This window comes from Acinonyx jubatus, chromosome X (assembly GCF_027475565.1).
Source record: "Acinonyx jubatus isolate Ajub_Pintada_27869175 chromosome X, VMU_Ajub_asm_v1.0, whole genome shotgun sequence".
Classification (NCBI taxonomy): Eukaryota; Metazoa; Chordata; class Mammalia; order Carnivora; family Felidae; genus Acinonyx; species Acinonyx jubatus.
Window position 1 is genome coordinate 90,231,756 of NC_069389.1, and position 72,089 is coordinate 90,303,844.

At 37.2% G+C, this 72,089-nt stretch overlaps 1 pseudogene; it reads right to left on the bottom strand.

Moving 5' to 3' along the window:
• Positions 1–13,904: 13,904 nt before the first annotated feature.
• Positions 13,905–34,000, bottom strand: LOC106970745 (glyceraldehyde-3-phosphate dehydrogenase-like; annotated as a pseudogene).
• Positions 34,001–72,089: the final 38,089 nt, after the last annotated feature.

Genomic DNA, 72,089 nt, shown 5'->3' on the forward strand with positions numbered 1-72,089 from the left:
CACCCCTTCTCAGAATAAATAAATAAAAAAAAAAAACAGAAGAAAGAAAAGAAAAACGAGTTATCTAAAATCTAATGGGTGAGTCATTTACCACGAGAGTCATTAAGGCCTGAATCAGGATTCAAGGCCCGACAGCTGTGTTGCCTCTCCTAAGAACAAATATATCAGCTATCATAATATCTAAGACAGGGTTCTGATTCAAAGGAAGTGAATCACACATTTACTTCTGATTATGGAATTGCTGTTATCAGACTTGCCATCCTCTGTAAACAGCTTATAAAACTGAACAAAATATATGAAGCAGCTCCTTTAGGCATTATCTATCAGGAAGAACAGAACAACATTCCTTGAGAGAAGGGAATCTCGCAAAATGAGCCCTAGGTTCACTCTGCATTACTTATTGGGACACTTTCCATAATATGCTGCAGGGCGACGGAGCCCACATTGGAGCAGTGGTTTTGCTAAATTCAGGATGCATAGGTCGAAGTTAAAGGCTGCTGAAAAAGGTGAAATTCACTGGCAGAGTACCAAAGCAGAGGAAATTGTAACAGGAAAAGGTAGATATATAAAAGTCGATCTGAGGTTTGAGCACGGATCCCTGGCCACAGTCCACAAGGAGATCTGCCAGTCCAGGGACACATCTGGGCATATGCTGGTCAGGGGCCCCCAAGACATGTCAGCCAACTTTGGTTTGACAGTAAATCCTAAATAACTATGAGACTTGGCTCCACTCCCTCCCTGCCATGCTCTGAGAACAGCCCAGTCAAACTCAGGACCCGCCGGAAGACATGCTTGTTTGTGCCCCGGGAGCAGGCCAACTAAACTTGGTCCAGCAGCAGATCCGCCAACGGTCATTTGATTCGAATCCAACCACTCCCAGCATAGCTTATGAGCAGTTATGCATTCTCAGAGACTCACTAGGAGACACAGTGACCATACAAATTATTAAAAAAAACCTACATTAGACTTCATCAAAAATTTAAAACTCATTAAAAAAAATGAAAAATCAAGCTACATATATTTATATAAAGTTTAATATATATTTACGTATTTAATAGATATTAAAAGGGGGGAGGAAGGTAAGTCGAGGGCTTTCAATACAACATATTGGAGTAGAGGTCTTTCATAAAAATACATACGAACCTCTTAAGATTCAGTTATAAGAAGATGAACAACCTGGTTAAAATGAACAAAAGTTTTGAGCACTCATTTAACCAAAGAAAGTATATAAATGGCCATTAAGCCTGCAAAAAAGATATTCTACATTTTTATTCACGATAGAAATGCATTTAAAATCCCAATGTAATATAACTACAGAACCACTAGAAAGGCTAAAATTAAAGACTGATAACTTCAAATATTGGCTAAGATATGGAGCAACAGGATCCACATAAGAGTGAAAACATATGGTATCTGTCTTTCTCTGTATGGCTTATTTCACTTAGCATCACACTCTCCAGTTCCATCCACGACACTCTTATGTGGATCCTGAGAAACTTAACAGAAACCCATGGAGGAGGGGAAGGAAAAAAAAAAAAAAAAAGAGAGAGAGAGGTTAGAGTGGGAGAGAGCCAAAGCATAAGAGGCTCTTAAAAACTGAGAACAAACTGAGGGTTGATGGGGGGTGGGAGGGAGGAGAGGGTGGGTGATGGGTATTGAAGAGGGCATCTTTTGGGATGAGCACTGGGTGTTGTATGGAAACCAATTTGACAATAAATTTCAAAAAAAAAAAAAAAAAAAAAGATATGGAGCAACCGGAACTCAAATACGTTGTGTAAACTGATAAAATGACTTTGTAAAACTTTGTAGTTTATTATTATGTTTAAACAAAATAGTAATCCCACATCTAGGCATTTAACCAAAAAGAAGGATAGTATACATCTGCAATAACATTTAGAGGAATTTTTGTAATAGCTTTATTCATAAGGGCCACACATTGGAAATAACACAAAAGTCCACAGAGTCAATATACAAATCACGTTATATTCACACAATTAAATGTTACTGGGTAATTTCAGAAGTGCTATTGACAAGTACAATGATTGAGCTTACAATTTGGTGAGCAAAAGAAATCAGTCATAAAAGATTGCATATTATATTATTCCTTTAGATAGAGCTCAAAAACAGCTCACACTAATAATAGAAATAAGGAAAGTAGCTGTCTGTGTGAAGGGCAGTGATTGCCTGGAATAGGGAAGAGAGTGATTCTCTGGAGTGAAGCAAATACTTTCATCTTTTGATTAGCTTGCTGTTTACATGGGTGAATACATTTGACTCAATGTATCAAGCTGCAGTCTTAAAATCTTAGCATTTCGATGTTTGTAAAATTTGCCTTGGTTTATTTTAATTGTGGTAAAATATATAACATAAAGTGTGCCATTTTAATCTTTTTTAGCTGTACAGATTAATGGCATTAAGTACATTATTAATATTGCTGTGCAACCGTCACTACTACCCGTTTCCAGAATTTTTGCGTCTTCCCAAATGTAAGCTTTGTACCCACTGATCAATAACTCCCCACACTCCAATCCCTTCCCCACCCCCAGTCCCTGACAACCACCATTCTATCGCTACTCTAGATACCTCATATAACTGCCTCATATACCTCTAGATACCTCATATAACCTCATATAATATTTGTCCTTTTGTGTCTGGCTTATTTCACATAGCATGTTTTCAAGAATCATCTATGTTATGGGGTGCCTGGGTAGCTCAGTCGGTTAAGCGCCTCACCCTTGGTTTCTGCTCAGGTCATGATCTCATGGTTCATGGGTTCAATCCCCACATGGGGCTTCCCGCTGTCTGTATGAAGCCTGCTTGGGATTCTCTCTCTCCTCCCTCTCTCTCTGCCTCTCCCCTGCTTGTGTTCTCTTTCTCAAAATAAGTAGAATAAACTTCAAAAACATCTTATAAAAAAAGATTCATCCATGTTTTAGCACGTCAGAATTTCATTCCTTTTTAAAGCTGAATAATATTCCGTTATGTGTATATGCCAGCTGTTATTAATCTCTTCATCTATCAGTCGATAGATACCTGTTGCTTTCATCGTATGGCAATTGAGGATAATGCTGCTGTGAACATCGGTGCATAAATATCTGTTGAAGTCTCTCCTTTCAGTGTTTTTGGATATACATACAGAAGTGGAATTTCTGGCTCCTGTGGCAATTCTACATTTATTTTATTTTTTAGGAACTTATTCATTGTGCATAGATCTTTTAATGTTGTTGAGTTCAGTTTGCCAGTATTTTGCTGAAAAGTTTTTCATCCATATTCATAAGTGATACAGGTCTGTAGTTTTCTTATATTGTCACTTTCTTTATCTGGATCTGGCATCAGGGTAATTCTAGCCTCACAGAGAGAGTTAGGGAGTGTCCCATCGTTTTTAATATTTTCAATGTTAAATATTTTCAATGTTTTGGAAGAGTTTGAGAATAATTGATGTGAATGCTTCTTTACATGTTTGATAGAATTCAGCAGTGAAGACATCTGGTCATGGGCTTTTCTTTGCTGAGAGATTTTCGATTACTTATTTAATCTCCTTATTATAAATTTACTCAGATTTTCTGTTTCTTCATTATTCAATTTTCATAGGTTGCATGTTTCTAGAAATTTGCCAATTTCATCTAAGTTACCCAATTTGTACACGATTGTTCATAGTACTCACACATAATTTTTTATTGCATAAAATTGATAGTTAACATCCCACTAATATTTATTATTTCCTTCTTCCTGCTAACCTTGAACTTAGTTCGTTCTTTGGTTCCTTAAAGTGTAAAGTTAGGTTGTTGATTTGAGACTTTTTTTTCTTTTTTGACATAAGCTTTTACTGATATAAATTTCCCTCATGGCACTGCTTTTGATACACTCCGTAAGTATGGAATGTTGTGTTTTAATTTTCATTTGTCAAGGTATTTTTTAAAAATTTTTTTAAATGTTTGTTTATTTTCGAGAGGGAGAGAGACAGAGCACAGGTGAGGGAGGAGCAGAGAGAGAGGGAGACACAGAATCCAAAGCAGACTCCAGGCTCTGAGCTGTCATGATGCACACAGCCTGACACAGGACTCAAACCCACAAGCTGAAATCATGACCCTAGCCGAAGTCAGATGCTCAACCGACTGAGCCACCCACGCACCCCTCATTTGTCAAGGTATTTTCTAATTTCCCCTGTGATTTTTACATTGACATGGTTGTTTAATAATACATTGTTTAATTTCCACATATTTGTATACTTTCCAGTTTTCTTTCCCCTATTGACTTCCAGTTGCATTTCAATTTAATCAGAAAATATGCTGTGTATCACTTCCATCCTTTAAAATATAGGAGGACCTGGGGCACCTGGGTGGCTCAGTCGGTTAAGTGGCCGACTTCAGCTCAGGTCATGATCTCACAGTCTGTGAGTTTGAGCACCACGTCAGGCTCTGTGCTGACAGCTCAGAGCCTGGAGCCTGCTTTGGATTCTGTGTCTCCCTGTCTCTCTGCCCCTCCCCTGCTCATGCTCTGTCTCTCTCTGTCTCAAAAATAAATAAAAACATTTAAAAAAATTTAAAAAATATATGAGGACTTTTTTTGTGGTCTAACATATGACCTACCCGGGAGAATGACCCCGTGCGCCTGTGACAGTGTATATTCTGTTGTGTTGTGTCTATGTCTGTTAGGTCTGTAGTATTGTTCAAATCAATATCCATTATTGAAAGTGGTGTATTGAAGTCTTTTATTGTAGAGGTTTCTATTTCTCACTTCAATTCTTCATGTATTTATGAGCTCTGATGTTCAGTGCATATGTATTTATAATTGTCATATCTTCTTAGTTAATTTTTATCACTATAATGTCTATCCTTGTTTTTTTGTAACAGTTTTTGACATAAAGTCTATTTTGTTTGATATGAGTATAGCCACTCCTCTCTTTCATTTGCCATTTGCAAGGGATGTTTTTCTATCATTTCACTTTCAACTTGCGTTTTTATATCTAAAGCGACTCTGTTGTAGTTAGGATATTGTTAAATGATGTTCTTTTAAAATCCATTCCGTCCATCTGTGTCTTTTGATTGGGAAACTTAATCCATTGACATTTATTTACTCAGGGAAGAACTTTACTTATTTTGTTATTTATATTCTGTATGATTTACAGCTCTTTATCCCTTATATCCTCCCTAACTGCTTCACTGGCTTTCTTTTATTGAGTTCACTGTTGTGTGTGTGTGTGTGTTGACACATTTTGATTCCCTTCTCATTTCCTTTTGTGAATACAACATAGATATTTTCTTTGTGGTTACTATGGGGATTACATAAAACATCCTAAAGTTATATCAATCTTTTTTAGATGGATGCCGATTTAATTTCAATCACATATAAAAACTATTCCCACAGCTCTACACCCATGGAGCAAGGGCCAGTGAAAATGCATGAAAATTTCCTACCACCTTGAATGTGTTTTCTTCTTGATTGAACATTTTCCGTGTTGCTCTGGAACACTGTCTATTTTCAAGCACTTCTATAAAGTTGTTTTGGGGTTTTTTAAGGTGTTTTCATGAGAGATTGAAGGCCTCCAGCTTTCCTAGTTAGCCAGTTTGCTGGTGTTACTCTTTTCTACCTGAGATTTGGAAAAGAGTTATTTTCAAATTTCCTTAAAAAAAATGTATCTGTGGTCTGTACCTTACTTATACCTCAAAAAGACATAGAATGAAGGGGTGCCTAGGTGGCTCAGTTGGTTAAGCATCTGACTTCAACTCAGGTCATGATCTCACGGTTCATGGGTTGGAGCCCCAGGTTGGGCTCTGTGCTGATAGCGTGGAGCCTGGAGCCTGCTTCGGATTCTGTGTGTGTCTCTCTCTGCCCCTTACCCCCCACTCAAAAATAAATAAACATTAAAAAATTATCTTAAAAAAAGATATAGAATGAAGAGATTGGTGAAAATAGATGATACAGATACTAAAAATAGAAATCAGATTTGGCACTCTTGGTATAATAAAGATAGCACAATATGGTGAAAATTGTGTTGTGTGAGCTGGGGAGAAGCTCTTTTGGGTGGGTTGGGGGGAGAGAGAGAGAGGGAGGTAGAGGAATAGAGAGGAGTCAAAGTTTATATTTAGGGAAAATGTGATGTTTGACATTCTACATTAATTCTTCTCAAAGGCCAGCCCTCCTCCTGAATTTGCCATTGTGTGTTCACGTGAATTAATAAATACCACATTTTTCTTAACCACGTTTAAGTTGGTTTGCAATTGGAATCTTGGCATATCTAAGATAAACCTAGTAAGATTTTGGCAAGTTATATTTAAAGAAAATACCTTTTCTTAACCACATGCGAGTCTGAAGAATGGACACACACAGATTGTAGGAGAGGCCAGTCCCTCCTAAATCAATCTATAAATCCAATGCAACATCTCTCAAAATCCCAAAAGAAGTGTATTTTCATCACGTTTTTTACTAGAAAAAAGTAATTTGATGATGATTTTTCATTAGAAAAAAGTAATTTGATGTCTTAAAACAGGCTCTGGTCTGGAGTTAATTGCCTTAAGTTTACCACATTTCCTTTTTTTTTTTAATGTTTACTATTTACTTTTGAGAGAGAGAGAGAAAGAAAGAAAGAAAGAAAGAAAGAAAGAAAGAAAGAAAGAAAGAAAGAAAGAAAGAAATAGCAGGGGAGGGGCAGAGAGAGAGGGAGACACAGAATCCGAAGCAGGCTCCAGGCTCTGCGCTGTCAGCACAGAGCCAGATGCGGGCCTCAAACTCATGAACTGTGAGATCATGACCTAAGCCAAAGTTGGATGCTTAATCGACTGAGCCACCTAGGCTCCCCAAGTTTACTACATTTCTTATACAGTTGGAATTTTAGAAAATTTTATGACAAAAAATCATACATAATTCAACATGTTATACTTACCAAATGACAGAATTCGCATAAGCATTTTTTTACATTTGTTTTGTAGCTTATGGTATGACTTCATTGACTTATACTTTCTATTAGAACATAGAAGATAGCATCTCCAAAGCTTACTAATCTGTGTTTCCAGACTATAAGCATTATTTATGACCGTATTTTCTACTGGAACAATGGATATTTCAATTTTTATATCCTTGAACTTCCACTGGGTATGATGTTGTTATTGAGACTTAGGATATTTCCAATGTAAGGAGAAATTGTACCTTTGCAATTTTGATTCAGCCAAAAAAAAAAAAAATACTCTTTTCATGTTCTTCTTTTTTCTCCATTAGGAAAATGTGGTTGGATAGAAAAAAAAAAAAGAAAATAGATCTGGCCATTACCTTGTGTCTAAGGCATTTCACAGTATGATAGCTGGCTGCTGGAGGATGCAGTTCATGGTCACTCTTTTGTATGAGAGCAGTTTGGCTACTTTTGAACAGCGGGCCGTCGCTAGTAAGAACTTTATCAAGCAACGTTCACAAACTGCAGGGCTCCCTGTCGAGCTTAGATTATACTTCTAGACTTTCAGAGCCTTTTATCAAAATCAACTTTTTAGTCTCGGATGAATTATATAATCTATGTGGGAGAATATCAAGAGGAATAAGGCAAAATAGCATTCCCTCTTGGCATGCACCTACTGTTATTTCTGGATCACAGGTGACTTGATTACACGTTCTCAAAATAACATGTGGAATTATAACGCTAGTAAGAACTCCTTGAGAAGAGTTCAACATACATTATAAAATTGGACGTCAAAGTTTTAGTCCATCCGTTGATACAAATAGAGGTGGGATGATGGATGCCAGGTCTCTTGGGGGGAATTTTTTGTTAATTGTTTAGCCTTAGCCTCATTTACCTGTGAAACGTGACCCCACTCATCCCAGTTCTTCTGTTCTTTGTCTTTGTGTCACTCCCCACACGTGAAGAAAATATAGTAAAGGTTTCAACAGGAAGCTTTACATAAGACTTGTTAAAGCATAAGATTCAGACAGAGCTGAGACCCTGGGATCAATAGCCCAGACAAGATAACACTAAAAGGTGAGGACCACATATTATTTAACATAATCTTCTCTTGTTATTTTATTTGTATTTTTATTTTATCTAACCAATATTTCCTTCTCCTCTGGATTATTTTGTACTTATTCATTGTTTAAACTGACACTTAAGTGAACGTGAAACTGTCCTTGGTCCACTCTGTGCTAAGGAACCAGAGAGTGAATTGAGAGATCGTAGCCTGGTAGCCTCTTAGGGAGCCTCTTATGGATTATGCTATTTCTTTAGCTTTCCACACTCTGCTTTGTGGTTATTCAGTGTGCTTTTTTTTTTTAAATAATGTTTATGTATTTTGAGAGAGAGGGAGACACAGAGCGCAAGCAGGGGAGGGGCAGAGAAAGAGGGAGACACAGAATCCCAAGCAGGCTCCAGGCTCTGAGCGGTCAGCACAGAGCCCAATGCGGGGCTCGAACTCACGAAGTGATCTGAGCTGCAGTCGGATGCTTAACCGACTGAGCCAGCCAGGTGCCCCAGTTATTTAGTGTTCTATGATTTATGTTATATAATAGTGACTGGGACGATGATACTCCATGGCATATGCCTACATTTTAGAATAGCATAAAATTGTTTTCCCTTACAGTTTTCTTCAGTTTAGTTGCTCGGTTCATCCACATTTGGTTGTTTAGGGGGCTGTATTTTGCTTGAGCATGATGCTTACCTTGATACTCTTCCACCTTCTTGTTCTTACACACTTTATGATGTACTCAAGCTAGAGTTCAGCTATTCATCTACCTCTTTTGTCAGATCAATTCCAGAATCTGCCTTTTTTTTGATAAGAACCATTGCTAATTTCATGTTGATGACAGCTTCCACAACCTCCAATCACAGTTATAGCCACTCCATTTCAACACTGCTGTGAATTATTTATATTCTACAATAGCAGCGGTTAGCTTTTGAAGTTTTGAAGCAAAATACTTAAATTGAAGTGTCTACTTTTTTATAGGCTAGCTTTTTTTTCTCCAGTAGTTTTGGATGTTTTTGATGACGGAGTTCTGCTCTTTGTCTGGATGCAGTGCTTCTGTCTTTTGTGAGCCGATAACCAGACACTGGTAATATGGCACTTTCATAAAAACAAATGAGATGATTCATTCAGCAACTGTGATTCATTTGGCATCTAGGTTGCCTCATGCAATGTCTACCGTGGCTATTTTACTTGAATGGTTGATTTAAGAGTGACTACCTTCGTGAAACTGATATCACATAAAGCCTGGCTTGGTGGTAGGATAGCATTTTATTTATTTTTAATTTTTTAAATCTTTATTTATTTTTGAGAGAGAGCGAGAGCGAGCATGAGTGGGAGCGGGGCAGAGACAGAGGGAGACACAGAATCGGAAACAGGCTCCAGGCTCTGAGCTGTCAGCACAGAGTCCCACGTGGGGCTCAGACCCACGAATCGTGAGATCATGACCTGAGCCGTAGCCGGAGGCTTAACTGACTGAGCCACTCAGGCACCCCCACAGGACAGCATTTTAGATTGGTTGCAGGCAAGCATGCTCCCTCGACTTTATCATTATGTTTTGTACAACTACCTGGCTTCTGGGCTTAGTCAATCACCACCTTCAAAGGTCAGCGGAAGTGGTATTTTCCGTTCACAATAATGAAAAGGTAGTGAATTACTTACTCACAGCTGCCACAGGACAAAGAGCAGGAATAACAAAAGCCTGTACGTGTTATTAATTGATTTCTTCATTTGGCTGGGCTCTTGCCTCAACCTGAATTCCCAAGAATATGCCTGTTTTCTTTTTCTTTTGCCTAGTGCCTAGAACAGAACTGTGTCAGGCTGCATAAATATCCCTTGGTGGTAAAGAATGTAGTTATTTCCCCGGAATATGTTTATAACAAAGTGAAACCTGTAACAGGGAGTCAGGTGTGTCTTAGCCAATTTCTAATTATCTTGGGCTAAATCTAAAGACTTCAGGTGAGAAATAGGAAAAAGAAAATCAAAGACTACAAGTCATTCCTTTTTCGTTTTTTTTTTTTTTGGAAAACTTTAAATTGCAATTATTGTTTGCGTTTTCCGGATGTAAAAAATGAAACTCAGGGAGATTTAGAGTTTTTTAATGTGTCTATAGTCAACCATTCCAATTGTTTAATGCATAGTTTTGTTTGTATTCTTACAAAATGTGTATTTTTATGTGTGCATAGATTTTTATGTATTTGAAGTTTAAGTAAATGGCACTGTATTACACATCACATTCTTTCTTACTTTTGCTACCCAGGATTATGTTTATCTGTATATCAGATTCATTACTTCTAAATGATGCACAGTACTCCTGCGTGTATCTCTTACCATCATTTTACTCCTCCAGCTCTCTGCCATCAGAAAAATATTTGCCATCTTAAGGACATATATGATAGCTTTTTAGGAATATGTGCTCAGGAATAGAATTGATGGGTCCTTGGGATACATCATTTATAATTACTTCAGCCACAGGCACAAATTAATCCTTAAAGTTTTGTCTAGGACCTGTGGCTAAAAACCCTGTATATTTTGATTGGCCACGGGGTAGGTAGAGGAAGCAACCTTTGAACTGCATTTCAATTTTATCAAAAATTGTTAATTTATGTTTTCTATTTTTTTTTTTTTTTTTTTGAGAGAGAGCATGAGCAGGAGAGAGGGGCAGAGGGAGAGGAAGAGAGAGAATCTTAAGCAGTTTCCACACCCAGCACGGAGCCCGACACAGGGCTTGATCACCACTGTGAGAGCCTGACCTGGGCTGAAATCAAGAGTTGGATGTTTAATCGACTGAACCACCCAGGCTCCCCTCAATTCTATTTCATTTGGAGTTATTCTGATCATCTGTTTGTTTCCTTGCATCATCATCTCCTTCATCAGTTTTTTCATACTCCCTTCATCACAGGCAGTCTTTTAATGTGTTTGTTTTCTCTAATTACTTAGATGTGCTCTCACAGAACGAAGAGTACAGTTTTGTGCATATTTCTATTTACATGGATGGATTTGATCTCTCTCTTTTACATTTCTTTTTCACTAAGCACTATGCATTTCATATCTGTTTATGTTGCTATGTGTACACGTAATTTGTTGCTTCTAAATGATGTGTCATGTTTTGTGTGGTTCCTCATCCCACTTTACTTATTCACTCACTCATTAACGGACATTCAGTTGCATCAAACTCCCCAGCACCCACAAAGAGCATAGCAAAGGATATAGAAGTATAGGTCTTTTTATGAACCTATGTGAACATTTCTTTGTGTCCTATACCCAGGAGTGTAATTGTTGAATCATAGTTTGTGGATATACATACACATGTATATGCACACACACCTATTTGATTAAATATTACTAGATTGCTTTTTAGAATACATGTACCAGTGCACTCTCCCACTAACAGTGATTGGCCATATTTGCACATATACAGCGTTCTACTTTTTTAATTTTTATTTTATTTTTTAAATTTTTTAATATTAAATATAATTTATTGTCAAATTGGTTTCCATACAACACCCAGTGCTCATCCCAGCAGGTGCCTATCACCCACTTTCCCCTCTCCCCCACCCCCCATCAACCCTCAGTTTGTTCTCAGTATTTAATAGTCTCTTATGGTTTGCCTCCTTCCCTCCCTGTAACTTTTTTTCCCCCCTTCCTCTCCCCCATGGTCTTCTGTTAAGTTTCTCAGGATCCACATATGAGTGAAAACATATGGCATCTGTCTTTCTCTGTATGACTTATTTTGCCTAGCATAACACTCTCCAGTTCCATCCATGTTGCTACAAATGGCCAGATTTCATTCTTCTCATTGCCAAGTAGTATTCCATTGTGTATATAAACCACATCTTCTTTATCCATTCGTCAGTTGATAGACATTTAGGCTTTTTCCATAATTTGGCTATTGTTGAAAGTGCTGCTATAAACATTGGGGTACAAGTGCCCCTATGCATCAGCACTCCTGTATCCCGTGGGTAAATTCCTAGCAGTGCTATTGCTGGGTCATAAGGTAGTTCTATTTTTAATTTTTTGAGGAACCTCCATACTGTTTTCCAGAGCGGCTGCACCAGTTTGCATTCCCACCAACAGTGCAAGAGGGTTCCCGTTTCTCCACATCCTGTCCAGCATCTATAATCTCCTGATTTGTTCATTTTAGCCACTCTTACCGGCATGAGGTGGTCTCAGTGTGGTTTGAACTTGTATTTCCCTGATGAGGAGGGACGTTGAGCATCTTTTCATGTGCCTGTTGGCCATCTGGTGTCTTCTTTAGAAAAGTGTCTATTCATGTCTTCTGCCCATTTCTTCACTGGATTATTTGTTTTTGGGTGTGGAGTTTGGTGAGTTCTTTATAGATTTTGGATACTAGCCCTTCGTCCAATATGTCATTTGCAAATATCTTTTCCCATTCCGTCGGTTGCCTTTTAGTTTTATTGACTGTTTCCTTTGCCGTGCAGAAGCTTTTTATCTTGATGAGGTCCCAATAGTTCATTTTTGCTTTTAATTCCCTTGCCTTTGGAGATGTGTCAAGCAAGAAATTGCTGCGGCTGAGGTCAGAGAGGTTTTATCCTGCTTTCTCCTCTACGGTTTTGATGGTTTCCTGTCTCACATTCAGGTCCTTCATCCATTTTGACTTCATTTTTGTGAATGGTGTAAGAAAGCCATCTAGTTTCATTCTTCTGCATGTTGCTGTCCAGTTCTCCCAGCACCATTTGTTAAAGAGACTGTCTTTTTTCCATTGGCTATTCCTTCCTGCTTTGTCAAAGATTAGTTGGCCATACATTTGTGGGTCCAATTCTGGGTTCTCTATTCTATTCCATTGGTCTATGTGTCTGTTTTTGTGCCAATACCATACTGTCTTGATTATCACATCAGTGTTTTAATTGACATTTTTCTGATTATTAATGTTTGGAAACTACTGAGTATGTTTATTAGGCTTTTTAGAATTCATCCTCCGATTTTGTCTCCTTTGCCTATTTTTTTTTTACTTTTATTCCTGTATTTTAATGGTTGGATTTTATTTTTTTTTATTTATTAAAAAAAAATTTTAATGTTTATTTATTTTTGAAGGAGAGAGAGAGAGAGAGAGAGAGAGACAGAGTGTGAGCAGGGGAGGGGCAGAGAGAGAGGGAGACACAGAATCGGAAGCAGGCTCCAGGCTCAGAGCCGTCAGCATAGAGCCCCACACGGGGCTCGAACTCACAAACCGCGAGATCATGACCTGAGCCGAAGTCGGACGCTTAACCGACTGAGCCACCCAGGCGCCCCTTAATGGTTGGATTTTAAAAGAATCACATATATTCTAGATATTAATCCCTCATTAGTTTTAGACATTGCTAATAAATTTTTCTATTCTATCATCTGTCTACTAACTTTGTCAGTATCATTGGACAGAAATCAAATTACTGAATTCATAAATTTAGCTTTATTGTGTGTGCTTCTGAATCATGTTCTAAGAGCGTCCCCAGACCTAGGGAACACAAAATATTCACCTACACTTAATATGATGAACTGTATATTATTTTGTTTTATAAATAGAACTTCAGTGAATTAATAGTCCATCTTTTAAAGTATTTTTAAGAGATACAGGTTTATATTTTGCTTATAATGAGATGGATCTTCCTACATAATTTGCTAAACCAATTTTTTCTTTTGATTTGGGCTGTTAATTCTGTCATATATTATGTTATATTCACATTCTTACACATATGTGAATCTATTCGTATTTGCTTTCCTTATTCTGTTCCATCAGAGTATTTGGTTTTTAATTTTTTTTCCTTTCTGAGTACAGTATACATTATTGGTGGTACATGACAATGTAGTGTTCCCCAAATCCCCCCCCTTCTTCAGGGGATCTGGGATGGAAACTGTGTAGAGGTGAGGAGATTCTCAGTGTGTTGAGGGATGAGTTGGGGAGAGGACTCCCCAGTAACTGAGGGCCTCTGTTCTTCTTGTCACTGGGGCTGGTGGTCCAGTGGTCTCTCATTCCTTGGAGGCCTTTTATACCATAAGGTCCACCACCTGGTTGCTTTAGCAAAATTCATCGTCATACTTGACAAAGTGGTCATTGAGAGCAATGCCAGTCTCCGCATTGGAGGTGGAAGAATGGGTGTCACTGTTGATGTCACAGGAGATACCTGGTCCTCAGTGTAGCACAGGATGCCCTTGAGGGAATCCTCTGATGCCTGCTTCACCACCTTCTTGATGTCATCATATTTGTAGCTTTCTCCAGTGTCAGTTTGGATCCATGACTGACAGGTCAGGGGTGGGGACACGAAGGCCACGTCAGTGAGCTTCCTGTGCAGCTCAGGGATGACCTTTCCTGCAGCCTTGGCAGTTCCAGTAAAAGCAGGGATGATGTTCTGGGAAGCCCCTCAGACATCATGCCACAACTTCTCAGAGGGGCCGTCCACGGTTTTCTGGGTGGGAGTGATGGTGTGGACTGTGGTCATGGGTCCCTCCACAGTGCCAAAGTCGTCACAGATGACCTTGGCCAGAAAGACCAAGCAGTTGGTGGTTCAGGAGGCATTGCTGATGATATTGGGGGAGTTGGCATACTTCTCATAGTTCATGTTCCTCACAAACATGGGAGCATCAGCACATGGGGCAGAGATGATGACCCTCTTGGTCACACCCTTCAGGTGAGCCCCAGCCTTCTCCATGGTGGTGAAGACCCCAGTGGATTCCACAACATACTCAGCACCAGCATCACGCCACTTGGTGTTGGCGGGATCTCCTAGAAGTTGGAGATGGGCTTTCCGATGATGACAAGTTTCCCATTATCAGCCTTGATTGTGCTGTGGAATTTGCCATGGGTAGAATCATACTAGAATATGTAGACCATGTAGTTGAGGTCAAGGAAAGCGTCATTGATGGTGACAATAACCACCTCGCCAAAGTTAAAAGCAGCTGTGGTGACCAGACACCCAATAGGGCCAAATTGGCTTTCTCCAACCCTCACCGTTATGTTCAGCAACATGGTTAGCACTGCACCCAAAGATGTGGCTATCTGTCAAATGAGGAGGTGCAGAGCACCTGGAGTATTTCTTTAATATGTGTTCTTATACCAATGCTACCCTGTGTTGATTGCAATGATCCTGTACTCTGTTTTAAGACATCAGAAGACAAGAACTCTAGTTTCTCCTTTACAAGATTGACTTGCCTACTTATAAATCTCTACTTTTCCCTATAAATTCTACTGTAATTTTACTGTTGTTAAAACACAACTGCAATTTTTTGGGGGCTTGAACTCTATAGATTAATGGGAACTGATTTTTTAATTGAGGTATAACTGACATAACACACTATATTAGTTTTAGGTGTACAATGAAATGATTTGAAACTTGTATACACTGTAAAATAATCACCACAATCAGTCTAGTTACCATCCATCACCATAAAGTTATACAATTTTTTTCTTATAATGAGAACTTTTAAAATTTACTCCCATTTGGCAACTTTCAAACATACACTATGGTATTATTAACCACAGTCACCATGCTGTACGTTACATCCCATGACTTATTTTTACGTGGAAGATTGTACCTCTTGACCTACTTCATTCATTTTACCCAACTCCTAACCCCCTGCCCTGTGACAGCCACCATTTTGTTTTCTATGTCTATGAGCTTTGCTTTTGTTTTGTTTGTTCATTCATTTTGCTTTTGAGATTTCACGTGTAAGTGAGATCATGTGGTATTTGCCTTTCTCTGATTTATTTCACTTAATACACCCAAGGCCCATCCATGTTGCTACAAATGGCAAGATTTCATTCTTTATTTGTGGCTCAGTAGTAGTCCATTATGTATGTGTACATCTTCTTCATCCATTCATCCATCAGTGAACACTTAGGTTGTTTTCATATCTTGGCTATTATAAATAATGATTCAATGAACATAGGGGGTGCATACATCTTTTTGCCTTAGCATTTTTGTTTTCTTCAGGTGACTACCCAGAAATGGAATTGCTGGATCATATGGTGGTTCTGTTTTATTTTTTTGAGGAACTTCCCTACTGTTTTCCAGAGTGGCTGTACCAATTTACATTCTTACCAACAGGACCCAAAGTTTCCCTTTCCTCCACATCCTTCACAACACTTACTTTTCTTGTATTTTTGGTAATAGCCATTCTGACAGGTGTGAGGTGCTATCTCATTTTGGTTTTGATTTGCATTTCTCTGATGATTAGTGTGGTGTTGAGCATCTTTCAAGTGCCTGTTGGCCATTTGTCTTCTTTGGAAAAATGTCTATTCAGGCCCTCTATTCATTTTTATATCAGACTGATGGTTTCTTTACTATTAAGTTCTATGAGTTCTTTATATATTTTGGATGTTAACCCTGCATCAGATAGATGGTTTGCAAATATTTTCTCCCATTTAGTATGTTGCCTTTTCATTTGGTTGATGGTTTCCTTTGCTGTGCAAAAACTTTGTCTGTTATGTTTCTATATGCTAACAGCAAAGTATCAGAACAAGAAATTAAGAAAACAATCCCATTTACCATTGCACCAAAAAGAATAAGGAACCTAGGAATAAATTTAAACAAAGAGGTGAAAGACCTGTACACTGAAAACTGTAATATATTGATGAAAGAAGGTGAATAAGACACAAATAAATGGAAAGATATTCTGTGCTCATGGATTCAAAGAATTAATATTGTTAAAATATCCATATTACCCAAAGCAACAAATTCAATGCAGTACCTATCAAAATCTCAACAGCATTTTTCACAGAAGTAGAACAAACAGTCCTAAAATTTGTATGGAAACACAAAAGACCCTAGGTAGCCAAAGCAATCTTGAAAATAAAGAACAAAGTGGTTAAGATAGTAAGTATTCTATAAGTATGCTATACTTATAGTATTCTATGCTTTAGATGTAAGAATAAGTCCATTCCATACTCCAGAGTGTGAGAAATTAAGATCTAGCTTTCCAGGGAATACTTATGTATATTTAGAATTCTTATCTAAGGATTTGTCCCATGTAGTTGGCTTATTTATTTATCCAATAACTTATTTATGTCAGTATAGGGTCATGTATATTTATTTTATACTTTTGATTAAAATCTAATGTAGTTTTGGTGTTCCAAATAAATTTATATAATATATAAAACATAATACTGTATATAATGATCCCTAATTTATATTTTATATAATAAAACATAAATATTAAAATATTTTTGCACATAGTACTATACTTTTTTTTTAACTTGTTTTTTTTATTTTTTTAAAAATTTACTTCCAAATTAGTTAGCATACAGGGTAACAATGATTTCAGGAGTAGATTCCTTAGTGCCCCTTACCCATTTAGCCCATCACCCCTCCCACAACCCCTCCCGCAACCCTCAGTTTGTTCTCCATATTTATGAGTCTCTTCTGTTTTGTATACTGTTTATTTTATTCCAATTTTGCCCATTTGGAGTTCCTTGAGATTGATTCCTGTGTTCCTTTGACATGCTTCCATCCTTGTGTTTCTTGAGCACAATCTTGTTTTCTAGCACTATAAGATGCTACAAGCCCATTTTCATTTTCACTTACTGCAGACATAAAATCAGCCATTTCTCCAATGAGCTCTAGTTTCTTTCATTGGAAAGTGGTATTTAGAAAGCAAGATCTAGGCCAAGGGTATGCTTTGCTACTGGGTTGTCATTGTGTCTACATCTTGTCAAAGGACCCAATTAGGAAATGTCCGTATTTATTCTAACCCATGCTTATGTTTTTTAAAAAAAATAAGCTTAGTGCCCTGTTCCCCTGTTTTCTTATTTAACCCTTCACTCTCTGGTTTGGTAGTTTGCATTTTTGGTTTGTTGGTTTTGGTTTTGTGTGTGTGTTTTTCTTTTTCTCCAGTGTTCTTTAAAACCCACCCATGCTATACAACTATAAGCATTTTCTAGTTTCCTTTTTTCTCTCTCTTTTATTTTTTAGATGCATAATTTTATTTTTTTGTAATACATAACATTTATAAATTAATTTTTTACCTTCATCTTCACTCAGGTTTTAGTTTTATATGTATGTTTTAAAATATTCAACATAAGTCCTTTTGTTGAAGTTATCTCTGTCATCACTTGTATAAAAATTCATCCTCTAGTAGATTCCTCAAGAAAGGCTAATGGGCGCAGAATTCCTTAAATTCTTTTTAAAAATGTTTCCATTTTTATTGTGGTATACTTGGCAAATAAACCTTGTAAATATTTAAAGTGTATAATATCATGGTTTGGTATATGTATTCATTGTAAAATGATTACCACGGTCAAGCAAATTAACACATCTATTGCCTTTCATAATTACCTTTTTTTTTGATGTGGTGAGAAAACTTAAAATCTAGTGTCTTAGTAAAGTTCAAGTGTACAATTCAGTATTATTAACCATAGTCACCATGATCTACATTAGGTCTTTAGAACTTATTCATCTTATGACTGGAAGTTTGTGTCCTTTGACCAACCCCTCCCCATTTTCCCTGACCCGGGCCCCTGGCAACCATGGTTTTATGTTTATTCTTTTATGTTGAAATTTTATTTTAGTAACATTGATATTTAAAGAAAACCTTGGCTGGATATACAATCCTTGATTCACACTTTCTTTGTTAAATAGCTTAGTACTTTAAATAAACCTTATATCTTATGGGTGTTTTAAATTTATAGCAAAATTAGGGAAATAGTATGGAGTTCCTATAAATCCCATACCCAGTTTCCTGTTGTTATATCTTTCTGTACCATGGTATATTTGTCATTGTTAATAGGCCAATATTATTACATTATTATTAAAAGAAATCAATACTTTATTTATATTCCCTTAATTTTTATTTAACATTCTTTCTATATTCCCAGATCACATCCAGAATACCATAATATATTTAGTTTTCATGGCTCTTTAGGCCCCTCATGGTTGTGATAATGTCTTAAACTTTCCCTATTTTTGATGACCTTGACAGTTTTCAGGAGTACTGGTCAGGGATTTTGGAGAATGCCCCTCAATTAGGCTGTTTCTGATGCTTTTCTCATGTTTAGATTGGAATTATGGATTTTGGGGAGGAATACCATAAGAACTGAAATGCCATTGTCCTCATATCAAGAGTTCATATTCCAATATAACTTATAATTCTGATCTTAACCTCAGCCACCTAGCTGAATTAGCTTTTGTCATGGTTCTCCACTGGAAAGCTACTCCTTTTTTTTTCTTTTTTAGAAAGAAGTAATTATGTGCAGTCCACTCTCAGGAGCGGGGAGTAAAGTCATTCTCTGCCCCTCCTTCACAAAAGTCCTGTGGTTCAGCTATTCAACCCTCCCCACGGTAAACACATGGCAACCACTGATGCACTTGCTATCTCTAGAATTTCGCTTTTATTCAGCATGTCATATAAATGGAATCATACAGTATGTAGCCTTTTAGAGAGTGGCTTCTTTTACTTAATAATGTGTACTTAAGGTTCATCCATGTTTTTGTATAGCTTCATGGCTCATTTCTTTTTATTGCTGAATAGTATTCTATTATAAAGATCGAGCACAATTTGTTTATCCATTCATGTATTGAAGGACTGCTTGATTCCTTATAAGCTTTAGAGATTTGAAGTAAAGCTGCTATAAACATGTGCGTGTAGGTTTTTGTATGGACATAAGTTTTCAAATCAGTTGAAACCTAGGATCATGATTGCTAGATTGTATGACAAGACTGTGTTTACCTTAGTAAGAAATGGCTAAATCACCTTCCGAAGTGGCCATATCATTCCATTTTTCATTCCAAGCAGCAAAGGATGAGATTTCCTGTTGCTCATGTTTGTTTTGATTTTTTTCATATTCTTAAGTGCTTGTTTTAATATATTTAATTCTTTTTGTAGTGTAGAGTTACATTTCTATTCTGCTTCCAGGGTGTTTTTCAGGGTTAATATACTCAGTTGAGTGAAATTTCATTCCGAATTTTGTAAATATGTTGGCATGGATATTACTTTCCTCTTGCCTGCTTTTATGGCATTGGGGTGATTTATAATATTCCTAGTTTAACATTGCCCTTTGTTGTCAGTCTAGCAAAGTCTAGGTTCTGTAGTAGTGTTTTATTTCTCCATTATTTCTCTATTTTATTTTGTTTACTTTGATGGCGAGAGAGGGGTTTTGAGTGTTGTGAATCTTTGGTTTAAAGTTTACCTTGTATTTTTCAGGACTTTAAATTTTCATTTTTTCTTTCTTCATTCCCAACGTCATGTCGTTGCCACGGACTGATTTTTCCTTCCTTGTAGCCTTTATTCTCCCCCCAGGAGCTAAGGGATTGTAAAACTGTCCTTTTAAATATTACGTAGTTCTATAAATTGCCTCTGGCCCTTGAAACCAAATTTATGTTGAAATTTCCTACCTGTACTCCGTACTCTGACTTCCCTGAACCCTTCATCACTGTGTTCAGACTTAGAGCTGGTTTAATCTGGCCACAGGTTGTTGCGTCACAACAATCTGTCGCCGTCGTGAGGCGGCCGGTTCACCTAAAGGTGCACATTCCAAATCGCGCTGAGGCCTGTCTAGCCACAGTACCCCTCACAGCTTTTCCCAGTCTGCATTGCTCATCACAAAGCCCTGTGGTAGGGAAGAGTCATGGAGGCGTGAGTGTAAGTAACTGTGTGCTAAGTATTGTTGATTTCACTTTGCTTCCCTCGGTCATTTTGTAATTTCAGCATTCTGTCTTGAAGTAATGCTGAGGTGTGATTTTGGTGTCAAATCTTCATAGTTCTGAACTCACTTCACATATGTAGAGAAGGACATTTTGGGAGTTGATAAATACACATTCTTTTCAGCTCTCTGGAAGTTCCGGCTCTTTCTACCCGTCTCTCTGTCTCTGTTATTAATGCCCATTGCAGAGTATTGCACTTTTCAGAGATGATTTTAAGATAAAGAATGCAGTTTAGAAGTTGTGAGCAGGAAGCTTGGAGTCAGGTTTGAATTATAGTTTTGGCTTTCCTATTTATCTTGGGCAAGTTATTTGCTTTTTTTTTTTTAATTTTTTTTTCAACATTTATTTATTTTTTGGGACAGAGAGAGACAGAGCATGAACGGGGGAGGGGCAGAGAGAGAGGGAGACACAGAATCGGAAACAGGCTCCAGGCTCTGAGCCATCAGCCCAGAGACTGACGCGGGGCTCGAACTCCCGGACTGCGAGATCGTGACCTGGCTGAAGTCGGACGCTTAACCAACTGCGCCACCCAGGCGCCCCTTGGGCAAGTTATTTAAATGAATCTGTTTTGTAATGTTATTGTGAGGAATAATAAGAAAAATACAGGAAATGCCAAGTATAAAGTATGCCACCTGTAGGAGTTTAGTGAATATCAAATCTTAGTGGCAACACATCAGTGTGACAGTTATACTTGGGTTGCATATCTTCTAGTTTTGGATTATTTCTATATGGAGAACTCACAAGATCCATTTAGTAAGTCCATCCATTCCTAAAATATTGTATTAGAGTCCAAAATGCATGTGGCATTGTAGATAGAAAGCATTATAGATTTGTGAACCATAGGAAACTTTGTATTTAAATTTAATTTCATAGACCAAACTACAAAATGATAGTAATAGTCAGCCATTACCATGAGAAGTAAAATCTGTTAAAACCAAATTTCTTAGGAGGGAGTAAGACGGCGACAGAGTAGGAGAAATCCCACGAGTACAACTACATAACTACCAAATCATCCGAAATACCCAGAAATTGACCTAAATACTGACAACAAACTCCATAGCTAAATAGCCAAAGCGACCTTGAAAAAGAAAAGCAAAACTGCAAACATCAGAATTCCAGACTTTATATTACAAAGCTGTCGTCATCACAACAGTATGATAAAAATGGCGTAAAAATAGACACATAGATCAGTAGATAAAATATAAAATGCAGAAATGAACCCACAGCTATACGGTTAATTAATCTTTGGCAGAGAATGAAAGAATGTCCAGTGGGAAAACACCACTTTCTTATACCATACACAAAAATAAATTAAAATTGGATGAAAGACCTAAATGTGAGACAGGAAACCATCAAAATCCTAGAAGAGACCACAAGCAGTCACTTCTCTCTAGATATTTCTCCTGAGGCGAAAGATAACACAAGCAAAAATGAACTATTGGGACTCCATCAAAATGAAAAAAGCTTGTTCACAGCTACGGAAACAATCAACAAACTAAAAGGCAGCATACAGAATGGGAGAAGATATTTATAAATGATTGATTTGGTAAAGGTTTAGTATCCAAAATATTATAAAGAACTTATAAAACTCAACACCCATAATGGAATACTCTAATCAATAAATGGACAGAAGGCATTAATAGACATTTTTCCAAGGAAGACATACAGACGGCCAGTAGACACATGAAAAGATGCTCAACATCACCATCACTCATCATCAGGGAAATGCAAATCAAAACTACAATGAAATATCACCTCACACCTATCAGAATGGCTAAAATCAACAACAGATAAAACAGGTGTCGGTGAGGATGTGGAGAATGGGGAACCTCCTTGCACTGTTGGTGGGAATGCCAACTGGTGCAGCCACTGTGGAAAACAGGATGGAGGTTCCTCAAAAAGTTAAAAATAGAACTACCCCACGATCCAGCAATTGCACTACCAAGTATTTGCCCAGAAAATAGAAAGATACTTCAAAGGGATACATGCACCCTGATGTTTATAACAACATTATGTATAATAGCCAAAGTATTATTCATTGATTGATGAATGGATTAAGAAAAGAAGGTACACACACACACACACACACACACACACACACTGGAATATTACTCAGGCATAAAAAAATGAAATCTTGCCATTGCAGATCTTGCAATGGCATGAATGGAACTGGAAAGCATTATGCTAAGTGAAATAAGTCAGAGAAAATCAAATACCGTATGAGACAAGGGGAAAAAAAGAGAGGGAAACCAAGAAGTAAACTCTTAAATATAGTGAACTGATGGTTACCAGAGGGGAGGTGGTTGGGGAGATGGGTTAAATAGGTGATGGGGATTAAGGAGGGGTCTTGTAATGAGCACTGGGTGGTGTATGGGAGTATTGAATCACTATATTGTACACCTGAAGCTAATATTACACTGTATGTTAACTAACTGGAATTTAAGTGAAAACCTGAAAAATATAAAGTGACCTAGCAAACAAACAAGCAAGAAACCAGTTTCTTCTAGTAGATGCTTAACTGGAAAAATAGAATAGATTATTGATATAAAACGTTTATTATTTGTTTTCATTTTACGTCTTTGGAATCAATATTTACATAAAAAATTGACCAAGAGAAAATTTCAGAGCCTCTTCCTATTTGACTGATGTTCTGGGACTGAAATTTCCTGTTCATGGATAAATTTATTCTGACTTTTTATTTATCCTAGTTCATTTGAAATTAGCATCATTTTGCTTTACTGATTTCATTTAAATTCTTATTCATGTTGTAAGGAAATAAGTAAGTAATGTTCTAGATCCACAATTTTGTTATTTGGTTCACTAATAATTCAACAACTAAAATATTTTTTTTTCTAAGGGCACTTACGTGGCTCAGTCAGTTAAGCATCTAACTCTTGATTTTGGCTCAGGTCATGATCTCACAGTTTGTGTGTTTGAGCCCCACACTGGGCTCCTTGCTGACAGTGTGGAGCCTCTTTGGGATTCTCTCCCCTCCCCACTCTGTCCCTCCCCCACCCTCTCAAAATAAATAAACATTAGAAAAATGAAACAGGCACTACTAAATATTTGTGACTCTAAGCTAAGGCTTTATTGCCTACCCCATGAAGGTATAACAAAGTACTTGGATGTGATGTGTTCTCAACGTTTATTTGTTTTTGGGGACAGAGAGAGACAGAGCATGAATGGGGGAGGGGCAGAGAGAGAGGGAGACGCAGAATCGGAAACAGGCTCCAGGGCTCTGAGCCATCAGCCCAGAGCCTGACGCGGGGCTCGAACTCCCGGACCGCGAGATCGTGACCTGGCTGAAGTCGGACGCTTAACCGACTGCGCCACCCAGGCGCCCCGGATGTGATGTGTTCTATGAACACAGCACAAAGAAGATAATTCCATAGGATATTGCTAAGTAACTTACTAAGTCATGGTACTGAAAGGCAGCATGGCAAAATTGTGAACATTGTAACCCTGTTCTCATATTAATAGCTTCCATTTGTTTTTTGTTTGTTTGTTTGCTTATTTCATTTTAAATCCTGTTGTCAGTGACCTCATGATACCTGCTCTGCACCAAAGTTTCTTCAGTAAACCAAACTTCCATTGGGAATTCCATAGAAGAGCCTGAATAATGTACCTTTTTAATGAGTGCATATTTAACAATTAGAGTACAACCCTATTGACATGCCCATTGGGTCAGAGTGAAGACTGGTAGACCTGGTCCACATAAAGAAGTTGCAATTAATTACCTCTCAAGTTGTAGCTTCTTCTGCCGGTTTATGCCCCTGCACTTTTCAAAGTTGCATTGTATTTCAATTAACTGGATCTGTTTGAAATGAAAGATCTGGTCTGATTTGCTGCTAAGAAACCTAGGTTTTCCCTGTTGCCCGTAAACTATGCCAAATGAGATGGAAAAAAAATGAAAAGCAGGTGGTGGGGGGAGCTGCCATCTGTCAGGTTTAAAAGTCAAACACTTAGTCTTAGAACTTTAGTAAAGACTAGCAGAACATTTAAACATGTTTATTTTTTTCAAAAGATACATTAATAAGAATTCTGTTTTATTTTGTTCCCCAAAGAAAATGTTTTATATATGTATATGTGTATGTATATATGTATGTGTATATATATAATACAGCAGAAAATCATATTCATTAGCCTGAATATATCGTGAATGAATTACCTTATCCAAAGCACAATAAAGCTCTTTCCGCAATTTATAACATGCAAAATTTTGCTGGCACTCTAATAAGAATGATACCGATGTCAATTTGGCAGCTGACTTAAGATCCTACTAGCATCATTAAGGTTGTGACTTTTATCAGTATCTTGCCCTATTGTGAGATAAAAAAATAATCTGCATTTTTTTTTGTGGGCTGAACTTGTACTTTATGGGAAAGTTGAATGTATATTACCGAATGCCAACCTTTGTGGTTAAATAGATGCTATGTGTAAAAATAGAAGCTAGCTAGCACTGGTTGCAATTTTAATTTTTTTTTTTGTTTTTCTTTTACAATTTCCTGAACAGTGATGAAATTTTGGGAAAATTACCAAAGGTACAAGCCAATTCTCTTTAGAATATCTCTCAACTCCTTCACAGACTAACCCAGTTAATGGAGTACTCCAAGTCTTGATGCAAATGTTCACTAATAATTGATGTGACTACAACCAAAATATATTTCCAAGCCAATAAGGAGTAAAGTACATCTTCTAACTTGATGTTTCCCTACGTAAAGATTTGAGCATATGAAGTAGCAGGTAGTTCAATGCCTAATAACTGTTTTGGGGCCAGGAGATCTTAATTTGGAGTTCATGGATCCTGGGTTTCTGCTAATTAAATTCAACTGGTATGTGAATTTGGAAAGAGAAAATTACATCTCTTTTTCCCCCATCTCCAAAAAATTAGCATTTCCTTTGATTTTTGAAAGTAGGCGACAGAGCACTAGAATAAAGAGACCATACCTATGACTTTGTCAGCAATAGACAACGCAGATAATTCCATGCGCATAAAAAAGTTGTAATTATAGTGAAATAAAATTTGAGCTCATCTTATGTCAAATTTATGATCCTTGTAGACCTGATGATCATCTTGTACCAAATTTGTTATAAGGAAGAAAATATATTACTGTATTGTCTAAATTTGAAAATATTTTGACAACTATTTCAATATAACTGTTTTTTTCATTTGTGAATATATTAAAAGTACCTACTTCAACTGGTTACTCTAAGGATAAGTGGGATAATATATATGAAGTGCTTAGAACAGGGTCTGAGACACAGTATATGCTGTCATTACCTGTTTTTAGAGATTTCATAATTCTACTGGAAATACAGAGCATGCTTCCGTGAAACTTACCCATATGTGACAGGAGGTAATGTGTACCAAAATAAATAATCGAAATGAAAAGTATTTTAGGAATTCAAGTAAAGGGAGAAATTAGAGTTGTCTGGGATTCTTCTAAGATGGTCATGGAGGAAAGAGATTGAGTTTAGCTGGGTTTGCCTTCCAACTCATAAAGGTTGATTATAGTGTATGTGAGCATTGCTGAGTGTAAGCAGTGGCTCTGGAGTGGGTTCTAGGACCGCTCGCGATGGCACAAAAAGATGAATTACTTCGTCGACAGTCTTAAAGTTTCCCTATGTGATTCCTGCTGGTGCTGCTATGGAAAGTTGATAGAGTTCCACAGGCAAACAAGAAAAGCGGTGTGGCAGGGTGTGGAAAGCATGGGCTCCTGAAGCAGGTTCGGCTTTCCATCCTGCCTCTGCAGCTTTTGGAAAATTTCTTAAATTCTCTGCGTTTTTTTTTTTTTTTTTCGCATGAGATTCTGTTTGCTTACTCATGAAGCAAATGCTTATCACTGGTTTATTTTGTGCCAGGTACTATGCTAGATTCTGAGGATAAGGCAAATAAGATACATAACTCCTCGTGGAATTTAAAGTCTCTAAAATGAGAAAATTATACCTACCTCATAGGGTTCTGTTGAAGATTAGGGATGTTATGAATTCGTGTTCTCATAGTGTAAAATGTAAAGAAAACAATATATTTAAACCGTGTGTTACCATCCCTGACGTATAGCAGGTCCCCAGTACGTGCCCGCTGGTTCTGGAACAAACTCTGAAAGGTATTCAGGTGAGTCTAACACACAGTCAGATTTGGAATCACCTGGGGAGGTTACAAATTACTGATCATGGGTCCCACACCCAGAAATTCTGATTTACTTTGTCTCGGGTGCAGCTTGGGTGTTGGGATCTTTAAAAGTTCCTCAGGTAATTAGAATCTGCAGCCAAGGCGGGGAACAACTAAGGAAAATACCAAGCGTCCAAATATGCCAAATTTAAAGCTTTTGACTTTTTATTTTCACTCTCCGTCCTAAATTCTTGGTGATAGCACTCACTAGGGATTTCGCCAAATGCAATTTTACAATGGCCAGACTCCTTCTGTGACATAAAATTGGAGAAAAGTAAGCAACGTGAAGATGTTCGTTTATCACATATTTTATAGTGCTACAATGGAGGAATGTGTGAAGCCAGGCTATTTATTGGGTTTTACAGCCAGACATTAAGGAAGTGTGTGCGTGTGTGTGTTTGCATACTTCTTGTAACTACCCTCTGGTACAATATTATCCCATTTAGATATGTGTAAAAAGAGGTTTACGATAAGTAACTTGACTGTCGTAATAAAGCTAGTATGTTTCAGTACCTTGGTTTAAAACCAATTCTGCCAGACTCCAAAACATACACGTTTAACTAGTTAGTCCTGTCTCATAAAGAGGTGACTCTTGGCTTGTATTTTAGAACTCTTGCCTTGCTCTGGCCAGAAAATATTCCCTCGGGCTCTTGGTTGTCATTTGGCTTTTGACTTGTTGCTTTTCTAGAGTCCCAATGTCTGTGTACTGTTTATGTATGCTATCATTGTGGCTCTCAACCTAGTTCTGACCTGAAACTTTATCCGACAGTTAGTATCTTCTTTAATACTTACGTGGTGGTAAACACAGTGATTGTGTATTACAGATGAGAAAACCGAGGCTCACCAGTTAGGTAATTTTCCAGAGGTAACAACTAGTTAGTACTGAAGCCAGTACGAGGATTCAGGAATACCAAAGTGCATTCTTTCAATGACCACAATGGAATCCTCCCACAGTCCACTCTGCTCTCCTTTCCCTATCATTTCCCATCTCCCTCCATGGCATCCAACAGCTATCTGTAACATAACTACACATTCAAGGGGGGAAACCTCTCCATCAAGACCTCAGCAGCCGCTTAGGAGAAACTAAAGCCCGTCGATTTAAGATCACATGCAAATTAAAGGGAAGCATTGAACCCGATGTTCTCAGAAAAGACATCTGCTCAGAAGAAAGGAAATAGTAGGCATAGTGGCAATAGTGATATTGTCAAATAGTGATATCACTCATTTTGTGCCTCAAGTAATCAAGAAAAAGGTGTAATACAATTTGTTAAACGAGTTGAATTCTAGGAAGATTCATTCCAGAGATGACTAAGTAAGGGGGAGAAATAGTTTTGGAGCTTAAATGTATAAGTTGCTGTCATTTAGAAAATTATATATACCACTTTATTCTCTAATAAAAAAATAAAAATAATAAAATAAGCGTATGTGTAATTCACCAGCTCCCTTTTGGTAGATTGTTATCTCTGAATTGGAATTTAATGTTGTCTGCCCAGCTTTTATCTGAAGATGCTATTAAAAACAATTCACAACTATACTTGCTCTGGTATTTTTCTGGAGGACATATCCACAACGTTATTTAATGTGCTGTATAAAGGCACTCATTTCTAGTTTAGTCAAAGCTAGGCTTCCCTTAAATAATAGTATGGTTTATAATCATGAAACTGTCTCACATTTAGCTCAAAATTGTTTAAAATGCCAACAGTATTGAAAGTGATTTATTAGAGACGCAAGTTTGCCCATGGAATGTACGGATGGCTTTTCAATAAAGTGATAATAATTAGACCCGCATATCCCATAGCTCCTACTAGAGAACATTAATTTCGTGGGATATTTAAAATTGGTATGCAAAAAAATTTTCTTAGTAAGCTTGAAAACACTGGGTTCAATGAATGTATATCCATTTTTTTTCTTATAGGACTTCTCAGTGCCTTTAATGTGCTTTTGATTTCCCCAAAGGAGAATATATTCTGAAACATTTCCCAAGCTTATTTGACCATTTAACCATTTGTTTACAGGGTATCCCATAAACACAGAAAATGTGCATTAGATATTTTAATGAAAAATGAAGGTTTGGGGAATCTGTAATTATGCTGAATTAAAGGGAAAGAAAGGAACTAGAATTATAGCAAGGCTTGCCTAGCCTGCTCCTCTCTAGTCTGAAACAGCTGTATTAATGGTTTTGAGGGGCATTAAGATGTTTGATGAGGGCTGATCTGGATTAAGAGCCAGATCACAGGTCCATATGGGATAGACACAACATAGGAATGAAAAACATCACAGGACTTCATCTCAAAAGAATGGAAGGAACATTTCTAAATACAGATTTCCCTTTTTTTCTCCTTTTTCTTTATTCACTATGTGATTCAATTTATACAATGAGCAAGTCAGAAAAAAGCTAATCTATCACGGTGATAGAGGTTAGGCTAGTAGTTACCTCTGGGGGTTAGGTATTGACTGGGAAGGATGCAAAGGGAACATCTAGTTAGTGGAAATACCCTATATCTTGATCTAGGTGAAGATTATATATATAAACAGCTATATATATATCATATATATTACACTACTATATATATTATATAAACAGCTTGATACATTTTTCCATGTATATGTTTATACTGATACATATACATGGAAAACTCTATCAAGCTGTTTACTGAAGATGTATATACATTATATAGGCTGTAACATTTACACGAATAAAGAGGAAAATTTTTAAATGTAGGTAATAAGTATTGATCTATATACACCTCCTCTATATTTTTGCTGCCTATTCAATACCGATTTCTTCATAGAAATTCCTTTTTAAAAATTTTTTAATGTTGATTTTTGAAAGAGAGAGCACAAGCGAGTGGGGGAGGGGCAGAGAGAGAGGGAGACACAGAATCCAAAGCAGGCTCCCGACTCTGAGCTGTCAGCACAGAGCTGGACACAGGGCTGGAACCCATGAACTGTGAGATCATGACCTGAGGCAAAGTTGGATACTTAACCAACTGAGCCCCCGAGACGCTCCTAGAAATTTCTTAATACAGATATTTGTTTTTTTTAATATGAAATTTATTGTCAACTTGGTTTCCATACAACACCCAGTGCTCATCCTAACAGGTGCCCTCCTCAGTGCCCATCACCCACCCTCCCCTCCCACCCCCCCCATCAACCCTCAGTTCATTCTCAGTTTTTAAGAGTCTCTTATGGTTTGGCTCCCTCCCTCTCTAACTTTTCTTTTTTCCTTCCCCTCCCCCATGGTCTTCTGTTAATTTTCTCAGAATCCACATAAGGGTGAAAACATATGGTATCTGTCTTTCTCTGTAATACAGCTATTTCAAGGGAACTCTGCACTGCCCTGGCCAGCATATCAACACAAAGGATGGAAGGATGGCTGTACATTCATAAGTAATATTTACAAGTTAGCACAAATATTTACCACTTACTGTTAGAGAGTAGCATTCTAAAGGAAGGATAGGCAATGGGAGCAGTCTGGCTCAGGAAGATTTTATCACTGATGTCATTCATAATCTCCGGTGCATGGTGATATTAGCAAAAAATAACTATGGGAAATTTTATTGTTATTTTTAAATTCTCCTACAGCGGTATGTTCCCTCGGTGCCTGCACCTGGAGTGAACCACTTCTATACCCCATACTCGGTATCTTGCTAGCAAATTTTGACCAAACAATGATTCATTCGCATGTCTTTTGAAAACATCTAAAACAGATTTCTGCCAATACCGGACATTTTCACGTGTGCTAAGATTTATTCGAAACTAAATATATATATATTTGGAAAAAGAATTCAGTAGAGTTTCTAAAATGTGGCATGAGTATGGCCATAGAAATGAGTAGTCATAAACCTTGGCAGGCTTATTTTGAAATTCACTCAATAAATCTATTAAAATCAAGTGCCCTGGAAATTTCAGTTGCATAAATTTACCTCCAGCTGATCATCTTCTTCATTAAAGTAATACTGAAATTGATTATAACCTGCATCTCTTATCTCTTGTATTTTGAATGTGCAACATATTTAAAGTGAACCGAAATGATGTCCACCAAATTAAAAGGGCCGTTATTAATTGGACTCCTGTAGGATTTCTATTTCTACCTTGTCTCTGCTACAACTCTAATTCTGCTTGGAGACCTTATATTTCTTTCTCTCTCCAGAGGTTTTCCCTGGCTTTGTGTTATGCCCTCCAGTCTCTGATCCAAAATTACTTGTGCCCCTATGAGTGTATCCTCGTCTTTGCATCTCAGAAAGACATGACACACTATAAGCTTATGACTCCTTTTATCTGCTGAAAATGGAAATAAAATCCAAACCACCTCAGGGCCTGTTAGAGAAATAGAGGGTTCAAATGTCTTTCAGCAACATAACCCATAACCCAGAATGTGAAAGGGCGTTAGTGGTACTTTACGGGAGGCAGTAGAAATGTAGAAAATATCATTGCTAATTGATGATGGGATGATGGCCAAGGATCACTAAAATAAGACAAAAATTCATGTGTATTCTGCATTTCATTTCTTGAATTGCTATTAAAAGAATGAAAATTCTGTCTGGTCTACTTAGGTCTAATATTAATATATTATTATCTAATAGATCAATATTATAATGATTTCCAAGAGAGCATACTCCAGATATTTATCAAGTTAAGGAACTTGGCATTTAAAAAGTTTTGAGCCCAACTTGCAACAGTATACAAAAACTAAGGTATATTAGAAACTGATAATTATGCTTTCAGATTCTAGATGCAATTGACAGAGGTAACACCTCTAAATTACCACACACATGGGGAACCTGGGTGGCTTGGTCGGTTAAACATCTGACTTCAGCTCGGGTCATGATCTCACAGCTCGTGGGTTCGTGCCCCGTGTCGGGCTGTGTGCTGACAGCTCAGAACCTGGAGCCTGCTTTGGATTCTCTGTCTCCTTCTCTCTCTGCCCCTCCCCAACTTACTCTCTCTCTCTCAAAAATAAATAAATATTAAAAATGTAAATTACCACACACGTAACATAGATATCATCATTTAAAATAATTCAATAAAACAATAATAAAATGTCAACTATTCAAAAACACAAATAATCACTTCTTAAAAGACGATTGAACTGAGCAAGTGTGGTTCTAAACGTTCTGTCTGTAACCAGCTGTGGGACCTTGGTCTTTTAACTGCTCTGGCTTTCAACTTTCTTATCTATAAATGAAAGGGTTTGAGTAGACCATCCTTAAAGTCATTGTCAATATGTCATTTGTAATGTGACCACTGTTTGACCTGCTTAAAGAAAAGGCTGCTACCTCCTTACATCTGTGATTTCAATTGTGAAACTTCACAAGGGACCTGTGAAGCTAGTCCAACTACAAATCTTCCATGTGCTTTAGAGGTGGCATGGCTTAATTCTTCATACCTACCACCTTGACAATTACTGATATCTGGCTTAAGTGTCCTTCAATTCAGAAATTCCATCAGACTCAAAATTGTCTTTATTAGCAATCAACTTTTTTTTTAATGTTTTTTTTTTTTTTTTAATTTTGAGAGAGAGAGAGTGCGCGCAAGCTGGGTAGGGGCAGAGAGAGAGGGAGACACAGAATCTGAAGCAGGCTCCAGGCTCCGAGCTGTCAGCACAGAGCCTGACGCGGGGCTCAAACCCACGAACTGTGAGGTCATGACCCGAGCCAAAGTCGGACGCTCAACCGACTGAGCCACCCAGGTGCCCCTCAACTTTTTTTTTAAGTTAGGTCTTTCTCATTTATTTGTGGGAAAAGTGTGTTTTATCAAAATGTTGGCAATATGAACATACGTATTAGAAATATTGCTCTTCGTAGCTTTGGTTCAATGTAGCAAGCAATTACTGAAGATCTTTCTGAGACCCTGGGGAAGCTCCAGTGGTAAATGCAGGTATGTCCTGTGACTGCACATTTTCTCTCTAGCCGTTGCATCGGGTTGAGGTGTTCCCTCTATGGTGAACATCGGTGTTAGGAATCATAATTCTCCCAGCTGTCCACTTACGTTTTGAGCACCAACCAATTGTTATTGCTGCATCTTCAGATGATGTTAAGGTGGAAACTTTACTCAAAGAATCAGATCTTAATATAGCTTCTAATGGGGAGTATTCAAATTTCCTGGTAATTGTTGTATTTATATAAGAATATGCTTAGAAAACATCTGGAAGCTGTTAACAACCCCTCTTCAATTAGAAGTCATAGCTTAGGATTCTGTGAGCATGCTTGTCAAGTGTTTTCTCTCCCTCGGAGAATAGTAGTATGTGGAAACAGAAACCCAAACCAAACAAACAAAGCGTGAATTTTTAACTAAATTCCGGGGGTAGAAAAAAAAGTGATGGTTATTGGCTTCCATTCTATAAATTACTGGCAATACACTTCTCTAGATAGGTGGAAGTGACTTCTTTTGCAGATCCAGGCTTTGGGATTTTTCCTAATCAAGTAGGATAGGATATATAAGTAGAAACACACACACACACACACACACACACGCACACACATGCACACACACGCATCACAGCATAGGTCTTTGGCATCAGAGTTTGATTCTGTTCTTGGATCTGTGATTTTCCAGCTTCAAGTAACTTTATTCATCATTAGTTTTCCAATCTATGAAATGGAGACAATGAATGATACCTAGTTCACTGGGTTATCATGAAAAGTAAACTAAACAAAATATGTGTAGCAGAGTGAAAATACACCATTTAAATAGTTGGTAACAGAATTCTTCTTATTAAGGGAACTGTTTTTAATTAGAAAAATAAGCTATTTAGGCTGGGTACAGTATACTTTGTTGGTGGCCCATGACAAAGTAGGGCTCCCTAAGCCTTTCCCCTTCATGAGTCTGGGATAGAAACAGTGTCAAAGTCGGGATATTCGCTGTGTGATGTCGGATTCAGTTGAGACAAGGACTCCCCAGCAGCTGAGGGACTCTTCTGTGCTCTTAATGGGGCCGGTGGTACGAGAAGCATTGCTGACAGTCTTGAGGGAATTTTCATTCTTCTCACGGTTCATGCCCATCACAACCATGGGACATCACTAGAAAGGACAACAAAGATGACCCTTTGGCTCCACCCTTCAAGTGAGCCCTCCAGCCTTCTCCGAGGTAGTGAAGACCCCAGATTCAGCACGAGCATTACCCCATTTAACGTTGACAGGATCTTGTTCCTGGAAAATGGAGATGGGCTTCCCACTGATGACAAGCCTCCCATTCTGAGCCCTGACTGTGCCATTGAACTTGCCACATGAAGAGTCATACAGTAACATGTAGACCATGTAGTTGAGGTCATTGATGGTGACAGTATCTACTCTGTCCGTGAAAAGCAGTCCTGGTGACCAGGTGCCCAATATGGCCAAATGTATTTACTCTCACTTTCACCATTGTGTCTCAGAGGTGCAGCTGACATTGCACAAGAGGGTACTCCTGTCTGTTGAATGGGGCAGAGCAGAGAGCCTGAATTATTTAGCTATGGAATTATGGTCCTGAAACCATGGTTTAGAAAAAGTAGGAAATAATTAACTTCTCTGCTTGAGAATTGAATAGGACTTTTAGTCATGAGGAGAAGGAAGAGAGAGAGATAAGTGAAATTTTGCAAGTCTGAACTGTGAATAAATAAGTGGCTGGAAGTGTTCCGTATTAGGATGGCTAAAGGCTTAATACCACAAATAACTACTTTTGATTTCTTGGTATTCTTGCAATGTAAAATTCTTCTACCTGCTCATATGCTACCCACACAAATGTCATTTGTAAATAGTTCTTATAAATGGTTTAGTACAAAGAAGAGAAGGGTGGTATGATATTAGAGAATAAGGTTCAGACATGAGTGAAATCAGGGGCTTGGAGCTAAAAGTGAAAAAGTAAGGCCCTAGAAGAGCAGAAATCTTGGGGAGAACGATAGGCTGCAGGGAATGAGTAATACGTGCTTAAATTAATTTATCTAAATGTCAAAAGCCAAAGTTACCTCTGCCAATATTCGGGTCACTTGTATAATTAATCTGTAGAGCGGCATATATTAAGTGCTCAGTAAATATCAACTGCTATTGTATAAGACGTAAGTAAATGTTGCATTGTGTTCTAGGAGTGATTGAACTAAAAGGAGAAAAAAGATGAGTAGAGTTTCAAATACTACTTCCTGTTTACCCCATAGTTGAAATTAGTTACTCTTTCCTTGACACTTCCAGAGGAAAATTCATATGCGTGGCTGCCTTCTTCAGAACACTATGAGCTTCTTTTTTTCTTTTTAATTTTTATTTAATTTATTTTTTTAATCTACATCCAAGTTAGTTAGCATATAGTGCAACAATGATTTCAGGAGTAGATTCCTTAATGCCCCTTACCCATTTAGCCCATGCCCTCTCCCACCACCCCTCCAGTAACCCTCTGTTTGTTCTTCATATTTAAGAGTCTCTTATGTTTTGTCTCCCTCCCTGCTTTTATATTATTTTTCCTTCCCTTCCCTTATATTCATCTGTTTTGTATCTTAAATTCCTCATATGAGTGAAACCATATATTTGTCTTTCTCTAAGTTCGCTGAGCATAATACCCTCCAGTTCCATCCACGTAGTTGCAAATGGCAAGATTTCATTCTTTTTGATTGCCGAGTAATATTCCATTGTGTATATATGCCATATACCACATCTTCCTTATCCATTCATCCATCGATGGACATTAGGGCTCTTTCCATACTTTGGCTATTGTTGCTAGTGCTGCTATCAACATGGGGGTGCATGTGTCCCTTCGAAGCAGTACCCCTGTGTCCCTTGGATAAATACCTAGTAGTGCATTTGCCGGGTTGTAAGGCAGTTCTATTTTTAGTTTTTTGAGGAACCTCCATATTGTTTTCCAGAGTGGCTGCACCAGTTTGCATTCCCACCAGCAGTGCAAAAGAGATCCTCTTTCTCCGCATCCTCGTTAACATCTGTTGTTGCCTGAGGTGTTAATGTTAGCCATTCTGACAGGTGTGAGGTGGTATCTCATTGTGGTTTTGGTTTGTATTTGCCTGATGATGAGTGCTGTTGAGCATTTTTTCATGTGTCAGTTGGCCATCTGGATGTCTTCTTTGGAGACATCTTTTGCCCTTTCACTTCTTTTGCCCATTTCTTCACTTGGATTATTTGGTTTTTGGGTGTTGAGTTTGATAACAGAACACTATGAGTTTCTTAAAGGTCGAGCGCATTCAATATTAATTGCTAGATTCCTATTTCTCACTGGAAGAGTTGGCCTGCAGTAGATAATCAAATGAAACACAGTGACCAAATGCTTAGTATGTTACCTCAACAACATGAAAAGATAGAGAAAACCTAGAAATGCAATGGTAAGAATATATCTTTATAATATATTATCTTTGCCTCTCATAGCAACATTGGGATGAGGTCATTTCCTTGGACTCTGAACCATAAACGCCATAGCCATCCTTTAGAGCCTGCCTTGGAAATGGAGGGAAGTGTAATCTTGTGACTTTTATTCATGGGTAATAAAAGAACAGTTACCTATGAAATACGTGGTAAAGGATAAATACTTTTATTCTTTTAATTTTGGGATCACCATTTTATTTATACTTTTGAATTATCTTCATATTAGGTGAGTAAACCTGTGATATTTTTTCCCTTTTATATTTCATTTATGTGGCTTAAAACCTTGTTTCCGTGGTGGCTCCAGTACTCAGATTAAATCTTTTCAATATTGAAGTGCCATTTTAGCCTGGCTGTCAGAGAAAGTTAAACACATGCATTGAGAATATGCAGGAAGTGATTTATAACTACTTCAAATTTTGCTTGTCATGTGTTTGGACTAATTAAAATAAATTATCAAGGTAATTAAAAAAATCTTCCAACAAAGAGAAGCTCAGGACCAGATGGCTTCATTAGTGAATTCTTCCAGAAAATTAGAAAAAACAAAAAGAATTAATACCAATCCTTTTCAAACTTTTCCAAAATCTTTAAGAAGAGAGAACACTTCCAAACCTATTTTATGAGACCAGAATTACCTTGATATCAAAGCCAGACAAAAATACTACAAGAAAAAAAAAACTGCAGGCCAATATTCCTGATGAATATTAACACAAAAGTCTTTAACAAAATACTAGCAAACCAAAGTCAGCAGCACATTAAAATAATCATACACCATGACCAAGTGGGATATATCCCTGTGATGCAAGAATGGTTCAACATATACAAATCAATCAATGTGATACACCATATTAACAGAAAAAAAGGAAATATATCACATGAGCATCTCAACAGAAAACACCATTTGACAAAATTCAATATCTTTTCATGATAAAAACACTTAAACTACTTATAAAAGGAAATTATCTCAATGTAATAATGAAAATATATTAAAAGTCTGTAGCTAATTTATACTCAATAATGAAAGACTAAAAACTTTTCCTGTAAAATCAGAAACAAGGCAAGGATGCCGACTCTTACCATCTTTAACTAATATAGTACTGGAAGTTTTAGCCACAGCAATTAGGGAAGGAAAGGAAATAAAAGGCATCCAAGCTGGAAGAGGTATAATCATCTCTTTTCAAGATGGCATGATCTTGAATGTAGAAATCCCTACAAATTTATGAAAAAACCTCTTAGAACTAATAAACAATTCAATAAAGTTGCAGGATAGAAATTGACACTCAAAAATCAGTTGCATTTTTATAAACTAACAACAATCTGAAAAAAATTAAAGTAACAATCCCATTTATAATAGCTACAAAAAGAATAAAATACTTAGGAATAAAGTTAACCAAAGAGGAGAAAGAGTTGTCAACTAGAAACTAAAATCAATCAATCAATCAATTACGCTGAAAGAAATTAACAAACACAAATAAATGGAAAGATATCACATGTTCATGGATTAGAAGATTTAATACTGTTACAATGTCTGAAGTACCCAAAGCAATCTACGGAGTCAACATAATCCCTATCAAAATTCCAGTGACTTTTTTAAAAAATAGAAGACAAATCCTAAAATTCATACAGAATCTCAATGGACTCTGAAGGGCCAAAACAGTTTGAGAAAAAAGAACAAAGCTGGAGGCCTCGCACTTCCTGATTTCAAAGCATATTATAAAGACAGTGTAGGAAAAACCATATGACGTTGGATAAAGACAGACATCTCCACCATCGGAATAGAAGAGTGAACCCAGAAATAAACTCTCACATGTATGGTTAACTGATCTTCAACAAGAGTGCCACGACTGCCCGATGGGGAAAGGATAGTCTTTTGGGAAACTGGATATCTACATGACAAAGAATGAAACTGGGCCCTTGTATTATACCATATACACAAATTAGCTCAAAAAATGAATTAGGAACCTAAACATAAGCTCTGAAACGATAAAACCTCTAGAAGAAAATGGGGAGAAATCTTCATGACACAGGAATGGGCAGTGATTTGTTTTTGGATATGACACCAAAAGCACAAGTAACGGTAGCAAAAATAGACAAATGGGACTGCATCAAACTTTAAAACTTCTGCACAACAAAGGAAACACTCAAGAAAGTAAAAAGTCAACCTATGCGATGGGAGAAAATATTCGCAAACCATATACGAAATAAAGGGTTAACATCCATAGTATAAAAAGAATGTGTAAGATTCAATAACAAAAGATCAAAAGACCTGATTAAAAAATTGGCGAAGGAGTTGAATCAACATTTATGCAGTGAAGATCCACAAGGGGCCAACAGGTATATGAAAATGTGCTCATCATCAGCATCAGGGAAATGCAGAACAGGGGCACAATGATATTTCGGTTCACACCCATTAGCATGATCACTATAAAAAAAAAACAGGAAATAACAAGTGTTAGTGAGGATGTATAGAAATTTGAGCCCTTGCACAGTGTTGGTGGGGCTGCAGAATGGTACAGCTGCTTTGAAAACAGTACAGAGGATCTTAAAAAATTAAAATTAGAACTACGGTTTGATCTGGCCATCCCATTTCTGGGTATGTATCCAAAAGAACTGAAAATAAGATCTTGAAGACAGATTTGCAACACTATTCACAGTAGCCAAGATGTGGACGTTGGAACCTAAATGTCCATTAATGGATGAATGGAGAAAGATAATGTGGCATATATAGAGAATGGAATATTGTTCAGCTTTCAAAAAAAGGGAAATTCTGTCATATGTTACAACATAGATTAACCTTAAAGACATTGTGATAAGTGAAATAAGCCACTCACAAAAAGACAAACATTACATGAACCCGCTAAGAGCAGTTATTTACTTATTTAATTTTAATTCCTGATTCTCCCCACATAAATGTAATTTTCATCAGAGCAAAGGTATTATATGTCTTGCTCAGTGTGTAAGTATTGAGTAAATCTTTGATGAATTAGTTTTTAATTTTTGCTGAAAAATAATCCATTGACTGGAAATATATTTATTCCTTTATTTGACATTATTTAAGAAACATTGCGGTCAACATCTTCTAGGTTTCTCTGTATTTGGAAATAGTACACAGAAGTTGATGGATGTATCAAAGGACATTAATTTTTGAGTTCGAAAATCATTTAGCTTTTCAAAAATTTAGCATCTTTATGCATAAAATGTATGAAAATGTATACCAACATCATCATCTGGTCTTATGAGGTGTGCAAATGAGGTTACTAGGTGGGAAATGCCTTGTAAATTCTAGAGTAACATGATCATAGAAGTATTATTATTATGTCTTGAAAGTATTTATGAGCATATATTCCTTTCTATATGTGATATTGATGAGGTAAAATTGAACTGTGATACTGGAATATAGAAGGATCACCCAGGATACCATGCTTTAAAAAATCTTAACACCATTGCCTAATTAAAAGTTGTGGGTGGAGCAGGGGTCCATATTACAAAGTAGCTTATGGCCTTTTGAAAGCAGCACTGGTATCTGAATATATACTATTAGTGAGCCAAAGACTAACTGGTAGTAAGGCATCAGTATGTAACTGGGGCTGGTATGTTTATTGTTTTAGTGTCCATAGGAGAGAGTAAAAGGCTGTTGTATTGTTGGGCTCATAGGAATGGATGGGTAGAACTGGCATGACATAGGGTTCGGGAAGCGTGGTTATTTAAATTTGTGGTCACAGCATGAGCTGAGATATTATTTCGTACTCTCATGCACTGAGAATTTGAAGGTGGGAACTATAGATGCACACGAGAAATGAAGAGGAAGGATTGACAGGTCTAGATAACTGAATCATTATGTAAGGACTGGACCAAATGGATGAGCTTCCCATCCGTGTCTGAGAGAATTAGCAGGTTCAAGGGAAAAATGAGGACGTTCATAGAAATGTTCAGTAGACAATTGACGTCAGAGAACTTGAACTCTGATGAAAGAATAATTCAAACCTATAGATCTAGAGAAGATAACTGAGGGTATAAGACAGAGTTCACCAGGATAGTTTAGAAGAGTAATTCCACGTTCAGGAACCACGGCCTTTAGTAAATGCTTACATTTGGAGAACATTTGGAGAAAGCTAAAACTACCAGGGATAAAAACAACCAGCAATTTGAGAAGCAGATCACGAAAGAGAATAATGAAATATCTTGCAAACTGAAAGAGTGAAAGCATTCCAAGGTAGCATTGAGGGACCAGTCGATAGTATCAAAGGATGCAGAAAATTTGAGCTAAAGTACCAAAAAGTAAAAAAATAAAATAAAGTACCAAAACATGGCTAGGTTTTATACTTATGACATGAATTGCCTTCAACAAAGCAGCTTTGTGGAACTGGAGGGTTAGAAAGAAATGTTTTTAGGAAGGTATGGTGTTGTGGTTTAATGAAGACAAGGAACATAGTCAATACTTATAAGAAGTATTTTAATATTTCAATTTAATATTCATACACACAAGCTAAATGTGAATTCTAAAGCTCTGGTAAGTGGTATGAGGGGGAAATATATGGTTTCAGGGGAGTGTTGGGTGTACAGAAATTTGAGCGAGGCTTGGAATGTTATACTAAACAGCAATGTCAGTTTACCTTATTTAATTATTTTTTTAATTTTTTTTAATGTTTATTCATTTTTGAGACAGAGAGAGACAGAGCATGAACGGGGGAGAGAGGTCAGAGAGAGAGAGGGAGACACAGAATCTGAAACAGGCTCCAGGCTCTGAGCCCTCAGCCCAGAGCCCAACGCGGGGCTCGAACTCACGGACTGCGAGATCGTGACCTAAGCCAAAGTCGGACGCTTAACTGACTGAGCCACCCAGGCACCCCAACCTTATTTAATTTTTAAATAAACATTGGGGAAGCTTATGCATGTTCAATGTAGAAGAAAAGGAGCTACTATGATATTTGTGTGTGTCTCTGTTTGACTGCTTTTAGAACCAGCCTCAAAGAATATCTGCACTTCGATAGGATTTTCATAATTTCAGGGACAGAAACTCAACTGCATCAGTTTATCCGAGGAAACTCAATTCTTAGCGATTGCTAACTGAACTCCGAAAAGAATGATCCCGAAAAGCAAAGAGTATCAATATATTTGTTAACACTAAGCATTAAAACTGCCCAGTGGAATGGAAGATTCCTATTGGCTAACTTGTGTGATGCCTGTCCAGAGGGAAACCAAGTTAATATCAGAGAGTTTCTTGGTGAGAGATCAATGCAATGATTTCAAAAGAGTATGCCCAAGTTTGAACTACCCACTGTGGAAATAGACTTCTGGAGGAGGTGGAAAGAGTAAGAGAGAAAATACTGCAGCAGCAGAGTTTAAGAGCACTTTCAATAGATTAGGTTGTAGTAACACTTGATTGACTGAAATTTGCCTTTATTTCTAGTGCTGAGTAAAAGTGAATGTGAAATTGAGACTATAGGTTGAGAAAGATTTTCCCAGGGCAATAACTGATTATCACTTTAGGAAATATCCGTATTTGTGCTAACTTAAATTCCTACAGTGCTATTCAGTTTGAAGTATTCACACGTAAGTACACATTTTATACTGATATGCACATACACCCACATACATTCATTCCCACAGAACAGCCATAGAAGAAAAGTCCTGAATCTTTTATCTGAATACGTTTAGATCGCTGTTCTCCATGCTTTTTGGAAGCGATTCAGCAGCATCAGGGCCTAAATGGAACGTAACCACGCATGCTTAAAATTATAAGAAATTCTGATGCTTATTTTTCTATTTCGACTTGGGATAACTCACCATTTCCCTCTATTTTGACTCTCTATCTTTGATCACAGGTATGCCAGAAGTCAAGTTCTCCCTTCTGTTAGATTTCCCAAACACGTGCCCAACAGGTATCACATTCACACAGATGGTATTTGTCAGCATACCATATGAGAAGCAAGTTACGTTTGAAGAGTCTTCTCCCAGCTAAACTTCTCCATCTCATATTTCCTAGTCAATCGAGCTTTTTCTGAGGTTCTTTGGCCTTTGAGATCATAATTAGCTCTCTTTTATTCTAGTGAAGATAAGGAACCATGTCTTTTTTGTGGTGTGAGCCACAGATCCTTCCACAGTCTCTTTATTACTCATATGTTAATGAATGAAAAGGAGGATAGACACTAATTTAGCTCTGAACAGGTCTACAAATGAACAGGTCCTACTTATACTCTAAAATCCCTCATTGTCAAGTTGCCAGAGGCATCCTTGGATCTGAATCAGAAAAATTACCGCCAACTGAGTTTCAAACTGCCCTAATCTAATTTTCGGCATATTAGCCTTTTCCTTTCAGTAAAGTACTAGTGTCATGCAAATCCTGTCTCCTCCATGGCTCATTGGTTTTGATACATCAAATAAAAATAAAAAGCCATGTTTCTCAACATGTGTCCCATAGACCCTCTAGGAGACAGAGTTGGTGCTCTACCCGGATCACCTTGGATCTCTTTCTCTCCCCCCAGCTTAAACGCGAGTTTGTTTATAAGGATCTCCAGGCAAAAGTCTTCTTTAGGGGACTGATTGGGTTACTAGAGCCACAGAAAACATACGCGTGCAGACAGGAAGTACCAGGGAGTTAATATCTCTCTTGGGTTGCCCCTAAACCTATGACTGAATGGGGGCAGAGTATGAAAACCTAGCTCTCTTGATTTAAGTTGGGACAGACGCTGAGGTATAATTTATGTTCCAGAGCTTTCCAGGGGATCAGACTGAGTCTGGAAGTTGGCCTTTTTTTTTTTTTTTTCTCCCGGGAGCACCTTCTTAATAAATGAATCCTTTAGTTAGGGTCTATTTTGGAGACTAAAACCTAAGATAGACCATTTTATCACAGTCACCTGTGATGCCTGTCCTAATTGTAGATTCCTGGCCCAACCCCAAAGAGTCACATCTACATTTTTCAACACAAATTCTGGATGCTTGCGCACAATAAAAATTAAGAACCAGTGGTTTGAATTATAATTATTAGGCAGTTATAGGCAATTCTCAACCTGGGTTCCTAATCCAGCCTACTGATTTAGCTTCCCTAAATGATCAGCACCACCTTCCCCTAAATACCTGCCTTTAGATCACCCTCCCCAATATCCAGAATGACAAAGTTTAAACATTGTTTGACATATCGTATAAAATGAATTCCAAACTTCAAATCGTTTGCACACATTAGAGGCTTTAAAAATGAAATCTTACTCATTCTTGAATTTCTGAATTTATATAAAGTTATACAAAATATCATCTATAAAAGTAGAACAAATCCAGTCCTGATCTTGAATGTGCTTTCAGAGTAAAGTTTAAATTCCTGAGCTTGCTTACTTTTCAAGTTCTTATACAATCTAACATTAGTCTAACTATACTATATCTGTATGTCAATCTAATCGTCTATGCGTTACTTAGCGTCTTCTGAATTACTGGTGACGATGACCTGAGTTGTATTTCTTGTGAAATCTTTTCAACTACTCTTTGCATAGAGAACTATCAGTAGCCACAAAGTTCTCCAACAGAACATTAGAAAGTGGGAAGGACTATGTCTCAGTTTTGGGAGGACAGGATAACTCATGAGGCTGCAAGGTATGTGAATCTTTTACATGCTAGATTCAATTTAGGTGAAGGTAGCAGTGAATCTTGACCTTCCCCTAAGTATGAGCCTGTACATCATTTTGTAGGGTGAGTCACAAAGAACTTCAGTGGTAGAGAGTAATTTACTACGCTATAAAAAGTCCTTTTTTAAAAAAAAAATCATTTGAACTCTATTCTTTTAGGGAGCAAAACTCCATTCTGAAAGACTTGCAATTGAATTTATAATCAACACTTTTTAGATGGGTCTTGTCTATTTATCTATTCTGTCACCCTATGTCTTTTGATTGGATTGCTTAGTCCATGTACATCCAAAGTCATTACTGATAAATATATTTATTGTCATTTTATTTGTCTTGTGGTTGTTTCTGAAGATTTTCTCTGATTCTTTCCTGTCTTTCTCTCTTTCATGGTTTGCTGGTTTTCTTGACTGATGAATTTTGATTTCTTTCTCTTCATTCTTTGCATATTTATTAGCGGTTTTTTATATAGGTTACCATTTGGTTTGTATATAACCTCTTCTGCATATAGCAGTCTATATTGAGTTGATGGTTGTTTAAGTTTGAACCCATTCTTTATTCCTCTCCTCCCCATGTTTTAGGTATATGTTGTTATATTTTATATCCTTTTATATTGCGAGTTCCTTGACTGAATTTTACAGAAATATTCATTTTTTACTGCTTTTGTGTTTCCTGCCTTCATACTGTCTTTCTTGTTCTCTCCAAAGAGTCCCCTTTAATATTACTTTCAGGGCTGCTTTAGTGGTCACAAAGTCCTTTATGTTTTTGTTTGTCTGGGTCACTCTTTATCTCTCCTTTTATTCTGAATGATAACCTTGCTGGATAGACAATTCTTGGCTGCAGATTTTTCCCATTCAGCACTTTGAATATATCATGCCATTCTCTTCTGGCTTGCAATATTTCTGTTGAAAAATCTGCTAGCTTTATGGGTTGTCCCTTGTAAATTACTATATTCTTTTGTCTTTCTGCATTAGAATTTTGTCTTTACCACTGTATTTTGTGAATTTAATTACAATATGTCTTGGTGTGGGTCTGCTTTTGTTGATTTTGATGGGATCTCTCTGTGCTCCGGGATCTGGATATCTGTTTTCTTGTCCAGGTTATGAAAGTGTTCAACTATTATTTCTGTAAATAAATTTTCTGGTAACTTTTCTCTCTCTTCTCTTTCTGGGACTCCTATAATATGAATGTTATTACATTTGATGGAGTCACTGAGTTCCCTAAGTATGTTCTCATTTTGCATAATTCTTTTTTCTCTCTTTTGGTCGGCTTGATTACTTTCCATTACTGTCTATTCTACATCACTAATTCCTTCCTCTGCTCCTTCCATCAAGTGTGTTTCTCAATTCATTTTTTGAGCCCTCTATCTCTACTGTTTTTCTTTATCTCTGTGTTAAGGGGTCACTCACTTCTTTCACTCTTTTTCAAATCTAGTGAGTATTGTCATGATTATTGCTTTAAATTCTCTATCAGGCATGTTCCTTATATGTGTCTTGCTTCGATTTCTGGCCGTGGCCTTGTCCTGTTCTTTCATTTGGGATAAATATCTTTGTCTCCTCATTTCTTCTACCTCTGTGTGTCTGTTTCTCTGTGTTAAGAGAGCGAGGGATGTCTTCTACTCTCACCAGTAGTGACTTTATGACGAAGAGGTCCTGGAGTGCCCTACGGTGTGCAGTGTCCCCTGTGACCAGAACCTGACACTTCAGGGGAGTCTCCTATGTGTGTTGTCTCTGCCCTGCTCTTATGTCTGAGTTACTTTTCCTTTTAGCGCCGTTGTTTTACTGACGCTCTCTGCTTGTTGAGGGCTGTGTGTGCTCTCTGTGCTATCAGTGGGACACAAGCAGGCCAGGTCTAAGGGCTGTGCCCACCAGGGGACTTGGGAGTGGCAGACGGTGTTGACAAAATTTGCACTCTCAGCCAATAGCCCTGTGCTGGGCCTGGCAGCAACTGTGTAACTGGCCCATGGGCACAGCACATGGTGAAAAGACATCATTGTTTTCAAACAAACTTCTAACCAGGTCTCTCTTTAAATTCTTTGGAATACTATATATATAGATATAGATATAGATATATATATATATATGTATATAGATATACTATAAATAGAAATATACTATATATAAATAAATATAAATATACTACTATAAATATATATGTATATATATATATTTATGTGTGTGTATATATATATTTATGATAGTTCATTTCCACACAGTGGCTTGATCAAGAGGCAACCACTGATCAGCACAATCGTTGGATCTTTTGGGGGAAGAGAAGAAAAGACATATTGGATATTGGGCGCTGGCTTACTAATGGGGAGAATTGGGTTGATGAGAGACCAAAGAAATAGGAAGTTCATTGCTGCTTTGGCTTTGTACTTTTCATGCTGATGGCTTACGGCAGTTATAGGAAATAATTTATTTTTTTTATGAGCAAAGGAGGGTCAGGAATCACCACTAGACAGTTATCTAATTATTAAATTCAACTTGAAGAGGTGAATGCATCACAGGTTTCTGCTTCCCCATTTATAAAGATTTATTACTCCCCAAATGGCCGATTCCTCTAGAAATTGTTCAGGGTTAGCTATATAACAAATTGCTAAAGAAAGGAATTCACTTGGTAGGTTTATTATCTACATGTTTTTATTCTAATTTTCTATGTGATGCCACTTTAAATAAAACCGTGTAGTTATGAGTTAAAACTTAAACACACTAGATTGTATTTGGGACAAGTGATCAGATTTATGACGACATCACTCTACTACACAGGAAATTTCCTATTTTCTGTATTTTAACTGGAGTGCTTTGAGACTGAGGGTAAGTAGGAGAAAGAACGTCCCAGAATGCAATTTTCTCCTTAAAGATGGTCAGGATTTAAATGATGGCAGTTTCTATGGTTTAAAAAAGAGATAATGATTGAAATGGATGACACGCTGGCATTGCCATCTTCAAAGTATCAATCAAATTATTTTATGTGCCATTTGTGGATGGTATAACAAAGTAAAATACAAACAAAGAAATTGATGATTTTTTTCTGAAACCACAGATTATTGTTCTGTGTTCAGTCAATTCTTTATATGTCACTCTGAGGTTTGAGATTTACTGTGATGTACCTGAGATCCTGTAACTAGATCATGAGGTGCCTTCTCAGTCATTAAGGAATATAAATTGTGTTCAGTGTTGCCTTACGGTGAAATGCCATTTTGTTGAAACAGGGTAATCCATATAATGTATATATGGTAATTGTCACCTAAATAGAAGAGCAAATGAACTGAATCATCCAATTAACCATATAGACAAGTGAAGATATATTTGGGTCAAATAAAGGCACTCAGCTTACTCTCAGGAATCCCTTAGAGGGAGTTTTCTCACTGTGCTGTAAATGAGCACTTAATACTTTTAGAGGTGCCCCCTGAGATGATCTCCATGCTGTCTCAGCAAGGGGCTATATTTCTGTTGCTTAATTTAGATGACTAAAGGCTGTAAGGAGTAATTTGCCCTGAAGTAGCAGGGTAGCTTATTATTATCTATATTACAGTGAGGTTTTTAAAAAACAATATTAATACTTTAATTTCCATCATTATATTATCCTGATGTCTTAAGCATCTGTCAACCCCTGTACAATGAGGAAAATGGTTTACTCTTTTAAAATATACCTAGGACTAAAATAAAGTTACATAAAATTCCTTTATATTGAACTATTATGCTAACTTCCCAAACTCTGAATGAATGAACGAATGAATGCATGAATGAATGAACAGCAAATTCAACATAGCATATAAGACTGATTGCGTGTGGAAAATAAGGTTTAAAAATTCTGGCAAAAAAAAAAAAATATCATAGACAGTCATCCCCTTCCCATTTCCCCCAGAATTTAGAGACTGCCGAAGAGTGATTATTTTTATGATCACGTTATTTTATTTTGTGAGTCTTCTTACCAATCTAAATCTCATCTCCTCTCAGATTCACAATGCTTTTTAAAAATAAGTATGTTATTCCAGGATCAATTTAAGTACTCTGAGATCCTTTATGTATCTGGCTATTATAGACTGAATGCTTGTGTCCCCTCAAAATTCGTTTGTCAAAGCCCTAACCCTCAGTGTGATGGCATCAGAAGGTGGGTTCTTTGGGAGGTAATTAGGTTTAAATGGGGTCATGAGAGAGGGGTCCTTCTGATGGGGTTAATACCCTTATGAGAGATCAGAGATTGCTTTTGTTTGCATACCCTTTCTCTTGCTTGCTCTCTCTCTCTCTTTCCCCACTGCGGCCACTGTGTGAGATGACCATCCATACGTCAGGAAAAGGGTCCCCAGCAAGAACTGAATCAGCTAGCACCTTGATTTGGGACTTCCCACCTTGCAGAATATGAGAAATAAATGTCTGCTGTTTTAAGTCACCCAGTTTATGGTGTTTTGTTACAGCAGCCTGAGAAGACGAAGACACTGACTAACTTTATTTTCTCGTGATGCAAAGTATATGTCAATTAATTCATTTATTGATTAAGTGCATAATTTTTTTCTAGGAAGTCTGGTAGTTACTGAGAATGCAAAATAACTTAAACATAGTTCTTAACCTTGGGGAACGTACAGATTAACAGGAATGACGGGCAATGACAAATCCAATGTGAGAAGTTATATGATAGGAAAATAGAACATTCTATGAGAATATATAAATCGGGCACATACCTTGAACTGCACTGTATAAATGAATCTATTGTCCCATCTAGCAAGGTCAAAACTGTCTCACATATGTGAGACTGTCTCCACCTCCACACCTTGTAACTGCCCACCAACAAGATTCTGGAACTTGCGTTTTTTGCAATTATTTAACTTAACTGAAAAGTTAAGACCATATGAAAATCACAGATAATTCAAAGTCGGTCCTGAAAAGTTAATTTTTGGATAGCAAAGGGTAGTATTTGATATCTGGAATTAGTGTTGCGGTGGTATTAAATGGTAGTGTATCCAGATAATTTAGGGCTATCTAAATTCTGCCTTTGGTCCAGCTCATCCCTGGAGATTTACTAGAAAGCCATAAGCATGTGTGAAAATGCTGAATTAGATCTGAACTGCCACTGTTTGTTATTATCCAGGCCTTTACAAACCGAAATGCAAGGCTCTGTCATAAGACTAAATTAAAACATGTAACTTAGAAGTGTAGAAAAGACCATACATCTGCCTCATTTCAAATCCTTGGTTTACAACCAGCCTTTGACTAAACTCAAAGTACCATGAAGGCCTAAATTCCAGAAAGCCCATGAGAGAGAATATGCTATGTATCTTAACTTTCTATTGATGCTACAGACAAAATGAGGAAGAAGGATACAGAAATTCATGACCATTTATGACAAAATCACCGCTCGTCAGTAATTGCAACCTATTCGGTTCCCTAATCAGATAATTATTTCACCCTCTTTGGCTTTGGGAGTTGTGTCGGAAGGATGTACGGACAAAAGTGGACAGGAAAGCGACCAAAAGGATAAGAGGTTTCTCCCTGATTCTCCCACTTTCCTTTCTTGGTTAAACCATTAAGCTTGATGGGCAAGCCCATGATGTGGTTGTTTCCCTCTGGAAAATGGGGATAAAATATAGAAATCCTATTTTTGGCAGGCCTTTTGCTTATAATTTACCACAGCTTCTCTTGATCCTTCTTGAACTACTACGATAGCCATTCTAGTTGTTTGTCCTCTGAAGTTTCAGACATTGGTCAGGACAGGACCTCTGAGGCCTCCCTGTTCCTGGAGCTGAATGGTTAATTCCTATTCTTTAGGCCAACAAATAAAAAGTAAAGTTATACTATCTTACCTTATTCTTCATAAAGGATTTTACAATAGAATAGAAGAGGGCTGGGTTTTGAATACAATCAACCTCTAGCATATTATTATAGTTTCCCAAAGAGACTTTAAAAACCCAAAAATGAAATCTGGAAGAAATCCTGTACATAAATGAAACTTCCGCAGAAGTCAAAACCCAGTCATCTCCTCTTTTGTAATTTTTATTCTGGGACTCTGAGCCAGGTTTAGGCATGTCGCCGACCTGCCTAAGGGGCCGTGGGCTGAAGCCTGGGTTATCTTCCAATGAAACTATTGTCCCCTTAGAAATTTGAAATTTTGATTAGCCAGCCCCTTATTACTGAACATTTGCACTTTAAGTGTTTTGTTCCACAAAACGTTACACCTGATCTATTAGAAGCATTTTTCTTTCTTGTGACTATTTCCTCAGCATAAATCTCTTGAAATTAAATTTCTCTATGTAAAGCTATTCATATTGTCTTAGCTTGGGTTTCTTTCACCCAAAGTTAGAACAGGGGCTTACATGAGAATGTTTTCATGGAAAGTGAACTGAGGTTGTGGGATTGAGGGCCCATGGAGAGTGAAACCTTGGACAAAGGAAAAACAATTCTTGGTCACCTGGTGCTTAGTTCCACGGAAACTTCTGAGAAGTCCGTACCAGATGCATTTCTAAAGCTTCTGCTTGAAGATAAAGGGCAAAAGCACCTATCCATGGACTCCCATCTTCTTTTGGTTAACAGTTGTCCCATGGGGTGTTAATTCTCCCACATTTCTTGGTAGCATATATACAAGTGTTGAGGGTTCTCCCGTAGGTGACCCGTGCTATAGCATCAGACAAAAATCTAGGGACATAAATGAGAGAAATGTGGGACCCTCTTAAGGCAGTAGGATGAAGTCTGTACAAAACTGTTTGCCAGAGGTGTGGCTAGGCTCAGAATTGATGTTGAGACTTAAGTGAGGTGATACACAAGCAGTGCCTGATACTATTATGCCCTTTATTTTTAAACAATTTTTTAACGTTTATTTATTTTTGAGACAGAGAGAGACAGAGCATGAACGGGGGAGGGTCAGAGAGAGGGAGACACAGAATCGGAAACAGGCTCCAGGCTCTGAGCCATCAGCCCAGAGCCCGACGTGGGGCTCGAACTCACGGACCGCGAGATCGTGACCTGAGCCGAAGTCGGCCGCTTAACCGACTGAGCCACCCAGGCGCCCCATATTATGCCCTTTATTAATGTCAATTAGTCTCGAAGTTGATGGCCAGTCGCAATCTCTAAAAAGGTTTTCATACAGGAGGGGTAGCGGAAGAAGCTACAAGTCTCACTTGTCATGGATTCTAAGGATGTAATTAACATTCACCCTCATCCTTTGCTACACATTCTAAATTTCTCTCACCCACGACCAACCCTTTAGCAACTCTAATTTTCTTGTCTGGGGGTGGTAGTGATGAAGATATTCACCCCTGAGGCAACTGAGACATTAGTTTCTTCATCCTTGTTGGGTCATGTTTGTTATAATTACCTATTTGTTATGAAGTGTTTTCCTTTTTATTAATCACCAGAGAGAGAGAGAGAGAGAGAGAGAGAGAGAGAGAGAGAGACTATGCCACCCTACATTACTATCAAAAGTGATGAGGGTGCATTTCCCAAACTCTTATCAGTAACACATGTTGCTAGTGAAAACAAAATTGCCAATATCATTGATGAAAAATAGGGTCTTGTTACTTTCGTCTTGTTATTTGATTTCTAGGGAGTTGAGTATCTTTTCACACAATTGTCACTCTTTTGCATTTCTTCATTTTTGAAGATCCTATTTTTCTCCTATTATTCTGTTGTGCATTTATATAAGTTGTATTGATTTTTAAGAGCTCAAAATATTTTATAAACACTATGATAAGCCTCAAAATGTGGATGACCCTCAGTAAAGGTGTTTGGAGCAATAGCAATTTTCTGGTGCCCTATAAATCATATTGGGTAGACTGTTACTCACTTATCTGCACCCGTTGTAAATTAGACAGTTATAATGAAGAACTCTTAACCATCAAACCTTAGTTTGAAACCCTAGGATTACAGTGAGGAGAACACTGTTCCCATCAAAATTAAAAAAGCATTGGTTTGAAGTTTTTACCTCAATTCCAGTTAGTGAACATCAGAGTAATATTAGTTTCAGGTGTACAATATAGTGATTCAACCCTTTCGTACAACTGGCACTCTTCATAACAAGGAGAGCACTTTAAAGGTAGATTATATTGATATTCCTCCACTAAAGTGTTATTAATTACTTGAAAATATTTTCTGGTCCTGCTTAGATAAAAGAATCAAAGTGTGTGAATGAGATATGCTCATGCATATTAGTCTAACTCTCCCCGCTGGTTATCACCAAGGTAGGGCATCAATTCAGTTTACAGGTTTATCAGTCACTTGCAGCACTGTTTACATTATAAGGGCTCCCTTAAAACCCATGTCATAGAACAAATTTAATTTTCTGCTCAAGAGCACTGTTTAATTTACATTCAGTGTGGTCTGTTGTTTAGGATTTAGACTTTTTCAGAGAACAGTTTCAACAGAACACTTCCTGAGGCAGGTTATAAATTCTAGGTTGTGGAATATCACTGAAGAAACTTAGACAAGTGCCTTTTCATTAGTGAAGCCCAGTACGTAAATTAGCTTTTGAGTAGAGATTATAAAAGGCACGTTTGGGTTCAAAACCACGAAGAATAGCTTAATAATTTTAACTACCTAAAGATGGAGAACACTACCTCAAAAGAGAGTGAGTTCTCGATCACTCTCAGTGTTAAATGTCCAGAAACTCCATTGTTTTAGAGGCATATCATACTGCAAGGGAGAGGTTGACCTAACCCCGTGTCTGTACAAGGATAGACCAGACTCTACCGCATTAACAAACCACCCTAAAAGCAGGTTGAGGACAATAAGTTGTCTCACATGCTAAGAGTCCAAGGAATGTTGGGCTCTGCTCATCATCGTGAAACAAGGACTCGGGTTGATGGAGCTTCCCGTTGGCACGAGCTGCTATTATCCCTAGAGCCCTAGAAAGGGAAGGTAGTGAATCATGCAATATCACTTAAAGTTTCCCCTGTAAATGCCACTCCGTTTTATTGGCCAAATGAAAACACATTACGTAACTTCAAAAGAGGCTGGGAGTGCCATCTTGCCATGTCACTAGAGAGAAAACTAGATTTGTGAATAGCCCAAGGAGGAATCTCGGTGCCCAACTATTGGTCAACGCTCCTGTACAATACCCGTTCCTCATCACAAAAAAGAGGACATTGTACAACGTGATTTGATATTTGGATACATTGTGAAATGATTACCATGTAAGTACAGTTAAAATCCTTTTCCGTACATAGTTACAAAAAGTTCTTTTCTTTAATGAGAACTTTTTACAAGGATCTCCTTTCTTAGAAACGTTCAAATATTCAATATGGTATTATTAACTATAGTCACAATGCTGTACATTATATCCTATGACTCATTTATTTTATAATTGGAAGTTTGTACCTTTAACTTCCTTTCCTAACACACCTCTCTTCTCTTAACCCCCTTCCCATATGTTCATCTGTTTTGTTTCTTAGATTCCATGGGAGTGAAACAGTATGGTATTTGTCTTTCTCTGATGGACTTATTTCACTTAGCATAATACATTCTAGCTCCATCCACCTCGTTGCAAATGGCAAGATTTCATTCTTTTTGATGGCTGAGTAATATTCCATTGCCTGTGTATGCCACATCTTCTTTATCCATTCATCAGTTGATGGACATTTGGGCTCTCTATTTGGCTATTGTTGATGATGCTTCTAAAAACATTGGGGTGCATGTACCCTTTGGATCTGTATTTTTATATCCTTTGGAATGATACCTAATAGTGTGCAATTGCTGGATTGTAGAGTAGTTCTAATTTTAGGAGTTTTTTTTGAGGAAACTCCATACTGTTCTCCAGAGTGGCTGCACCAATTTGCCTCTGCCAGGTTTTTAATTGGATTGTTTGTGGGGTTTTGTTTTGTTTTGTTTTGTTTTGGTGTTGTGTAAGTTCTTTATTTTGGATATAAATCTCTTACCAGATCTATGATTTACAAATATTTTCTTCCCTTTAGTAGGTTGTTTTTTCATTTAGTTGATGATTTCTTTTACTGTGTGAAAGATTTTTACTTTGGTGTAGTCCCAGTGTTTATTTTTGCTTTTGTTTTCCTTGCCTGAGAGGAGACTTATCTAGAAAAATGTTGCTAAGGCTGATGTCAAAGAGATTACTGCCTATATCTTCTTTTAGGAGTTTTATGGTTTCAGGTTTCATATTTAGTTCCTTAATCCATTTTGAGTTTATCTGCTGATGATGTGATTTTGGACTTTTTAGTCCCTAGGACTATGGAAGATAAATTTCTGTTGTTTGCAAATCACCTAGTATATGGTCTTCTGTAAGAACAGCCTGAATGGACTAAGGCAATCTTGATACTAATTATAAATATTTGCATAACACATTTAAGGAAAAGCCATTTATTTTAATATTTTTAAGTATGCAATCACTTCTATATATGAAGTTCCTCTCAAAATTAATTGCCATAATTATCTATTGTAGATTAATTCAACTGCAGATAGCCCCAGAAATCTTTGCTGTAGACACAAACATTAATTTGCTTTTAGCTATTGTACTATGAATAACGGAACTTTTTCATAAATTATGACTACTAAGAGTAATGCTTTTTTTTTCTTGTTTATTCAGCTACTCTGAGAACCAGTTGCAATTTCTTTCACAGTTTGTGCTTTCTTAAATTAAGATATCTTGCTGGGCTATCACAATTTAAATACCTGGTGGTTATTTATTTATTGGTTGATTTACTGATATATTTACTCATTTCACCATTTGTTGAACATCAACTTTGTGTTAGGCACATTGCTAGGATGCTGTTTATATAGTACAGGGTGAGACAGGGAGACAAACAACTGAAAAGCAACGTTAATGCCATAAATGAGAAATGTGCATGGTATAAAAGGAGCAATGGAAAAGAAACTAACTCTGACTAGGGAAGTCAAGGGAGGATTCACAGAGCATAATTTGCCTTTGAACCAGGCTTTGAAAAATCCTTAGGAATTTTCAAGTCTCATGCACCCTATGGAATCACACAAAATGGTTGCTAAATTGTACCTTGAGAGAGACCTTGAAAAGGGTATTAGTGCTTAGGATGTGAAAAGCGCCCAGAGCTGGAGGGAGAATAATAACACTGAAGGATTCTGATCAATTCAGCATGACTGGAACTTGAGGGTGGGGTAGTGATGGTGTTTGTAAAGCAGGAAAAATGGTGAGAAATAAGGCTGGTGAGAAAAGCATCAGTATGATGACTTTAAAGGCCATGATCACAAATTTGGCCTTCACTTTGTAGGAAAGGGATAGTCTTTAAAAAGATTGAAGGGGCGCCTGGGTGGCGCAGTCGGTTAAGCGTCCGACTTCAGCCAGGTCACGACCTCGCGGTCCGTGAGTTCGAGCCCCGCGTCGGGCTCTGGGCTGATGGCTCAGAGCCTGGAGCCTGTTTCCGATTCTGTGTCTCCCTCTCTCTCTGCCCCTCCCTCGTTCACGCTCTGTCTCTCTCTGTCCCAAAAATAAATAAACGTTGAAAAAAAAATTAAAAAAAAAACAAAGATAAAAAGATTTAAACAGGGGTATAACATGATCATATTTACATGACAGAAAGATAATTCTGCATCCTAGAGAATGGTTGGAGAGGGCAAGGCTTAGAGGCATGAAGTCAGTGAGGAGACAGTTGCAGTGATCTACGAGCAAGTTTTGAGCATGGTAGGAAGAATGGAACAAGGGAGATGATAAGCTAACTGCTATCTTTATTCCAATATCACGTCTGGCTCTATCCATATTTCTTTTTCTGTTCCCATCTGTAACCAGAACCCTCTAGTCTACCTCCTTTCCAGTGAAAAGAATATTTAACTGGCAACTGTATTTCTGTTTTGCTCTCTCAAAGTAATTCCTATGATGACACTTTCCAAATACCTAATTTCACTGAAAAAAACAAACAGGTTCTTATTTAAATTTTGGTAAAGTTTAAGTATTTTAACTATTTCACTTCAAATAGGTTAACTCACATTTGAATAGGACAGATTTTACGAAGAGTTTTACAATGTGGATGATTCACAAATACATTCAAACTATGATGAGGCTTAATTTTGTTAATATATTCTAAATCCTGCAATATGAACACAGACAGTTTTTCTGTCTCATCTATGCATATATTTCACGTAAAAGACGTTTCAAATTCATCTTAAAATACAAACCAGAGAAATGATTTAATGAAAAAAAACCAAACTGTACTCAGAAGGGAAACAATAAATGACCCAAAGGGAAGAAAAAGCTTTCATTTTTAAAAAATGTCACTTATCAACTCATTAATTATATTAATAACTCATACTTCTAAAGGACTTTATAATTTAAAATGGTTTCACATTAACTTCCTATTTTTAATGAAAAGAAAAACACTTGTAAACATTTGGTCAATAACAGGGCTGTACAAATCATAATGCAGAGCTAATATTCATTATTTTCAGAATTCTTCGTTTAATTATAGGAGACCCTTGCTGAGCACCTACCATATATCCATGATGATTCTAAATGCACTTGAAAATAGTAAGGGATTTGTATAAAGTCTCTCCCTTGATTATGTTACAATTTTATTTACCAACTGGGGAAGGACAAATAGTTGAATAAACATATAATTTAGTGTTAGCAGGAAAAACAGTTTGCATATCTAGAGACACCGTTTTTATTAAGTTTGGGATTTTGAGTCTAGAAAAATTCCGGATTTATAATATAGATTTTCATTTCTAAGCAATGCCTAGGGAGAAAAATCCCTCCCCCATTTTAAGAGAACTGCTCTAATTTTAATGTACAATATTGCCAAGAGAGAGTTTTAGTACATGACATGGTGTATGGCAATGTATTTTATTTCTAAAATAATACCATATTGTTGTGCCTCATGGAAATATTAACTCTAATATTTCGGACAGATCTCGTTTTGTTCAGGAACTGATCAACCGAGTATGATTTTCTTATGGCCTTTTATTGCATCACTTCTGGCCGTCTTCCTGTTTATTATTACATAGTTCTTCTACCAAATGGTTGGAAAAATGAGAAGAGTTTTAAGAAATCAGTTATATTGCATGCCTTCCAATATTTTTTCTTTTCTTTTTACTTTATTTTTTTATTTAAAAAAATTTTTTTTAACGTTTATTCATTTTTGAGACAGAGAGAGACAGAGCATGAACGGGGGAGGGGCAGAGAGAGAGGGAGACACAGAATCGGAAGCAGGCTCCAGGCTCCAGGCTCCAGGCTCCGAGCCGTCAGCACAGAGCCCGACGCGGGGCTCGAACTCACGGACCGCGAGATCATGACCTGAGCCGAAGTCGGACGCTTAACCGACCGAGCCACCCAGGCGCCCCACCTTTTCTTTTTACTTTAAACAATGCATATTCCACCGAGGGGTGAACGGATTTGGGAGCATCTGGGACCTTGTCAGCTGCCACCTGTGACAACCTGCATTAATCTTTAAATCCTTTCTCTGTTTCCTGAAAAACAGTGACAAAGTTAATCAGTCACAAAGTTAATTAGAATTTAGTTCCCCTAAAATGGCTCATCATCTTCAGCAATTCTCTGTACCATTGGAAGATACAGTTTAGAGAGAACAGGTGCAGTGATGCTTATCGCAGTAATTGAAAAATGGGGGGGGGGGGAGGAATTTTAGATTAAACCATTTTTTGAGTTCCAACTTTGGAGTATGTTGTGAATTAAACTCTGTAACACAAAAAGGTACGCTGAAGTCTTAACCTCCAGTACCTGTAAGTGGGATCTTATTTGGAAATAGGGGCTTTGCAGATATAATCAAGTAAAGATTAGGTCATTAGGGTGGGTCCTGATTCAATATGACTGGTGTCTTTATAAGAAGAAAAGACATGGAGACGATACAGAGACAATGTCATATGAAAACAGAGGCACGGGGCACCTGGGTGGCTCAGTCGGTTAAGCGTCTGACTCTTGATTTTGGCTCAGGTCATGATCTCATGGCCGTGAGTTCGAGCCCCTCCCTGGGCTCTGCACTGACAGTGCAGAGCCTGCTTGGGATTCTCTCTCTCCCTCACTTTCTGCCCCTCCTCCACTTGAGTGCTCTCTCTCTTTCTCTCTCTCAAGTTCGATAAGTGAACATGAAAAAAAAATGAACACAGAGGCATAAATGGGAATAATACAGTTAGCTGAAGGACCAGGAATGCTAAGGATTGTTGGTCACCAGCAGAAGGTAAAGAATTTCACCCAGAGTCACAGAGGGAACATGGCCCTGTTGACTCCTTGATTTTAGACTTATAAGCTTCTAGAACACTAAGGATAAATTTCTGTTGTTTTACACCACCTAGTTTGTATACTTTATTATAGTAGTCATAGGAACTAACATAGAATGTAAGCATATCTTTTTTCTTTAAGGGAATAAACATGTAGACATGTGACTGTATGACACAGGATTGAGGGGCGCCTGGGTGGCTCAGTTGGTTAAGGGTCCAACATCAGCTCAGGTCGTGATTTCACGGTCCATGGGTCTGAGCCCCACTTCAGGCTCTGTGCTGACAGCTCAGAGCCTGGAGTCTGCTTCGGATTCTGTGTTTCCCTTTCTCTCTGCTCCTCCCCAGATTTCTCTCCCTCTCTCTCAATAATAGTAAACACTAAAAAAAAAAAAAAAATTTTTTTTTAAAGAGACAGGGTTGAATGACACCAAGAGGCCAACTATCATTGACCCTGTACTTCAAAAATATAGTCCAGTTAGAGTAAAGGAGTGACTGTTATTTTCTAATTAGCTGCAAGGAAGTGCATAACCCTTATTTTTTTCTAGCTCACTTTTTCTTTAAACTGTTCATTTTTATGATAATTGTAGATTCACATGCAATTGAAATATTTGGATACCACTGTATTTGTTTGTATTTCAAAAAGAAAGGGACCAAAGAGTTAAGCACGAATGTACATCTGATCCCATTATGTGACACTCTAAAATATAAGATAATGGTTAGAGAGGGAAAAATGTTTTCAAAAATTGACTTATGCCAATGATCATGAATAATGATATGAAGGAAGAAAAGGGAAAAAACACCCAAAGCAATCAGTGAAACTACAAATGAAGCTTTTTTTGAAGCTAGATTTATAAAGTTTTCTGATTGTATCAAGAGAGACTGTGAGAAGAGTGTTTAGGCAGTTAATGGCCAAAATTAACTGGTTTGAGGTTGATCGTTATATTGATGAGTGAGAACAAAAAAGAGAAAATCTTATTGTTAAAGCTTTGTTCTGTTCTTTCAAAATTTTCCAGCATCACAGAGCATTTTAAAATGTCATTAAAAGAATTAGAAAGAAATATGAATGTATAAGGTGAGAAAGTTTCTATCTGCCCTGAACAAATTTGTCAGTGGAATTGCCAGATTTCATTGTTTGTATATCAGGAATCACAGGGAAATATATAGGTGTTGCCAGGCAGTAAGAGTGTAATTGATGAGGGGCGCCCGGGTGGCTCAGTTGATTCAGCTTCTGAGTCTTGATTTTGGCTCAGGGCTCTTGCGGTTGGTGAGTTCGAGTCCCGCATTGGGTTCTGTGCTGACAGCTCAGCCTGGAGCCTGCTTGCGGTTCTGAATCTCCCTCTCTCTCTGCCCCTCCCCTTGCTCATGGGCACATGCACTTGCTCGCTCTCTCTCTCTCTCTCTCTCTCAACTATAAATAAACTTTAAAAAAGAGTATAATTGATAAAAGCAGTGATAGCCTAGAAAATGGAAGGGAGTCATAATGGCTTTTAAAAATCTTATTGCCCCACAGAAAGAAAAATTTTAAAAGACCCTACATATTGGCTGAAAAAACTTTATGGGAGCTCTTAAAAAAATTAAAAGATTATCAGATATATAAGATTTCGAATGGTACCAGATAAATGGTTTGCAAATGTTTTCTTCTATAAGTTGCCTTTTCATTTTCATGACAGTGTCATTTGATGCACAAAAGTTTTGAATTTTAATGAAGCCAGATTTATCTTTTTTGGTGGGGAGGGTTTACACATGCTTTAGCTGTCATGTCTAATAAATTATTGCCCAACCCAAGATCACAAAGATTTACACCTATTTTTCTTCTAAGAAGTTTACAGATTTAGCTCTTACATTTAAGTCGTTAAACAAATTTGAGTTGATTTGGTATATGGTGTGAGGTAGGAGTCTAACTTCCTTTGTTTGTATGCAGATATCCAGTTGTCCCAGCGCCTTTGTTAAAAAGATCATTTTTTCCCTAATGAATGGTCTTAACACCATTGCCAAAAATCAGGTGGCCGTAAATGTTCATGTCTAGATCTCCCAGTGTTCCATATGTCTATCATTATGCCAGTAAAACACTCTTAATTACTGTAACTTTGTAGTAGGTTTTAAAATCAGGAAGTGTGAGGCTTTCAATTTTGTTCTACTTTCTCAAGATTGCTTTTGCTATTCTGAGGGTCTTACATTTCATGTGACTTTTTTAGAATCAGTATTTCAACTTTTGCAAAGGACAGCTGCGATTTTGATAAGAATAGCATTCAATCTACTTCCCACTTTTGAGGATTCTTGCCAGTTTAACAATATTAAGTATTCCAATCTACAAACACAGGATGTCTTGACATTTATTTAGGTTTTTAAAAAAAATGTCTTTCATTGATTCTTTTTTGTTTTCAGTGTACAAGTTTTGCATTTTTTTGTTCAGATTTATTCTAAGTGTTTTACTCTTTTTCATACTATTGTAAATTGATTTTTAAATTAGTTTTCTGATAGTTAATTCCTAGCATATAGAAATACAATCAATTTGGGTATATTGATCTTAAATTCTGCAATCTTACTGAAGTCATTTGTAAGCTCTAATACGGTTTTGAGAATTTGGGGGATTTTCCGTCTACCAGATCATGTCATCTATAACAGATATACTTTGACTTCTTCCTTTCCAGTCTTGATTTTTAAAATTTCTTTTCTTTTTTTTTTAATAATTTTTTAACGTGTATTTATTATTGAGAGACAGAGAGCGACAGAGCATGAGCATGGGAGGGGCGGAGAGAGGGGGAGATACAGAATCTGAAGCAGGTTCCAGGCTGTGAGCTGTCAGCACAGAGCCCGACGTGGGGCTTGAACTCATGAACTGCGAGATCATGACCTGAGCCCAAGTCAGACAGTTCACCTAGTGAGCCACCCAGGCACCCCTTGATGTTTTATTTGTTTCTTTTCTCACCTAATTGCTCTGGATGGAACCTCAAGTACAATGTAGACTGAAATGTCATGAGCAGACATCCTTGTCTGGTTTATAATCATAAGGTTAAGTGTTATATTTCAGCCAAAAATATGATGTTACATATGCACTTTTATAGATGCCCTTTTCAGTTTGAAGCAGTCCTATTCTGTTTCTAATTTATTCATTTCTAGGGATTTGTCCATTTCATCTAAGCTGTGTAATTTGTTGGCATATCATCATTGATAGTATTCCCTTATAACTTTTTTTTCCCACCATGTGGCTGGTAGTAAAACCCCTACTTTCATTCTTGGTTCTACTTGATTCTAGAAGCATTGCCTTTCTCTTTTTGTATTGGTCAGTCTTAGCTGTAGGTTTGCTAAACCTGTTAATCTTTTCAAAGGACCAAGTTTTCAGTTAGTTTTCTCTACTGTTTTTCCTTCTTTATCTCATTTGTTTCCACTCTAATATTTATTGTGTATTTTCCCTGCTTCCTCTGTCTTTAGTTACCTCTTTATTTTCTGGTTATTTTTGAGATCTTCTCTTTTTCTCCTCCTCCTTCTATTTTAATGAAGCTGTTTTCAGCTATAGTCCCTACATTTCATGTGGAATGTTTGTTTTCACTTATCGCAAAATGTTTCTGACATCCCTTGTGATTTTAGTTTGACTCGGTGGTTATATGGGAGTATATTGCTTAATTTCTACATATTTACGAATGTATCAAATTTCCTTTTGATTTCTAATGTAACTCCATTTTGATCCAAGAATGATTTGTATGCATTCAGTCATTTTAAATTTCTTGAAAAATATTTCATGGTCTCATATATGGTCTGTTCTTGAGACTGCTCCATGTGTACTTGAGAAAAACATATGTTTTGCTGTTTTCAGTTAGAGTATTCAATAGATGTCTATTAGGCCTAGTTGCTTTAGAGTGTTGTTCAAACCTTTATTTTCTCATTGCTTTTCTGTCTAGTTGTTACTAGTTCTATCCATTATTATAAGTGCTGGTATTGAAATGTCCAGCTATTATGGTGAATTGTCTATCCCCCCTCCCTTGAAACTGTCAAATTGAAATCTGTCAGTTTTTAATCTTCTGCATTATGGGGCTCTGTGTTTAGGTCATATATGTTTATTTATTTATTTATTTATTTATTTTAATTTTTTTTTTCAACGTTTATTTATTTTTGGGACAGAGAGAGACAGAGCATGAACAGGGGAGGGGCAGAGAGAGAGGGAGACACAGAATTGGAAACAGGCTCTAGGCTCTGAGCCATCAGCCCAGAGCCTGACGCGGGGCTCGAACTCCCGGACCGCGAGTTCGTGACCTGGCTGAAGTCGGACGCTTAACCGACTGCGCCACCCAGGCGCCCCTAGGTCATATATGTTTATACTTATTAGGGCTCTGCATTTAGGTCATATATGTTTATAATTATTTATAACTTCTCGATGAACTGACCCTTTTATCATCATAAAATGTGTTTCATTTTCTCTGTATTAATTTTTGTTTTATTTATTCATTATTTTTATTATTTTTTTAAATATGAAATGTATTGTCAGCTTGGTTTCCCTACAACACCCAGTGCTCCTCCCAACAGGTGCCCTCCTCAATGCCCATCACCCACCCTCCCCTCCCTCCCACCCCCCATCAACCCTCAGTTTGTTCTCAGTTGTTAAGAGTCTCTTATGGTTTGGCTCCCTCCCTCTCTAACCTTTTTTTTTCCTTCCCCTCCCCCATACCATATGTTTTCACTCTTATGTGGATCCTGAGAAACTTAATTTTTTTTAAAAGTCTATTTTGTTTCATATTAGCATAGGCCTTTCCAGGTCTCATTTGGCTGTCTCCGTGGTAAATAATTTTCTCTTCCTTCCAACCCATTTATGTCTTTGAGTCTAAAGTGTGTTTTTTATCGAAGGCATAGAGCACATTGTTTTTTCATTTTGCTCTGCCAACCTTTGCCTTTGTTTGAAATGTTTAATTTATTTACAGTGAATGTAATTGCTCATAAATAACATTTGCATCTTTCATTCTTTGTTCTCTGTCTTACATCTTTTTGCTTTTCTCTTCTTCCATTACCATCTCCTGTTCTTTTAAATTTTTCTTAATTTGTTTTTATTTATTATTTTTGAGACAGAAGAGAGACAGAGCGTGAGTGGGGGAGGGGCAGAGAGAGAGGGAGTCACAGAATCCGAAGCAGGCTCCAGGCTCTGAGCTGTCAGCACAGAGCCCAATGTGGGGCTCAAACTCACAAACTGTGACATCATGACCTGAGCCGAAGTCGGAAGCCCAACCAACCGAGCCACCCAGGCGCCCCTCCTGTTCTTTTAAATAATACTTTCTAACACATTATTTTAATTCCCTTACTGCTTTTAGTATATTTTTAAAATTTATTTTTGTAGTTACTCTGAGCATTACAATAAACATCTTAACTCATGCTAATCTGTGTCAGATTAACACCAATTTAAATTCAGTAATATACACAAATGTTTCCCCTATATATCTTCATTCCTATTTCCTTTCTTTCCCTTCTGTGTGTTACTCTCACAGAAATTAATTCTTTATACACTTTATGCCCATCAACATACATTTGTAAGTATTGCTTTATTGATGTGTCTTTAAAAATTTTTTTTAATGTTTATTTATTTTTGAAAGAGAGATAGAGCATGAGTGGGGGAGGGGCAAGGCGAGGGGAAGACACAGAATCTGAAGCAGGATCCATGTTCTCAACTGTCAGCACAGAGCCCAACACGGGGCTCGAACCCTCAAACCGCGGGATCATGACCTGAGCCGAAGGCGAACGCTCAACCAACTGGGCCACCCAGGTGCCCTGAGTTGTCTTTGTATACATCTGATAAAATAAGAAAAGTGTTATAAGTAAAAATGTATTTATATTGTCTCTTAGTTAGTAGTTACCTTTACCAATACTGCTCATTTATTCATATCGATTCAGGTTACTAATATCCTTTCATTTCAGCCTGATTTGAATTACTTACTGTCTGAGTTCATTTGCTTTCAGCCTGAAGAACTACCTTTAGTATTTCTTTTACAGTTGGTCTGTTAACAATAATTTTTTTTTTTCCGGGACAGTTTTAAGTTCTCCTTTATTTTATTCATAGTTTAAAATCTCTCTCTTTTTTTTTTTATCATCTTAAGTATATCACCCCATTGCCTCTGTTCCATGGTTTCTGGTGACAAAACAGCAGTTAATTTTACTGAGGATTCCTTGTAAATAATGACTCTCTTTTCCACTGCTTCTTTAAAGATTCCGCCTTTATCCCTGGCATTTGACCATTTTACTATGATGTTTCTGTAGATCTCTTCGAGTTTATCCTATTTCTTTGTTGGGTTTATTGGATATGTTTACTAACAGCTTTCATCAAATTTAGGAAGATTTGGGCCACTATTTATTCAAGTGGTCTTTCTGATCATTTTTTCTTTTCTCTCTTTTTTTTTTTTCCTGGGAATCCCATTATGTTTCTGCCCTTAATGGTATTCCACAGATCTCTAAGCTTCTGTTCATTTTTCTTCATTCCTTCTTTCTATTTCTTTGATTGGATAATTTCAATTGACCTCCTTCAAGTTTGCTTTTGTCTGTTTGGGTTTGCTCAAATCTTTTGTTGAACCCCTCTAGTGAATTTTTCGCAAGTGAAGAAATTTTATTTTTTAAGAATTTCTTTTAATTGATATTCTTAGTTTGAGGTATCATTCTCATATTTATTATTAGTTTTTAAAACCTGGTTCCCTTTAGTTCTTTGGACATATTTAAAATAGCTGTTTTCGAGTCTTTGTACGACATCTGGGTATTCCCAAGGTGCATTTCTATTAATTGCCTTCTTTCCTGTAAATGGGCCATACTTTCTTGTTTCTTTGCTCATCTCATAATTTGTTGCTAAAAATCCAATTTTTCAAATGATACAGAAACTGTGGTAATCAGATTATCTTTCCTATCCAGGGTGTGTTGCTATTGATGTTTGTGGCTTGTTTATTTTATTTGTGGTTCAGTTACTTTTTAAGCTAATTCCATGAAGTCTTTGTTGTTTGTAGCTGCTGAAGTTTCTGCCCAATTACTTTAATCTTTTCCGTAGAGCTCTTTGTGCTTGGTCGGGCCGCCGTTTAACACTCAGCCAGGTAACTGAAAAGGCCAGGTGATTGTATTCCTCTAAAATTCATATTTTACCTCCTGCTTGTGCAAAGTCTCAAGGTTAGCCAGAGGTGAGAGCTGAAGGCCTTCTCCCGTCTTTCTTGGACATTCACACAAGCTGTACACACAAGTATCTACATTCCCAGGCCGGGATTGCCTCTGAACTTTTCAAACCTTCCTTGGATATCTTCATTTCTAGATTTTTTAAAAAGCTGTTTGAATGGGCTGGCTCAGGCAACTACAAGTTAATCATTTTACTCCAATAGTTTTCTTTCCTGTCCTTTTTGTGTGTTTGGTTTTTTTTTTTGACATATGCCCCCAGGGAAAAGTCTTTTCATGCTGGGCAAGCTCCATGTACGATCAAATAAAAACAGCTTTGCAAGTGGGGTCTTTCAGGAAACTACCGGATAGGTGGAATAATGACATTTCTCTGGGAATGAGGCTTTGAAGGGGCTCCAGTCCCATTGTGCTGCCTCTCGTGCTTGCGTGGCTGTTCCTTTTCGCCAAGATTCAGGGCTGTTGGCTTTCAAAGTGAATGTGGAACTGGAGGGGTGAAAAGATGGTAATAAGGCAAGTGAAAATCCACAAAAGTTACTCTTTTTTTTTTTTTTTAACCGAGACTTAGCTGTGTGTTTGGTTTTTCATTCTTGAATAAACATTCTTCAGAGTGTTGCAAGATTTGGGTGAATTTCCAGAATTCTGAGAAAGTTGAGTCTGTGTATTTTTGCCTCTTGTTTTTTTTCATTGCTTTTATGAAGACGAGAACTTTCAGAGGTTCTTCCTCTACCACTTTTGGTGACTTTCCTCTGTCTGGTTTTTTATGTATTTTTGTTTCTTGGGGCGCAGCCATGCTTATTTATTTCTATCTTGTCTGTGTATTATTTCACATTATAGTGGCAGAGCTAAGGAGTCATGAGAGAGACTGTGTGAGAGAGACTTTTGCCGACAAAGTCAAAGATATTTACTATCTGGCCCCTTACCGAACAAGTTTGTTGTTAAGACACTTTTATATTACATTGGAGGTTAAACTAATTTCGTTGTTTCTAACCTGTATTCCCATCAGGATCAAAATTTTAATACTGGCTTAAAATTCAGACAAAAGCTTCCACACCCAAAAGTATGATTCAGTGGATGTGGGGTATTACCAGTGAGTCTATATGTCTAAAAAATAATCAGGAATTCTGATGAAGGCAGTCCTCTTACTGGGAACAACTTAAAACTGATTTTTAGTGTCCATTCTAAATGTATGATTCTATATGTTAGACTTCATGTATCAAGGCCTAGTGACAGTGAACGGAGAGAACAGTAAATGTTCAGTTCAGCGTCTTGTTTTTACTTCTGTTGTCAACCGTAGTTCCGTTTTCTTTGAATTGATTCATCTCTAGTTTGCCATAGTTATTAGCCCATGGAAGAAGAATTAATAGACCTGAAAGCATGCATTTTTACAAGTATGTGTAAATTGCCCTTTACTAATATTTGCTTTCAAGGGCCCAGACTTACTCAATTTTCTTACTTGATTGACAGATCTCAGGAAGGCTTAGGGCCCTATTTAAGCTTATAAACTGTTCCTTTTTACACAGTAGGATTATAATGAAGGTTCTAATTGATGAAATTTGCAGTGGACACTCTATGGACCCATCCCATATTTATGGCATACACATAATTACTTCATTTGACGAATGAACTCTAACAGAGTGACTTACCCACGTATAAGAATAATTAGTCCACTCAAAGTTACCTGCTCATCTATATGAAACACTTTTTCAATGTCTTTTTGTTCCTAAAAGTTTTTACTAATAAAATTGACTGACATTTATTTACTCTTCCAGCAAAAAAAGAGAAAAACCTCTAAGAATAAATACTTCCGTGTGGTTTGAAGGCTTAATGAATTTTTATTCCCTTAGTCTACAACTACCGAAGGATGAAAGTTCATTAATTAGCCAGAAAGGTTAATTTTTGCTCAACGGAAGATAAAACAACAAAACCCCAAATACCTGACATTCACCTCTTTCAGAAGGATAATTCAGCCAGCTGTGACATCAAAGGGAGCTTTTAGTTGGTCAATAATAAAAATTGCTACCAAGAATAATGGGGTAGTCCCTAAGTAATTCAACAAAATACAACAGATTGGAGGGCTTAAGTAACAGAAATTAATTTCCTCACAGTTTGAGAGGCTGGAAGTCTTAAGATCAAGATGCCAGAAGGTTGGTTTCCTCTGAGGCCTCTCTTTGGCTTGCCTAGAGCTCCCTTCTTACTGCCTTTTTCTATGGTTAACCCTTCGTGCACAAATGTCCCTGATGTCCCTTCTTATTTTTATAAGGACCCTCGTCATATTGGATTAGTGCCTTACAATAATAGCCTCATTTTAACTTAGTCATCTCTTCATATACTCTATTTCCAAATACAGTTACATTCTGAGGTACTAGAGGTTAGGGCTCCATCATATGGATTTTGGTGGAAGACAATTCAGCCCTTAGCATGGATGAAGACTGAGTAAAGTATAATTTACAATACTCATGTTTATCTGAGTTTGTGGGTCTTTAAGAAATTATGTAAATGAAAAACAATGTAGAAAAACTAGAGGGGAAATGAGGTCAGGTCACAGAGAAATGGTGGAAGCAGAAGAATGAATATTCACAGAAGGTTAGAATGAATATCTATGTAACACAGGAACAGCAGGAGGAACAGTATTGACATAATAAAGTCCATGAGCTGAGTGGTGCTTTAGCTGCATTCCACAAGTGATGTGTAGTTTTTTTATTTGTCATCCACTTCAAATGATATGCTCACTTCCATTTTCATGGTCTGTAATCCGCTAATTACATGAAACATTTTTTTTTAATTTCTCTTTTATGTTTTAAAGGTTATTTATTTATTTTGAGAGAGAGAGAGAGCGAGCACAAGGTGGGGGCAGGGCAGAGAGAGAGGGAGAGAGAGAGAATCCCAAGCAGGCTCCGCACTGTCCGCGCAGAGCCCGGTGTGGGGCCCAAACTCATGAACTGTGAGATCATGACCTGAGCTGAAATCGGGAGTCAGATGCTTAACTGACAGAGCCACCCAGGAGCCACTATTCTTTTCAATTTTGACACATGTGAGATTTTAATTATCTTTCCATTACTGATTCTGAATTTTAATACATTGTGGTAACGGACTGTGGTCAATATGCAGTTGACCCTTGAAGAATGCAGAGGCTGGAGTGCCGACCCCCTGTCGAAAATCTGCATATAACTTTTGACTCCCCCAAAACTTAACTACTAATAGCCTACTGTTGACAAGAAGCCTTACCAGTAACATAGACAGCAAGTCACATGTATTTTGTATGTTATATGTATTATATACTGCATTCTTACAATAAAGTAAGCCAGGAAAGGGAAATGTTATTACGATCATTAGGAAGAGACAATACATTTACAGTACAGTTGTTCAAGAGCCAACTGTAGTCTTTACCTTTGGTATTTGTTGAAAACTGTTTTTATGTACTACTAGGCGGTCAGATGTTAAAAATAGTCTATGTGTGGTTGAAAATAATAGATATTTTTGGATTATTGGATACACATTTTTATATATGCCCACTAGCTTAAACTGGTTAATTGGATCAATTAAATATTTTATACTGTTACAATTTGTTGGTATGTTCAATCCTTTGGTATCTGAGAGAGAGTAAAAATCTTCCAGTATGGTTATGGATTTAATGTCTGCATATATGTATAATCATTTTTCTTTATACACTTTAAGGCTACATTATTTAATGCACACAGGGCCAGGATTTTACTTCTCCCTAGTGAAACGTACCTTGTGATTTTTTTTTTGTAAAGGTGCTGTTTATATTCTAAAATACCTTTAACATGTCTTTTAGTATTATTTTTGTTACAGCAACTTTCTTTTGGATTGCATCTACCTTTTTTAATTTTCTTTTTACATTTACTTATGTATTTTGTTGTTTTTTAATATTTTATTTTTATTTTTTTAACATGTATTCATTTTTGAGAGTGAGAGAGACAGAGCACGAGTGGGGGAGGGGTAGAGAGAGGGGGGGACACAGAATCCGAAGCAGGCTCCAGGCTCTGCGCATCAGCACAGAGCCCGACACGGGGCTCGAACCCACAGACCATGAGATCATGAAGTCGGATACTCAACCAACTGAGCCACCCAGGCACACCTATTTTGTTTATTTTTAAATTTTGTCATGAAAGTGTTCCCACTTGCAGAAAGAAATACAGTAGTCTAATGACTTGTCGTGTAATCATCTCCATAATTAAATAATGATCAATATTTTGTAATTTTTTTTTTTTAAATTTTTTTACTGTTTAGTGCTGAAAGAGAGAGAAAGAGAGTGTGAGTGGGGGAGGGGCAGAGAGAGAGAGAATGAGACCCAGAATATGAAGTAGGGTCCAGGCTCTGAACTGTTAGCACAGAGCCTGATGTGGGGCTCAAACTCACAAACCACAAGATCATGACATGAACTGAAGTCAGAAGCTTAACTGACTGAGCCACCCAGGCGCCCCTTTGTAAATTTTTATTATCTCATATCTTCATTCTTGTCTAGCCTTCTCATAAATTAAAGAACCACAATATTTTATCCCAGATCCTACTCCTCCCAGCTTAATTTTTTTCTTAACATTTTAGCTCCCTTCTGGTGAATACCAAACTAGTTATTAATAATAGTGGTTTTAATAGTCAATTATAGCTTAGATTAACATACATATTTATGGATAGATGGCCAACAGACACATGAAAAGATACTCAACATCACTCACCATCGGGGAAATGCAAATCAAAACCACAATGAGGTATCACCTCACACTTGTCAGAATGGCTACAATCAGAAACACAAGAAATAACAAGTGTTGGTGTGGAGAAAAAGGAACCCTTGTGCACCTTTGGTGGGAATGCAAACTGGTACAGCCAACATGGAAAACTGTACGGAAGTTCCTCCAAAAAATTAAAAATAAAAATACCCTATGATCCAGTCATTGTACTACTGGATATTTACCCAAAGAATACAAAAACACTAATTCGAAAGGATATGTTTATTGTAGCATTTACAATGACCAGCCAAGGAAGCAGCCCAAGCCTCTATCAATAGAGGAACTGAAAAAGAAGAAATGGTGGAATGTTATTCAGCCATTAAAAAAAAAAAATGAAATCTTTCCATTTGCAACAACACGGATGGAGCTAGAGAGTATAATGCTAAGTGAAATAAGTCTGTCACAGAAAAATAAATACCTTATTATTTCACTCATATGTAGAATTTAAGAAACAAAACAAAGGTTATAGAAAAAGAGAGAGAAAAACTGGAAAGCTGACTCTTTAATCATAGAGAATAAACAGATGGTTACCTGAGGGGAGGTGGGTGGGGGATGGGGGAAATAGGTAAAGGGGATTAAGAATACACCTATGTTTTTTTTTTAATTTTTAAATGTTTATTTTTGGGATGGAGGCAGAGTGCGAGTGGGGGAGGGGCAGAGAGAGAGGGAGACACCGAATCTAAAACAGGCTCCAGGCTCTGAGCTGTCAGCACAGAGCCTGATGCAGGGCTCGAACCCACGAGCTGTGAGATCATGACCTGAGCTGAAGTCGGATGCTTAACCAGGCGCCCCAAGAGTCCACCTACCTTGATGAGCACTGAGTAATGTATAGAATTGTTGAATCACTATATTGTACAGCTTTATAAACTAATATAACATTGTAAACTATACTGGGATTAAAATTTTAAAACAATAAAATTAAACAAAATAAAAAATACATATTTATAAATTTCCTTATTCATCAGTACTTTTTACACTTAACTCATTCTTTCAGGATTCAACTTCCTATTTCCTGAAGTAAAATGTTAGAAGTTTTAGAATGATATTTTGAGCTGAGATATTGGTTATTAATTAAAATGGACAGTAGAAATAGATTAAAAGTTTTCATATTATTCTTTAAAAAAATTTTTTTTGAAATGTTTATTTTTGAGATAGAGCATGAGTGGGGGAGAGGCAGAGAGAGAGGGAGACACAGAATCTGAAGCAGGCTCCAGCTTCGAGCTGTCAGCACAGAGCCCCACACGGGACTCAAACCCATGAACCGTGAGATCATGACCTGAGTCGAAGTTGGATGCTTAACCAACTGAGCTAGCCAGGCTCCCCCATATTATTCTTGTTGCGAGACAATAAAAGGCTGAATTAAGATGTTGCCAATGGAAATGGAAAAATGTGGTGAATCTGAGAGACCTTTCAGAAATAACAAATCAGATGTATGTTGTGAAATAGGGGTATGATAGGCTAGGCTAAATTAGGATTCTATGCATACTTAATAGATTCCTGGGGAAGCCATAAACTCTATTTGGAAGTATACAACAAAAAATGTTAATTCTGGACATATTAAATTGGAATAGTTTTGGAGATACCTGGATGGGAATGTTCACTGGACATTTGAAAATCTGAGTCTCTCATGGTAGACATTAGAATATGGAGATCTGGAATTCATAACAGGAGCATACTGTAGAAATCCAATATTCTAAATCCACCCCCATATTTTCCCTCTGCCAAATTTGTACATAAATCTTGGAAGGGGGGCTTTGCTAGTTTAACTCTGGTAATCTAGTATATAGTAATTTGGTAATGGTTTTAAGCATTGCTATTCAAAATGTCTGCAGGGACAATTAGAAATGAACAAACATACATGAACAAATTGGACAACCTGGAAGAAATGGATAAATTCCTGGAAACACACAACCTACCAACACTGAATCGTGAAGACCTAGAAAATCTGAACAGACCAAAAATAAGTAAGAGGTTAAAGCAGTAATCAACAATCTTCCAAAAAAGAAAAATGAAGGATCAGATGGCATCACTGTGAATTCTACCATACATTTAAGGAAGATTTAATGTGAATCGTTTTCAGAGCTTCAGAAAAACTGAAGAGGCAACGTGACTTTCAAACTCATTTTTTTGAGGCCAGCATTACCCTGACACTAAAGCCAGATTTGAATTCTATAAGAAAAGAAAATTAGAGGCAGATTTTTCTCTCTGTTGATCATAGATGCAAGAGTCCTCAATGAAGTACTAACAAACCAAATTTAATAGTGCATTAAAAGGATCATTAAAATGATTAGTGGGATTTATTCTGGGGATGCAAAGATGACTCACCGCATGCATATCAATCAATGTGATATATCGCGGTTTTAGAATGAAGAAAAAAAGTCATATGATTACTTCA